Source organism: Panthera uncia, assembly GCF_023721935.1.
Source record: "Panthera uncia isolate 11264 chromosome A3 unlocalized genomic scaffold, Puncia_PCG_1.0 HiC_scaffold_11, whole genome shotgun sequence".
NCBI classification, from domain to species: domain Eukaryota; kingdom Metazoa; phylum Chordata; class Mammalia; order Carnivora; family Felidae; genus Panthera; species Panthera uncia.
The window spans coordinates 35,054,007-35,126,095 of NW_026057578.1; the positions used below are offsets into that span (position 1 = coordinate 35,054,007).

Sequence of the window (72,089 nt, forward strand, 5' to 3'; positions counted from 1 at the left end):
GAAAAAAAATGACATTTTAGCCAAAGGAATGATATTCAAATGGGAAAATAAAGATAATTAAAAGTCAGAGTGGGATATATTCCTTTCTTTTGTAAAATCATACAACGGAGAAAATTTAAAAGCAATGATTCAAAAGGACAGTTGATCTGTATTGATGTTACATTTCTGCTACTCCTCTGAAAAATTTATAGGAATTAAAAGAAATTTTTTTTAACGTTTATTTATTTTTGAGACAAAGAGAGACAGAGCATGAATGGGGGAGGGTCAGAGAGAGAGGGAGACACAGAATCTGAAACAGACTCCAGGTTCTGAGCTGTCAGCACAGAGCCCGATGCAGGGCTCTAACTCAGGGACCGCGAGATCATGACCTGAGCCAAAGTCGGACGCTTAACTGACTGAGCCACCCAGGCGCCCTGTATAGGATTTTTTTTTTAGTGTTTTATTTATTTTTGAGACAGAGAGAGATGAGCGTGAGCAGGGGAGAGGCAGAGAGAGAGACAGAATCTGAAGCAGGCTCCAGGCTCTGAGCTGTCAGCACAGAGCCCGACGCGGGGCTTGAACCCACAAACTGCCAGATCATGACCTGAGCCGAAGTCAGACGCTTAACTGACTGAGCCACCCAGGCGCCCCCATATAGGAATTTTTTGTATGACAAATTCTTAAGGGAAGAGAGGGTTCCTCCCCAGTGTGACCTGAAAATATACTATCAGGAAGAAAATATATATCAGGAATATACTATCTAAGCTCGTATTTTCTCTAATACTAAAATTAATTTTATTGTATATAATGAATGTGTCTGAGAAATTTTGAATATACACTTTCATTAAATGGTGTATATAAATTTAGTCTGATTAAATATTCTTTCACTGTCATTATAATAGAAAGTTATTTGAAAATTTCCCTGACTTTGTTACTTCTCTAGCATTTTTTTGAAATCAGGAGGTTGCATTTACAAGATAATACTTAAAGGTGTTTGATTTTGAAGTTCTTTGTTGATTCTTTCAGCTAAGGACAAGCTTCTTTAGTAAAGCAAGTAAGGACACCCAGGTTCATCTCTTTGTTAAACTGGAGTGCATGTGTATTATTTAAGCTACATACACCTGTATTAAGCATCACAATGCCATTATCTCTCATTATTTTACATTTATTGATTAGTCTGCAGAAAACTACCCAGTAATTCCTAACATAGAGTTTTAAGCTAAAAAATGCACTATTGATCATTATAAAACATTTTATTAATTTAACCTCCTTTCTCAATTATAATTACCTACCACTCCTTTCATTTTTCCTATAATTAAAAGATATGTTATGTTGTCTTGTTCCTTTTTTAAATTATTCTCTTCACTTTGTTCTTTTGATTTTTGCCTCCAGTAAACCAACCTAATCTATTCTTTAAAAAAAAGTATCATAATCTTTATCCTTTATTTGTATTTTATTAAATGTTTACTTAAAGAATTATAGATAGGGGTGCCTGGGTGGCTCTGTTGGTTAAGTGTCCAGCTTCAGCTCAGGTCATGATCTCACAGTTCATGAGTTTGAGACCTGTGTTGGGCTCTGTGCTGACAGCTCAGAGCCTGGAGCCTGCTTTGGATTCCGTGTCTCCCTCTCTCTGCCCTTCCCCTGCATGCTCGCTCTCGCTCTCTCTCTCTCTCTCTCTCTCTCTAAAAAATAAATGAACATTTTTTTAAAATTAAAGAAAAGAATAATAGATAGACTTGTCAACAAAAGCTTGGACCATACAAAAGAGCACAAAATGAGCTACAAAAAAGAGCTACTTTCCAGAGAGAATTAATTTAACATTTTTTGGTTTGGGTTCTCTTGGTGATTAGCTCTAAAATTCTAGACCAGTGTTGTACAGGAGAAATATAATGTAGGCGACATTTAATTACTCTAATAGCTATATTTAAAAGGGTGAAATAATTTTAATGTTATATTTTATTTAATCCCATATAACCAAAATGTAATCATTTCACATATAGTAAATATAAAAATTATGAATGAACAATTTTAAGTTCTTTTTTTATGTTAAGCGTATTTAATACTTAGAGCACATATCAAATCAGACTAGCTACATTACAAATGTTCAAGAACCACTTGTGGTTGGTGGCCACCATGTTGGATATCACAGGTCCAGATAATATACATTTAATTTGTTATTTAGTAATTTTATTATTTAAAACATTTTTATTTTAGAGAGAGAGTGTGTGTGTGAGAGAGGGAGAGGGGCAGAGGGAGAGAGAGAGAGGGAGAGAGAGAAAGGGACAGAATCTTAAATGGGCTACATGCCCAGTGTAGAGTTCAAGTCAGGGCTCAATCCCGCCATTCTGATATCGTGACCTGAGCTGAAATCAAGAGTCAGATGCCAAAGTGACTGAGCCACCCAGGCACCCCTGTTATTCAGCAATTTTAAATAGTATCTGTTGATTTCCTGCCATGAAAATGAAAATGTTAATACCTTCTACTACCCAATCTATCTTACAAATCTTGTTAAATTTATATTTTTAGCTCTGCCATTGGTCCTTTTTATTATTTGTAAAACCATACCAAATCTTTATTTCTTACACCAATAGTAGACCAGTATCCCTTGAATTTCAACTATGCAAAACGTGGAAATCCATATTCCCTCACCTCTCTTCATCTCCCTCACTATACCTCCAAACTTTTGTCAGTTTTATCATTACTTTTAAATTGTCAAGGGTTCTAACTTATACATTCTGCTATATCACTGTAGTAAATTATCTTATTGTGTATTAGGTTTCCAGAAATATAAAACTAGTAGATAGCATTGAGAATATTGAAAGTTTAGAAATATTCGTTAAGCCAAGGAATATGATTAACCATTTTGGAAATACATTCTCACGCTCTTAATCTGTGCCACGTGGAGCAGAAGACTCTGAATATTAAGGACCAATAGATTCTTATTTCTCATATTCCATTACTCAGAATCACTCTTCAGTTTAGTTTGCTCCATTTGAGGACCACGGCTTCATCATTTAACTTTATGCATTTTCTTGGATTCTCTTATTACCTTTCATTTACCTTGTTAACTAAGAAATATCCTGGCCATTTGGTTTTTAGATCATCACACTTTTTAATCATGCCATTTAATACAGGAAGGTGACTGTCTTCTTAAAGACTTTCTCTGGTAGCCTACTAACTTCCTTTTCTAATTTGAATTTATTACCTGGCATGTCTGCTACTTAACTGTGGTTCTGGGATTTAATTCCATTTGCTCTATTGGTTAAATTCACAATTTTTTATATGCCAAGTATTCCTCTTTTTAAAAAGAGGTATTTTATAGGATTATATCCTCTAGTAATTTTTTTTCCAAACACATGTAGGAGAGGTAAACTTTCTGACTCTGCATGTTTGAAAATGGCTCTATTTTTCTTTCACATTGTACCAGCCTATTTTAAATTTCCAAGAAACATCAAACTTCTACAGTAGCCTTCCATGTTATGAATGCACAACATTAGTGCGTTCCTATCCCTTGGAAGTCACAACCTAAGTGAATTGGTTACACACTTAGGGGATAAAATAAATCCCTGGGCTTCTCTCCACTACAATATTCATGGTGAAGTTATATCCCATACTTTACCTTTAGCCACTGTTTCATATCAGTTGCGAAATCAAAGTTTCATTATACAGCCCTCCTGGTAGATACTTGGAGGAATTACAACACACTTCAGCATGTTTTGAAATGGCCTTTTTCCTGCCCATATTTTACAAAGGCATAATTGCGTAGTGGGAGCCTTTGGAAATTTTTAAGTATCTTCTGTGAACGTGGAGCAATGCAGACATGTTGGCCAAGCTGATCATTTTCGTGGTGGATCTCACACTTGTTCTGGCCATTTTTGCTATCCTCTATGCTGTTTACTTAATAGCAACTGCAGGTATTTTCATCTTGGCCGTTTTCTATATTGTCAAAAGGATGAACAAAAATTGTGACTCCAGCAAGGACATCTGGGTGCTGGATTCCAGCACTGCTACCGGGAAACCATTTGCCAGCAACACAGGGGGAGTCAGGTCCAGGATGCTCCCTGTCCATCTTCCAGCAGCAAGAGGAGAGGCTTTCTTGCCCGAGAAGTGTGGTTCTGTCTTCTAGAGAGCAAGGAGCTATCTGTGGTGGAGGAGGCACATAGGAAGACCTGCCCACTCAACCAAGAGGTATCTTTTTTTAAATAATTTTTTAATGTTTATTTATTTTTGAGAGAGAGAGAGACAGGAGAGAGACAGATTGTGAGCTGGAGAGAGGCAGAGAGAGAGGGAGACACAGAATTGGATGCAGACTCCATGTCCTGAGCTGTCAGCAGAGAGCCCGATGCAGGGCTTGAACTCATGAACCGAAAGATCATGACCTGAGTTGAAGTCAGATGCTTAACAGACTCAGCCACCCAGGCTCCCCCAAGAGGTATCTTTTTAAATACATCCTGTCCCCCAAATTATATAAGCTGCTGGTTCCATTAATTCTGGGTTCACCACCACTGAATGATACATTTTATTAAATAAAAGAAACATGGTGGTGGGCGGGGGTGGGGTGGGCCTGGGTGGCTCAGTGGGTTAAGCATCTGACTTCAGCTCAGGTCATGATCTCATGATTAATGAGTTCTGAGTTCCACTTCAGTGAGCTCAAGCTGCACTTCAGGTGAGCTTGAGCCCCACTTCTGGGGAGCATGAGCCCCACTTGGGGTAAAACATGAGCCCTGCTTTTCAGGTGAGCTCTCTCTCTCTCTCTTTCTATCTCTACCCCTCATGGGATTCTCTCTCTCTCCCTCTCTCTCTGTCCCTCACTCACCAGTGCCCTCTTTCTCTCAAAAGAAAAGAAAAGAGAAGAAAAGAAATGAAACTTGCAGGGACTCCTGGGTGGCTCAGTTGGTTGAATGACCAACTTTTGATCTCAACTCAAGTCATGATCTCACAGTTTGAGATCAAGCCCCGTGTGGGGCTCTGCACTGACAGTGTGGAGTCTGCTTGGGATTCTCTCCCTCCCTCTCTCTCTCTCTCTCTCTCTCTGCCCCTCTCCTGCTCATGCTCCCTCCTCTCTCTTTCAGAATAAGTAAACACACAAAAAAAATAAGAAACTAATGTATCATATTATATCTTATTCCTTAATGAATTTGGATCAACCAGTATATTTTCTTCTGCATGAGGTTATTTTTAAGATGAGCATGTGCAACATTCATTTTAATTATCCCTTCCGTGAATGAGCTCATACAAGTAACATGCATGTTCAGGGTGCAAAACAGAAAGCAAATGCTTCTTATCACTGCCCCCATTTTCAAAAATGGAGTTGGCAGCCTCCATAAGGACTATAAACCATTTTTGTTTTCAACTGCAAGTCTAATTTACCCAGTAAATCAGGAAATCCTACCTGTGCTATTTTCTCTCCCAAGCATCGGTTAGCCACAGGTCATAAGTAGTTGAAACTTTTGTTTTTGTTCTTCAGTTCTTGGTAGAAAAGGGAGTTTGAGAAAATGGCCATTCTTTCTATCTATGGGTTCTTTCCTTGACTCCAAGTGGTTGCCCTCAAGTGGACAATGTATTTTCAAAATGGTCCTTGGAGCAAAAGCAGTATTTGAAACATGTGAGATGACACACAGGAGGCTTCCTCTCTTTTAGGTTCGTGTTCTGGAACACTAGCGATTTTAAGGGGAAAAATTCATGCTGGTATAAGAATAATGCTCCAAACCCTGAAACTGGACTCCTTTGGAATTACTGGGGTGGCTTATTCTGTTTCACTGCTTTGGTCCAGTGGAAAGAGGGGGATCTGTTTTGTCATGGTTTTTGTCAGATAAATGGCCAACAGAGAGTCTGTTTGGGTGTTTATGGTATAAATCCAGATAATCCATGGCATAACTGTATTTTCTCAGGAGCAATATACAGCTAGTTTGCAGAAGACTGTGGTAAATTGACACAATGTTAGCCATTGTGATTACAGCTTCTTAACCAAGCCCTTGTCCTCATATTTCATCTCCATTGCCTTGTGGACTTTTGGCATCTAATTCTATTTCTTCCTGACAAACTGAAAAAAATCACTTTAGTCTCTATGTAAGATAAATGAACTCCTTACCAAAAAAAGTAGAATTTGACTCAATAAGGAGAAATAATGAGCTTAGTCCCATGAACAACAAATACTTAAACTTCTGGTAGATCTTAAGCATTCTTGCCACACACACACACAAAACAGAAGGAAAATATGTGAGGTGATATGTTAACCAGCTCGAGTGTGGTGATTACTCCAAGATGTATACATATATCAAAATATCAAGTTATATATCTTAAATATAGACTATATATTTAATATTGTAGGCTATTATATTGTAAATATATGCCATATATAAAACATCAAGTTGTACACATTAAATATATACAATTCCTTATCAATAAAGTGAAAAAAAGGAATAGGAAAAAAATTACAAATAAATTCAACAAGAAAGAAAAAAATATACTTTTAGAAAACAATGAATTAACTTTAGTTTAATAATGTTACCCATGTTTCAGTCATGGTGTTGGTTCAAGAATATAGTAACTGCTCCACTGAAGAAACTGATAAATTTTGTTGAATGAGTTAAGGGATTTAAAAATAATCCTCCATTACATAGTTCCCAGTTTTATAACAAAGTGCAGTGTGGGTAACCTAGCTGGTGGGATGTGGGGTGTCCAACCAGACCACACTTTAAACTATTGCCCCTGAGTGCTGACCACCTGCATTCCATTTATAATCACAGAGGCGTTATTTTGTGAAATGCTTTTTCAATTCTAAGAAAACTCAACCATCATGAAATAGCACAAAAGAGGTACACAGAGTATGCACGTATTTGTCTTCAAGTCTTAGTTCACTCAGCAACTTCTCTAGATGGCACAGAAGGATGAGAGCATGGTTAGGTCAATTTTGATTCAGAAGAGGCAGAAGAACAGGTCCTGAATATGAGGCATTGCCTGAAGTCAGGGATCCTAGAGAAGAACTGAGGGGCAGGGAGGAGGGAGAGGAGCGTGAAGAAGGGGGGAAAGACCATGACATGTGAACATGGGGTGTGAGTAAACTGAAGGATACCAAGGCGAGCATAAAACGTTGCCTTGTATAGCTTTTGGATACTTCAAGAAACTTCTACACTCAACTGTGCTAGCATTCAGGGGTAATGAGCCACAGATGTACCCCAGCAAGGATTTCTTGCATGGTCTTTGCCATTTTTACCAGAGTTCTCTCATTTTCTGTGTGTTCCTGATGTAAAGGATTAGGTCAATGTTAATGATCTGATAAGAAAAGAAACCAAAAGTGCTTTACATTTTGAAGATCTTGAATATCTTGAGCCTCCACTGCACACCTGTCTTACAGGTGCTTTCAGAGAATTGCTGGCCCTGCAGGGTGTTGGGTTTGCATGCCTTTCCAGATTTGTGCAGCTCCCTTGAGGTGCTTTTTGCATCCAGTGCTGTGACTATCCATTAGCCTCTATGTGGGTTCCAGAAAATTAGCTTTAGTTTAGCTGAATTCTAAATGCTATTAAGTGAGAATTCATTCCTAAGACCTATTATTTATCAACGATTCAACTAGGGCTCCTTTTAGCTTTATTTTATAGACTGTAGCAGCTCAGTCTTAAAATTCAAAAGGACCTTGATAGTCTTTGGATACACTTCTCAGCCAATTAAGAAATACATTCTACAAAATCCCTGGAAGATGGTTGTTCAGGTCTGCTTAAACATTTTTCATGAGATGCATAAGACAGCCTGTTGTTAAGAAGTGCTTTATAACATCCAGTAGAAATCTGAGCCCCCACAACTGCCATATCTTTGTCCTATTTTTGCTCCATTAAGCAGTCTAGAAAATAGTTGACTAAGTACAATGACTTCACTGGAACCACAAATCCTAAGAAGAAAAAGGAGCTTCCCTCCTTATTTTCTACTTGCTACTCAAACCATGGAACAATGTTGCCCTTTGCAGTGCAAATAGCCCCATTTAAAACCATAACTTGTAAATAAATCTAGGATGTATTGTGTACTTTAATAGAGGAGTCTTAATTTGTCTTTTCTGACTTCTTGTACATATTTGTTAATCAAGAATTTTGAAATTCATTTCTTCGAAGCTTCCTGAAGTCTGGGAGAGTTACCAATTTGCACTGCAGAGCAGCATTTTATTAGTGTATTCATAACTATTCAAATGTAATTCTAATGCACTGACCCAATTTCACAGCACATCAAAAATTTAATTCAACCCCAGATGACTCTCCAGATGTCCAATAATCTTCCAGTGGATGTTGTTGTTTAGAAGGTCAGATGAATTTGAACATTTTGGAAAAATTGGCAAACTTGTCAATACAAGTTATTTGTGTATGAATTCAGAAACAGCCACACTTCAAGTATGCTAATCACTACAGAATGAAGCCCCCTTTATCAAAGGTAGCTGAAAGTGGAGAATTGGGACAGGGTCCAGTCATCCCATTTCTGGTGATACTGGGACCAGCTAAAACCTATCTAGGGCTGGGAAAGGGAAGTCCCCATGGCCAGGATCCCTATGGTTTTGTTGCTAGGCTGGGGGCAGTTAGAATGCTAGAAGCCAAAGATTTTCTGGCTTTGTGGATGGCTGAGGGAAAGCAAGTTTTCACAACCTGCAAGACAAGAGTGATCAAGTTTTGCAATGCATTCCTGGAATGCATCAACTCTTTTTTGTTTCTGCTTTTGGTGACATTGCTAACATTATATAAGTTTTCGAATCTGGGATTCCAATTAGGATCTTGACCACACTCGTTATTGGCAATTTGTGTCAAGTCGCTGCCCCTCTAGGCCTCTGTTCCCCTATCTGAAAAGAAGGAAATGTGAAACCAATGACTTGGAAGGCTCTTTCAAGTCTAAAATACTGTAAACTCTAGAGAATAACACGAGTTATATATATGAAATGTGGTCAACCAAGATGGCAACTTGCATAGAGGATCTCTCAGCATCTCTCAAAATGCCTTCCTAATATCTGGGGGATTCATGAGATGTGAGAGCCCCCAAGGGACAAGGTGACAATTTTCAAGAGCATTTATAGAACTGAGGGAAAAACTCTTGGAATAAGTTTTCTTAGAGACCCAAAATGTATCCTGATGTTCCTATTGCACCACTTGCTTGTAAGTAAAGGGTGACATCACATGCACATCTGCATCCCATAGACATCAATTATCCCATTAGTTCCGACAGGCTGTCCAGACTTCTAAACCTGTGCATTCTTATTGTTACCTCTAAGCAAGGCATCTCTTTTGTGTTCTATATTGATCATGTACATTACTTTTCCTTCAGGATCTCAATTTGTTCATTCACAAAATAAATACATGGCATAAATAATACTAATCGCTACTCCTGGGCTAATATTATTATTTTAAGGGTTTATTGAATAGATGCTTATTGGTACTCACTGTACTAGACAGTTTGGCAAAACAAAGACATAGAATACATAACCTTTGACTTCAAATGGGTTCCTATTATGTTTCAATTTGAGGGAATCTATGAACTTGACATGAATTAGAAAACTCATGCAAAGTAATCAACTACTTAAAAAAATTTTAATACTTTTTTAAAAGTTAAAATTTCAATAAAAGCTCTGAGTTCGCCAATTTTAATTTCTTCACTTTTAGTAGCCTGTGTTTTGAATAAGCAAAGGAATGCAGGTTATCCAGTTGATTTGCATTGTAAATCATCTTTGTGCCTTAGAAGACAGGCTTTGCTAAAAGTAAATGGATTGATTAGCAACAATTTCTTGAATATGGTGCCAAAAGCACAGACAAAAAATTAAACATAGACAAACTGGAGTACATAAAAATTTAGAAACTTCTGTGCATCAAAGACAGTTTGTGTCTGTGCACAAACAACAAATTGAAAAAGCAACCCAAGAGATGGGAGAAGATATTTGCAAATTATGTACCTGATAAAAGGTTAATACCCAAAATATATAAAGAACTTTTACAACTCAACACCACCAGTAAAACAACCTAATGATAAAACGAACAAAGGACTTGAGTAGACATTTCTCTAGAGAAGATATACATATGGTCAATAAGCACATGAAAAGATGCTCAATCTCACTAATTATTAGGCAAATGCATATCAAAGCTACAGTGAGATACCACCTCACACTCATTGGAATCGCTACTATTAAAAACCAGAAAATAACAAGTGTTAGTAGAGGTGTGGAGAAATCAGACCCCTTGTACACTGTGGATGGGAATGTAAAATGGTGTGGCCACTATAGAAAAACAGCATGATAGTTCCTCACAAAAGCAAAAATCGAATTACTGTATGATCCAGCAATTCAACTTCTGGGTATTATACCCCCCAAAATCGAAAGCAGGGCCTCAGAGAGATATCCATATACCCATGCTCCTGTCACTAATGAACATGAGGTCTGCCCCATTGATTGACTAGCTCCTCATGATGAATTCAATGCTGGTAGTCCCCACCATGGAAATTCTACAAATAAGTACTGTATATTCTTAGGTAAATTGAAAATGATTCATAGCAGGTTTCAGCAGCATTTATTAGATTTGCTTTCAGTCTTAAACGAGATAAGTCAATAATTCACTTGGTGCTCAGATGTAGTTAATTGTTAGGAAGGCTATTCAAATACTTTAGAGAAAATATAATTAACTCAATTAACTTAATTAACTGAAGGCCTCATTTGAAGGCTCCTATCGATAAAGACCAAGCGGGGACAACAGAGAACAATTGCAGGATATTTACTCTGTGATTGTTCTTATTCAAGACACTCAAATGAGGTGACAATCGTATTTCCAGAGGTTCAGGTTCATGATTTCCTTTGGGAATTAAGCCATCTGCTGCAAATGTCCACCTCTGAGTTATCCACATAGCAGTCCAGCCCATTCCTCATATTGCCTCATGTATGCTAAGAGTCTTGGCACCAAACTGAAATCATGTTTTTCCTCTTCTGGGTGAGGAGCTATAGGAATAAACGCCATTTGAAGTCTTTGTTTACACATTGCTGCCAGAGTAGTCTTGGTAAAGGATAATGTGGGTAGTTCTTTTTATGCTTGAAGACTTGATATAGCACCTACTCACCTGAATGAGAGTAATGTGAATATCATACTCTAGTAATCGTATCCTTCTAACCACTTAGCACCAATTATTCCACTGCAGGTTGGCTGAGACTCAGCTGATGTGGGCTGTACATGGCTGGGCTGGGCTGTAAGCTGTTACAGGTTGGGTCCATATCTGGTCTACAGGTCCCTCATTCTCCTTGGACTGGATGCCACTTGAAGTATGATCATCTCAAGAAGGACAGAGGGACACTTGTGGACACTAAGGAGTAGGTTGGAGTTGGCACACTGTCACTTTGAATCATATTCCTTTGGTCTAAGAATGTCACATGACATCAATGGAACAAGGAGGTACCCTCCTTCTTCCATGGGGGTCATGAGAGGGAGGAGTATTTGCTGAATAATTGAATAGACCCATGAGAATAACATTTTTATAATCAATAGCATTATCAATATTATTAATTGGTCCTTATTTGCTATGAAACAAAATGCAGATTTAACATTACCAAAGCGAAGTTTAATATAGGAGTTGAAATCCATGTGCTTTACTTTTTGAGATTTTCCATGATTCCAATTAGAAATAAATTGGGTCTATTTGCTAGAAAGAAGTGCTTAGAAGCTGAGTCTGCTCTTTCTGTGGCAGTTTCTCAAGGCTGGAAATTATTGCATTGTGTGTGCTCTGAACTCCTTCCTCAGCCTCCATCATCACTGCTGATGGCTCAGCTCCCCCACAAGGGTACATAGATTGGATCAAAGGTCAGTGCTGTCTTGGTAAAACAGCTTTGGGGCAGGGGCTTTGGGGCAGGCAACATCCTAGGTCTACCATAGAATGGCTCTGAACTTGGGCAAGTCATGTAAACTCACAAGTCTACAGTTTATTTAGTAAAATTTGCCCAAACTGACAAATAGGTTGCTGTATTGATTGAATGAGACAAAATATGGAAATATATTTCAAAATATTAACCAGAAAATACAGAGACTACAATCTCTGTGGGTTTTAGTTCTCTTCCACTGTGTTTATTTACTTAATTTCTCTTCCTAGTCAAGAGTCACTGAGAGCAGAACAAAATTTTTCTCCTATGGATCAATAGTTAAATAACATTCTTATATTAATTAATTATTCTTAGAGATCACTGACAAAAATTGATTATAATAAAAATGACCAATTGGTGAATTATTTAAATTTGGTTTCAATAATATGGGTTACCACACTTGTTCCAAAATTTCCATTTCAGAATGTCACCTAACAGATATTGACCACAAAGGAGATAACTTATTGAAGCAAGTGATTTTTCTCATTTTGTTAAAAATGATAATTATTCCAATATATAACTGAAGTCTTATTAATATTTAATCAAGTAGCACTCTTAAAGTATTTAAGAATTGTCAGAATTCTGGGGCATCTGGGTGGCTCAGGCGGTTAAGTGTTCTCATGGTCTGTGAGTTTGAACCCTGCATCAGGCTCTGTGCTGACAGCTCAGCTTCAGACTCTGTCTCCCTCTCTCTGTGCTCCTTCCCCGCTCATACATACACTCTCTCTCCCTCTCTCTCTCTCTTTCAAAAATAAATAAACATTTTAAAAAATGAAGAATGTCAGAATTCCTCATTTCACTTTACATGTGGTTTGTTGAATAAGAAAATGTATGACTAATTCATACATTCTTAATATTTTTTTTCATCTCCAGTTTTGATTGCCAGCAGTTTTACCAAATAACATCTCTATGAAACACTATGATTTCAAGTCACTGTTGGTCTTGACAAGTTCAAACGGAGCAAATAACAGATTTCTTTTAGAACAAGATTCATGTATCTGAGACAGGCCTGCCAAATTTAAGACAAATGAACTTGGGAAGGCTCTGTTCCTAAGGGTTATTCACTTCACAGCCAGGTTTATTTAACTGGAGACCACTTATAGTATGAATGAGAAAAATAATATAAACATAACTTTTGTGGAATCATGGGATAGTTCATATGCTCACACATCTCAAATATGTAAATTAATCATTCAAAAAAAAAGAACAATTTCTGAAAATGGACATGAGTATAAAAAAAAACCATCAGTAGCTGTATAAAATCCATCTTGCTTATATTATACTAGTGTTTTATAAACACCAGTATATGGATAAATATTAATTTTCTCCAGTTCCTTTACTCTGAAATGTTATAGATGCTGGCAAAATTCTTGAGTTGCCACATAAACATTTTTAATACTCCCAGAGTTAGGAAAACCTCAAAACTCCAACATGGAAATGCTGACATCAGGATATAAGATAACACATTTTAAAAGCCTCCAAATGAATTGCTGCATGATAGGCTTCATTCCATTGTTTTAAATGGGATGAAATAGTCTTCCTTTAATTTTTTATTTTTTTGTATTCTTTTCAATGAAGAATGCTTAAGCTCCTAAGAAAGCCTGAGGTGCATGAAATAGAGGATACGAATGCAAAAAGATTTTAATTCTAAGTAGTAGCATATCAATCAATGGCTAATGTGTTTCAATTCTTCAATCTTTCAATGCTCTTTGCACTGTGACTTTACAATCCCCATCAGAAGGTGCTGTGTCTGTTTTCCCATTTCCTTAATCTGGGCTGGTCTTTGGACTTGGTTCAGCTAATAGAACATGTTGGAAGGGAGCCAGTTCCTGGTCTATACGTTGCGGGACCTCCCCACTTCCACACTCTCTCTTGGACTACTGCCAGCATCTTGGGAAAAAGCCCCTGCCAGTCTGCTAGAGGATGAACTCATGTATACAGCAGGGCCCTATTGTCCTAGCTAAGGCCATACCAGACCTATAGCCGGTGACTCCGCCTACTTGGTAAACTCCAAACCAGGTTCAAACTAAAAAACAAAGTTTTACATTTAAACTAAAACACCTCCATTTTAGTGAAGGTTTTCCTGGTAACCCCAGGCAAAATAAACCCCTACTTCTGTGAGTTCATATTGTTTTGTTCTTAAGCATGGCACTAATTTTGTATTGTATTTACAGTCCGGTCTCTTACTAAGCCACAAGCTCTTCAAAGGTCCAGTGAAGGAACCTGCAGCCCCTCAAATGTTATAGATTTTAACATTAAGATAAATGCATTTGAAATTAAATACTTAAATTTTTTATTTTTTTATTTTTTTAAATATTTTTAAAAAATATTTATTTATTTTTAAGAGAGAGAGACAGACGTGTGAGCAGGGGAGGGGCAGAGAGAGAGGGAGACAGAGAATCCAAAGCAGGCTCCAGGCTCTGAGCTGTCAGCACAGAGCCCAATATGGGGCTCAAACCCACAAACCATGAGATCACAACCTGAGATGAAGTCGGATGCTTAACTGACTGAACCACCCAGGCACCCCAAATACTTAAATATATGTACATGTTCAATTTTTCATTGCAGTAGTGGTAATGGTACCTGGCTTTGCTAGATCTACTCCAAATTTTAGTCAATTAAAAGAGTTTTAATGTTTCAAGGTGATTATCTTTCCAGAGGGAATAATTATTCTCTATTATGATTATTAATTAGATTTTCCAATTGGGTTTGATTGAAGAGAGCCACATTTTTAAATATGCCAGTTCACTCGTCATTTTATCTAGCACATGAATACATAGGACTATATTTGGATTCCAAATAAGTAATGAGAAAAGAGAAGCATTCAGTGTTTGAAAAGAATGAATTACACCACCCCAAGGTGATCTGTTTGTCTGCCATGATAACTAATGCAGTGTTCCCTGATAACCAAGAGGAATAAGAAATACCTTACAAATACACCATATTTAAAATAACCTATATTTTAATAACCTACTCCAACATAGATTTTTATTTTCTTGGAGAGCTAATCAATGATTTTGCCCCCAAATTGTATCACATGTTTGTTCATTTAATTTTTCAATCAATAGTCATTCATTAGATACCTGTCACTTTAGCAGGCACTATATGCTAAAGACACATAAATAGCACAGGCAAATGTTTTAAAAAGTAAAATTATGTTATGCATTCATCACTGCCTTGATCCCCAAGAAAACATATAGCTTATCCTTGAAGAAAAAAATGCAATTACATTATATACTTGAAATGGATATAATGTTATTTGTCAATTATATTTCAATTAAAAAAAGAGAGAGAAAGAAAAATCCGCAGGTTCTCTGTATAGGGTATGGCTCTTAGCTTTCCCAACAGCTAATAATGGTTTATTTTTTCATTTTTTTTTAACTTTGGGACAGTGAGACACAATTTGCCTCATAATCATAGCAAATATGGAAACAACGCCAGCAAGCATTTCCTAAGGATGAGCATGCACGTTTTGTTGAACTCATTGATTCCAGTTGGGTAAGAGTGTTTCTTCATGGTGAAAGAAATAGGCTCTCCCATTAGGGCCGATGTCACAGAGCAGGTAGGGACAGGTCTCAGGCTCACAGTTACAAGGCCTCATACTTAGATTCTGTGATCCCCACCGGAGTTTACATGTACAGTCACAAAAGGAAGCTAAAGGGTTAAAAGATAATGCCCCATGAATTCTTGAAAGTAAATATTGAAAATACACCCCAATGTTTAACCCAATTTCATCCTTTATTCATTTCTCTTCTTTTTTTCCAGCATGCTAGATACCTTAAAAGGTAAAAATGACATGAGGATAGGGGCGCCTGGGTGGCTCAGGCGGTTAAGCGGCCGACTTCGGCTCAGGTCAGGATCTGGCGGTCCGTGAGTTCGAGCCCCGCGTCGGGCTCTGTGCTGACAGCTCAGAACCTGGAGCCTGTTTCAGATTCTGTGTCTCCCTCTCTCTCTGACCCTCCCCCGTTCATGCTCTGTCTCCCTCTGTCTCAAACATAAATAAACGTTAAAAAAAATTTTAAAAAAAATGACATGAGGATAAAAGGGAATATGGCAGTGGTACTGTATTAGCGTTGTATAGTGACAGGTGGTCACTATACTTGTGAACATAATATAACATATAGACTTGTTGAATCACTATGTTGTACACCTGAAATTCCTGTATGTTGTGTGTCAACTACACTTCAATTTTTTAGAAAAAGTTTTCATCAAAAAAAAAAAAAAGTGAAAATGTCCTAGAACTCTTTCAATCTCTAAGAGACCCTACTTTTCAATAAAAATTAAGGTTTTGGCTAAATTATTTGAACCATGATTCTGGCTCAGCATTCTCATTGCCTTCTTAAATCCCTTCTTAAATCCCTTCTTAAATCCCTTCTTAAAAATCAAAGCTCTGGGAAAAACAAGCCAATACATAGAGCTCTCAAATGTATCCCTCAATAGAGTGCCATAAAATACTTTAAGATAGTATTTACTTAAAATTTATGCCCCTTGGGTCACAGAAAACACACTCTCATATCCTTTCTCCTTTATTTATTTATTTATTTATTTATTTATTTATTTATTTATTTTCCTTTCTAAATGCCATTAAGATGAAATGAGAGGGACGCCTGGGTGGCTCAGTTGGTTGAGCGCCCATCTTAGGCTTGGGTCATGATCTCATGGTTCATGGGTTCGAGCCCCACATTGGGCTCTGTGCTTACAGCTCAGAGCCTGGAGCCTGCTTCCGATTCTGTGTCTCCCTCTCTCTGTGCCCCTCTTCTGCTCACATTCTGTCTTTCTTTCTCTCTCAAAAATAAATAAACATTAAAAAATTTTTAAAAAAAAGATGAAATGAGAATATGGGGTAGAATTCCAGGCCTTTCCTTGTTCCCAATTCCAGAGGTGCCATATATAAATACCCCCTTCCAAATTCACCCTTTATATCTTTTCACAAGTGTAATTACAAGGAGAAAATGTTTTATTTTATTCTCAAAGGGAGATTGAAACTCTAGAAGAGTTATAACTACAAACATGTAAGATATGTTTTTAAGTAAATGAATTTCATTGGTTCTCTCCTTATATTTCTTAAAATTTGAAAATACTAAAAAAAGGTCTACCATATTCTGACATTAAAAATAAAATTCTATGAAAGGAAGAAGTCAAAAAGCTGTTCTCATATCCCCTGCCCTTAAGGCAAATATCAAGAGCTTGATATTTGTTCTTCCCAACTTTCCTTTATGCTTATTCTGAAATATGTATGCACTTACAAAATATCAGGCTACACATATCAGATTAAACTTGACTGTTCCATTTAAAAATGTATGCCTCCTAGGTCATTATGTGTATACCTATTTATGATTGCTGAATATTAGCAACTTTTTTAATATTGGCAAATTTTTTTCCAGCTTGGTAGGTGGAGAATTTTACTTGGCATTTTGAAAAATTACCTATGAGTTTAATGTTGCTTATATTCCAAAATATCTTAATCTACGAATATAAAACATACTCAGAATTCAGATATTTCTCAGAAACCCTACAGCAGAGAATTGCTAAGAAGTTTTTCTTGAGCAACTGTTGGATTTTTTCTATTTTTAATTTATTTGGATTGCACACAGATTATGAAATTTATAAGCCTATCTTCTCGATCTAACTGTGCATTTTTTTTTTGCTGAGAGGAAGATATTCAAAAGAAAAACCATAATTATTATTAAATTATACATTTATTTTGATATTATAACAATCAAACAGTAGATAAACTAAAAAGTCCTCATCCTTCCCGCATACCACTTCCCAGAGGCAGTTGCTGTGAACAGCTTGGTGTTTATTCTTTCTTTCTTTTAATTTTTTTTAAATTAAAAAAAAAATGTTTTATTTATTTTTGAGACAGAGAGAGACAGAGCATGAACAGGGGAGGGGCAGAAAGAGAGGGAGACACAGAATCCGAAGCAGGCTCCAGGCTCTGAGCTGTCAGCACAGAGCCCGATGTGGGGCTTGAACCCATGAACCGTGAGATCATGACCTGAGCTGAAGTCGGACGCTTAACCGACTGAGCCACGCAGGCGCCCCTTGGTGTTTATTCTTATGAGCATTTTCTATGTATAGACCTATATCTATAGTTCATTTAATCTGTGTCTGTAAGCTCCATTGGTATCTGACTCTAATTACATATATCTCAGACACCAGCTTATTTCTTCCTCTTTAACAGCTATATAACATTTCACTGTATAAACATGCTGCAATTTTTAAATCATTTATTTGTGTTGATAGAAATTTAGGTAATTCCAGCTTTCATGTTTATATAAGATATTTCTTTGCAAACATATAGGAATAGATCTTTACAGTAAATCTGTAAAGTGGAACTTTTTGGTCAAAATGTGTATGCCCACTGAAAAGTTAGTAGATGTGTCCTCCAAAAAGTTTATATCAATTCATATCCTTACCAGCATACATCAGGCTGGTTTCCCCTTCCCAAACCCTAACGTAATGATGTCATTCATTACTCAATCTGATGGGTAGAAAAGAAATTCTATCTTAAAAAAAAACACACAGATTAAAAATTCTAAATATGGTTCAGCATCATTGAATATACTACTGGACATTTATCATTTGAACAATGTTCTTTCATTTCCCAAGAGACATACTCAGTATGTGACCATTAAAATGGCTCTAAGTTTCTAAAACCTAAAAGTTTTCTCTGTGGAGCAGTACACAAATGATCAGAGGCATGGAAAATGGACCATACTAACTAAAGATCCTTTAAACCTGTAACCCAGCTTGTTTTAGAAGAAGCAAAACGTATTTTTACTAGAAATTAATATTTCAAAATATATCAATATATATTCTAAAACCCAAGTACCATGGTCATCAGGTGTCTTGAAGAGTCCAATGTGTCAGATATAGCTAATTAAGGCCAAAGTTAGCTCTCTTAAACCTTGAAATTTTATAGCTATTGAAAACAGACAAGGGCTTTTCAAACTTTAAAGTGCTAATGCATCAACTGACGTCTTGTTCAAATGCAGATTTTGAATTCTACGGTGGGGCCCAGGATTTTGCATTTCTGTGCCACTGCTGCTGGTCTGAAGACCACACTACTGAGTTGGGAAGGCTTTAGACCTCAACCAGTTTAGCTCATTTTATAAACAGAAAAAATGATTAATACACCCTGATACCCACTTTTTTAACTTAAAGAAACACACAGAATTTCCTTAAGTGTTTTAAGCTAACGAACATCCTATTTGTGTGACATAAATAATATGTGAACAGACTTATGAATAATACAACATCTGTAGCTCTTAGAAAAGAAAACAGTTAATTAGGGATCACATGAATTATGTAATAATTTTTAACGTTTAATGTTTTGTTCTTTCTAGGTCATTCAAGCTGCTATCTACACATGAATAACAAAGAAATGCTCATAAACAAGCAGAAATACCCAGGAGGCACGAAGAGTTATAATACTTCAAAAATGTGCGTCTTGTGACAGCACAGCCACAGAAACGGTAGATTTTAGAACTCTAAAAACTCAACCTTGAAGAGATAAAAATGCTATCCGACAACACAGTACTGAAACTTAACGAAATGCCTCTGGAGCTTGAAATACCTAGAGCCGCCAAAATATTCAAGAATGAAACTGAAAAATGTTTCTTCAAAATGCCTTAGCTAACCAAACGTGAGCATATTTGCCATCATGGCAAAAGTGACTACTGCTTTTGCTGGTCTCAGCCTGGGCCAGGTGGGGCATCCTTCACTGTCTGACTGAAGACAGTGTGAAGGCCATGCTTCCTTCTACTCTGACCAGATGTGATTTGTCTCTCCACCATAACATCCTGTCAATAACCGTACTTGCCACACATCACATTCTCTGTTTTACGTGCTTCAGTTATTTGTAGTTTTTCCTATTTCATCCTTAGATTATTCTCTTTAAGTTTATTTGAGAGAGAGAGAGAGAGAGAGAGAGAGAGAGAGAGAGAGAACACACGAGTGCGAGTGCAGGGGAGAGGCAGAGAGAGAATCCCAAGCAGGCTTGGTGCTGCCAGCACAAAGCCTTGATGGGGCGCTCAAACCCACGAACCGTGAGATCATGACCTGAGCCAAACAAAGTCAGATGCTCAACCCATGGAGCCACCCAGGTGCCCCAATCCTTAGATTGTCCTTATGCTATAGCAGCTGCATCTCAGCTGCTCTGTATTGTCAACAGTGCCTACCCAAGTGCTGTGAATATTCATAAGCTTTTCTTAAATCCCCACAAAATCTACAGCCACAGGGATCAATGCTGTATAATCCAAGTAAAGATGAAAATGAATGAGGAGGGCCGTCAGCTGAGGAATGAGCTTAACAGAGTTCTCAAAAATTCAACAAGAAGGAGATGATGTTCGAGTCCTAAGCATCTGTTCACATCTTTACTCATGGTTAATTCCTTAAGAGTAGTGAAATCAGTGGCTGAATCCTAATTTTAAGAATTCTAGTTCCCATCTTTGTTTATTGGAAGTGAAGATGAGACTCTGACAGTGTCAGAAGAGCAGTTGGGCTGAGAAGGTGTCAGAGGAGCCATTGGGAAAGGAGAAACATGGGAAGCTTGGCATCCTGGAATGTGGACCAGCACTGGATTCTCAGAAAGCTGAGCTGGACACAAGAGTGTGTATCAAGGAAGTTTACTTTGGGAAGTTTCATCCCAAGGAACTGGATTGAGAGACTGGAAAGAGGAATACAAGGAACATGTGTTATGAAGCTCAACAAAACTGTGGGCAGTTGGGGCTTCATCCTCCAGGGGACACTCTGAGAAGGTGTGGAGCATACACTGCAAAGTTGTCCACCAGAAGGACAAGGAGAAATGATCCATCGGCTTTCTTTTCCCACTGGTCAAGAGTGATGGGAGGCAGGGGGATGATGGTGTTCATGACTTTGCACTTCCAGGATTGCCCGATTCAGAATAGCTGAATGGTTTCTAGAAGTTATCTTTTTTTTAATGTTTATTTTATTTTTGAGAGAGAGTGCACTAGTGGGGGGGAGTGGCAGAGAGAGGAGGATGACAGGATCAGAAGCAGGCTCTGCACTGACAGCAGAGACCCCGATGCAGTGCCTGAACTCATGAACCATGAGATTGTGACCTGAGCTAAAGTCAGATGCTTAACCAACTGAGCCACCCAGGAGCCCCTCCAGGAAGTATCTTAAGAGATGTCAAAAGAAAAGGTCCAGAGCAGAAAGCAAAAGATAGATGTGGCCATTGATGTAGGGTGCTGGCAGGTGACACCTTCACCAAGCTGGGTGCTGTAAAAAGGCGGGCAGAGAGGATGTGATCTAAGACACAAGAGGGTGCTGACACAAGCTTGTAGAAGCACATGAGTCTAATGCAGATCTGTCTGCCCTGGAAATAATGATCACAGGTTGATAACCATCCCTTCTGAACAACAGTCTGTGAAGGGAGCCCAAAGACCAATAGGTAGCCAGAGAGAGAAACTAGATGGGGAGTGGAAGAAGCTAGGGCATTGGGAACATTGCCGTTGCCTAGAACCAAACTCCACCTTCTCTATGCTTCAAACATAGACGAACATGTAGGTTGGAGTTTTTCTTTCTCTCTCCTTATGTCTTTGATATTTGATTGCTACTTATTTTAACTTGCCAGCTCTAACAGAGAGCAATGCCATCTGCCAGCCATTTTTTATCTGCTCATTAAGTTACTTTAATGGCTTTAGGTGCTCTGAGTTTTAGGGAAAGCTCTCAGCTTTTTCTGCTCATAACCAATCTTCGTTTGGGTTATTCTAAAAGCTGCCCCTGAGGAAAGGATGTGGGTCCAAGTGGTCTACTTGGGAGGTGACCCCAGGAGGTGCTGTGAGTGGGGAGGGAGGGAGGGAAAGAAGGCAGCCGGTGCAGATGTGCGCATGAGCAGGTTAGCGGTATCCAATTTTTCTGGGAGTATGCCCCACTGAGTGACAGGGTAACTGGCATGTATGTGCACTGAGTCCAGTTCCTAATTAGTTGAAGTTTACTACTGGGAGCATTAAGCTGACTGTAGCCCTAAGCTGCCCTCCACACAGGCAGACAGAACATACTTCCCTAGTGTCAAGGAAGCCTCCAGGCAGAGAAAGCAAGCAGAGAAGTGTGGCTGGTTGAGGTGGAGGGGGTGGGTGGTTACTACCGCTACAATGAATCTAGAAGATGGCAGAAGACATCTACATCAGGGCAATGGTAGTAGCTCCTACAATACACTCTGAAATTATTTTGCAAAGGGCAAAATGTCCAAACATGGAGAAAAACAACAGCAACCACCTCCTTGTGGCATCTAGATGGAAAGAATAGTCAATTAGTACAGGGTAGGAAGGAATTAAAATCAGCTTTGAAACTGAGGTCATTTTTAAAACTGCAGACAAAACATTCAAAACAGCATTGAATCTCCTTAATAAAAATTCCCTTGCTGACTGAAGAACACATTGGGAAAGAAACCGACATGTTTACTGCTCTGGCCTATAAACAAAGGACTTCACCAACCCCTGTTAAATATCAACCGCTTGGCTCTGTTTCTCTATGAACACCCAGAAACCGGAAACCTGGGAGCTTTTGATTCTCTTGTACTAGTCATTGTTCTGGACCACCACCAAGGTGGAGTCACTCAAAGATGAGAGGCAGTTTAACCTATTTTTTCCTCCACCCGATGCTTTCCATTGGAAAAGCTTAATGAAAACTTGCCATGGATTTAGGGGATTTCACCATGGTTAGAAGACTGCACAGAGCACAAAAGGGAGGCTACAAAGCAAATACTTTCAGTGGCTTCATACGTTAAAAATTCACCCCAATTCTTCATTTTCTGTACTCACCTCTGCCACAGCCTTTCAGTGAGCTGAGACAGCCCCTCCTTCGGATCTGGGCTTGGCCACATAACTTGCTTTAAACAATGTTAATGAACATGACAAAAATCCAAATGTTGGGCTTGTCTTCGTGGCATTTGTGATCCTCTGTGAGAAGAATATGTCCTAAGTAACTGCCACCCCTCCCTCAGCCCAGAATGAAACAGGGAGCTGACTTGACCCCAATCCCAGCCAGAAGCTTCCATGATGAAACACAACACCTGAAGCAAAGCTGCCCAGCCAAGCCCATTCTAGATGAGATCAGAGCAGTCAACCTGAGAACTCAAGCATGCAGACAGCTGCTTATGGTTGTAACCTGCTGAATCTGGAGGTGAATTTATTATGCAACATTATTGAGGCATTGTAATCTTTCTCAATAAATACCAAAGTATCCAATATACTAATTCTCATTTATTTTTATTTATATATACAAATCATTTATTATACCAAAGTATTTATTATCCATAGAGGAGAGAGATTGAGGGAGAAGAGTGGAGAATGAAGACTTTTTCCTTTTACTCTATTTCTGTAATTAGGAATTTTTTTATAACTATGCACTACTTGTTTAATTTATAAGGAAAATAAATCTGACAAACGTTGTTTCCACAAATGAAAAGGAAACAAAAATATTACCATGTTATAATATTTTTGGTCAACATCTAACTACCCACCTTATCATTTATACAACAAATTAAAATCTTGCTACTCAAAGTAAGAGCCTTGGACCAGCAGCAATGGCATTACCTAGGAACTAGATAGAAATGTAGAATCTTAGGCCCCACCTCAGACCAGCAAAATCTGTAACATGACTCTTGGGCACAGGCAAATTTGAGAAACAATGCTCTAAAAAGTTGTTTTTTCATTTTTTCCTTTAATCACTGAAAATGAAATGGTTTAAAAAGTGAAAGATTTTATTTAAATTTCTTTCCTAAAATGTGAAAAGTATTGGAAAGTATCTTCGAATATCAAAGATAATTTGTGAAGACAATCCTTTCACAATAGGAAAAAAAAAAATAAAACAAGAAGGTTAACATTTTTTTTAAGTTTTAGAATGAAATCATTTCACTTTAAAAAATTTTTTTAATACGAAATTTATTGTCAAATTGGTTTCCATACGAGAAGGTTAAAATTTTAAACACACAACTTGAATTTTTCAGTAACTAGGGAGGCAGGACAACAGAGTAAAAACAAAACAAAAAATAGGGTTTACATATTTCAAGAAGAGAAGGGTGAGGTTTTTTTTTTTTTTTTTTTTTTTTAATGTGTAGTTTATTTCTGAGAGAGAGACAGAATGTGAGCAGGAGGGGCAGAGAGAGAGGAAGACACAGAATCCAAGCCCTGAGTTGTCAGCACAGAGCTCAATGAGGGCCTCGAACTCAGGAATCGTGAGATCATGACTTGAGCGGAAGTTGGACGCTTAACCGCTTAACCGACTGAAGCACCCAAGCACCCCAGGATGAGTTTGGTAAATTGCGCTTTTTTCCTCCCACATCAAAAATCAAAGTTTCCACTTCCTGAGTGGAAAGCCAGCCAAACCGAGGCTGTCTGGATTCTGCGTCCCCAGATGAACTTGTACTGTGCCTACCAGAGACCACATGAAGTAGCCACCTGGTTAATTCCCCACTACCAGACACTGAACAGGGGCCCAATCACATGGAAATCAAATCCATCTCCTTTACAACCTCTCACATCAGTCTGACCCCAATTCCTGCCTAGCATTTCCCCAAATGAGGTTCCAGGGACCAGGTTTGACTCCACCTCTAGTTATTCATGACTCATTTGTATGTGGGTTTCCTTATTATGCCATCATTAGCATGAAGAAAAGGCTCCTGTTGCCTGGGCAACGAGAAACAGCACATCCTTTGTGCCTATTGACTGGACCCTACTTCTAGTTTTTCTGTTATGCTCTTGGATCTTCTTTCTTTTAAAGTCAAAAAATGTAATCTTTTCTCAGTTCTACCTCTTGCTTTGTGGCACTCTCTGAAGTGTCCAGGTGATTTATTTGATTTCTCTTGGACTATTACCTTAACTCCTCTCATTTCCACTAGCTAATGCTGCTGAGCTTTATTTCATGGGCTTCTTGGCTATTTGTGTATCTTCTTTGGAGAAGAAAATTCAAATCCTTTGGCCATTTTTAAATGGACTCACTTGTCTTTTATTGTTGAAATGTAGGAGTTCTTTCTGTATTGTGGGTACTATAATGTTATCAGATATATTATTTGCAAAACTTTTCTCCCATTGGGGCACCTGGGTGGCTCAGTTGGTTAAGCGTCTGACTTCATCTCAGGTCATGATCTCACAGTTCTTGAGTTCGAGTCCTGCTTCGGGCTCTGTACTGACCACTCAGCCTGGAACCTGCTTCAGATGCTGTGTCTCTTTCTAAAGTCTCTGCCCCTACCCACTTGCACTCTGTGTCTCTCAAAAATGAACAAAAATGTTAAAAATTTTAAAAAAAGAAAAAATTTCTCCCATTGTGTGGGTTGCCTTTTCACTTGACAGTGTCCTTTGAGGCCCAAATTTTTATTTTATTAAAACAAATTTATTTTTTCTTTAGGTGCTTGTACTTTCGGTGTACTTAGGTGTCACCTGTAAGAAAGTGTTGTCTAATCCAAGCCCATGGAGATTTATTCCTATATTTTTGCTAAAAGTTTCATAGTTTTACTGCTGGCCACCTATATGAACTAATATGTCCACCCAGCACTCTATGTAACCTCTACCATAGTTTACTGTCTTCACAACACCTATCATTTCCTGACGTGTTTTTATTGTATGTGTCTCTTTCCCCTACTAGTATATGAACTCTGTTGAGGATAGAGAAGTTGTTTCTTTTGTTCATTGCTATAGCCCCACTGTCTAGAACAGTGTCTGGCACATAGTAGGTACTTAATAATTTGTTAAGCGAATGAGTCAATGAATAAATATCCTTTTGCACAGGACATTATGTTTAAATTTTTCAACTATTCAAAACTCCCTGGAAAAAAACTGATGAATGTATTGCTGTGAGGGCAATGAAAGTCAAATGATATCGCAGTGAAGGCCAAGATCTTGCTCTTCTTATAGTCTGCCATCACACTAGTCTGCTGTGTGTCATGGCTAGATCCCTCCTAGATGTGGTTTGAACAAGGACGCACCTAATAGGAATTGGAACACAAATTCATCTTGCTCCATTATATTACTCTGCTGCATTCTTTCTGTATCACCAGATGCATAAAGATAATTTCAAAAGGAATTGAAGAGAAAAAAAATGTTCACAGCTTAACACAATATGAATTTTTTATTTATTCTTTTTTCCTAAATGGTCTTCTTAAAATGTCTGAGAGATGCTTTAAATCATGAAAATATTGAGAATAGCAACATCCAGTAACAGTTTTCTTTCCAAAGTGTTTTATAAAGTCCTCCTTCACTGTTTTTTTATAAAAATTTTTTAACGTTTATTTTCTTTTTGAGAGAGAGACAGACAGACAGAACGTGAGGGGGAGGGGCAAAGAGAGAGGGAGACACTGAATCCGAAGCAGGCTCCAGACCCTGAGCTGTCCACACAGAGCCTGACACATGGCTTGAACTCGTGAACCTCGAGATCATGACCTGAGCCTTCGGATGCTTAACTGTCTGAACCATCCAGGCCCCCCCCGAACAGGAGTTATTTTAAACTTTTAAGAACTAAGCACAGAAAAACAAAATTCTCAATGCAACAATCATTTCACTGCGAGGACATATGAAATGCAAATGTCGTGGGTCTTACTGGCCATGCTGGACAAGGTAGTAGGCATTATGTTTGAAAGTAGGCAAAACTAATCAGACTCTCTCTAGATTATTCTGATTTCAAGTGTAGTTAACAAACTCTCAGTCCACAGTTATACCTTAAATGACATGTACTCATATACATATGAACTTATGAATAGTCAGAAATGAATTCAAAATAAAATCTTCTTATAGTACAAGACATGGCAGTCATTAAACTAAGATGAAGCAAGTGTTATGAAGTATGAAAACATGGTACTTGAATTCTATTTATTCAAAAGTCTTCACTGAGCTGAGCATGTTCTTCTAACAAATTCAATTACTGATTTGAATATGTTCTATATTTTAATTATTGCAGCCATGAAAAGAAGCACTAGTTAAGGATGCATTTAATAAAAATATCTCATCATCTTGAGTTAGTCAATCATTTGTTTTTTTCATGAAGATCTAACTTCTAGAACAATTGTGCCAATATTTTTTGTAGGTACATCCCTATACTCTGGGCTGTATAGCACACATTATTTTAGAATTATACTAGTTTATTTCAACTGCTTTTCTAGAGAAGTGTCAAATAAAAGAGAAAGATTTTGGCTTTTTCCATAATTGAAATAAATGTACAATGAAGAGTAACTTCCTGACTTCACTGCTGTGTTTTGTTTAATTAACATCACAATGTAAATTTACTCTGACTATACATGGAATAGTAAAAGAAGGTTGAGAAAGAATAACTATCAATATAGGTCCTATAGTAATTATATATTTCATTCAGACCAGCTATAACTTCTGGATGGATATTCAGATCATATGTTCATTACACAGAAGGGACAGACATCAAAAGATTTATTTCATAAATGTGTCAAATATGGACAGGCATTTCATCGGGTACCAAAAGGATGCTGTGTCACAATGCTGTTGGCTGTAAGAAGACACTCATCTCAAAATGGCTTAAAAATACAGACAATTATTATCTCACTTCCTATGATGTCAGAAGTAGAGCTGGTCCAGGTTAATTCAAGTTAATGAAAGCCTCTAAGTCCTTGGACTTCAATATGCTAGTCTTAGCTGGTGGCGATTATCTTGAGGCTCATCCCCTCATGGTCTGATGGTTGCAGTACCTCCTAAAAATGATGCCTGAATACAAGGCATAATCCAGCTTGTCCCAGTCAAACCATTGACACATGGTCACCCTGTCCTTACCAATCATGTCATTCTATGTAAAGCCCTCTTTCTTACTTGGTGATAAGAAAATTAAACGTTTTCCTATTTAATAATCTAATCTAATCTAGGATTTTTCTGTCTAATCCTGTTATAATAATCATGAATAATTAGTAAATGAAATCCAAGTATTATCAGCATTAGCACATTGTCCATCACTGGTATGTACTGGTGGGAGGGGGAAGGAAAGGGAGAAAGGAGGATATGCTTGGATGAGTGGTGGTGACCTTGGTGGACACAGCTGGACTATGCTGTCTTCTACTGCTGGGCTCATGAGCTGGTTCCGCCCAGGTGCTGGGCAGATACGGGTGTCTGATTTTTAAATTATTACTGACATGCTGGTTTCAACATAGCTAGTGGACATGCTTTTCTAGCTCTGTTTAGCCATATCTTGGCTGCATTTTCCTTTGGAGACCATAAACCATGCATAGTCCCTTTAGGGAATGTGTCCCATTGTTCCATTGTGCCACCATCAGGATAGCCCACAGCTGCTGCCCCTCAGCTGATCTCAGAGATCTGTAATTCGGAAATACAGAAACTTGCGGAGTCAAATTTTCTGTCCTCCAAGAGCTTGGGGGAGTAAAGACGGGGTGGGTGACTGCTTCCCTTGAAATCCCAGTCTGTCCTGTTGGCTCAGATCCTGCATGAAACCCCTTGCCTTCAGTGATCTCCAAATGAGAAGGGGGTACCATGTATATGGCATCCGTACATACCTCAAAAGTTTTGTCTAGGCCTCTGTCTCCTCTGCCTGATCCACTTGGATTTAGGACATGTACAGGCACCAAAATAACTTCCCTAAACTCTGCTTCCTCCAGAATACTTCTCTCTCCCTTATCTCCTGTTTGTATCTCCTGTATCATGGTTGTGAATTAGATAGGAATAAATCAATCACTTTGTGGCAGGCCCCACTTATCCTAGCCATGAGTCATCTAGGTTGGGGGGTAATCTTGAGAGAGAAAAAAAGCCTGATGTCTCCAGTATATACCGTAAGTAATTTTATGCACATATATTTTATTACTAACTTATCTCTTGCAACAGAGGGCGGACTCCCTTCCTTGACAGGTACGTGCCTTCCAGGTATGCTAAATCAGAATCTGCATTTTAACAAGATCCCCAGGTAACTCTTAATGCATTTAAAAGTTTTAGAAGCACTGCCTTAACAGTTCTAGGGCTTTCTGGGTCCAGAGAAACTAGAGGCAATAATTAAACAAATGATAAAAAAGCATTTATTCTGAGCTGAAGACCCAATGCTGCATACTGGAAGAGGTTCCTGACTTCTACGCGGAACTGACAAGAAAAGATATCAACCTAAACACATCTGGTTATATGCTAAAATTTAAATAACAGCAAAATATTACAAACGTTAAGGAAAAAAAAAAACAACTGATATACAAAGCAAAAAGGAAAAACTATCTGGTGACAGGTATCATCTGCTAGACGAGAGGAGAATAATTATCCACTAGAAGAAAATGGGAGAAGCTAGAAGGTGGTAGAATAACATTTAAAGAGTGCTGAGGGACAAGGGTCTACCCTAGAAATTCAATGCACAACCAAGATGCCATTTACCTGTCAGGGTAAGATAAAAATATTTGTGGATATGCAAAAATTCAGAAAATCTAGCATTTATGTACTCAGCTGTGGAAAATCCTGGACACAAAATTCTAACTGAAAACAAGTGACCCAGACAGAAATGTCAAGACAGGGAGATGAAAAGAAAGTGATTAGGAAACAATCTTTCCACATTAGTTGCTGGTGCAGATAATAAAAATAATAGCAAAGTTCTTTACATGCTCTTAGTCCTCAATTCCTCAACACAATTCTGGAAAGTGGATGCATTGGTATCTAACTTAGCAGTCTAACACAAAAACAGTCATGATTTCATACTTTCTGTGGGTCAAGAATCTGGGAACAGTGCTTCTGGCCCAAGGCCTTTCTTGAAGATAGAATCAGAATGTTAGCCAGGGCCACAGGCATCTGAAGGTTTGACTGTAGCTGAAGAGTCTACTTCCTAGATGACTTAACTCCCATGACTATCGGCTGGAGGTCTCAGCTCCTCACTGCAAGGGCCTCTCCACTGAGCTGCTTGAGTGTCCTTGTGGCATGGCAGCTGGCTTCTCCTGAGGGAACATTCTGAGAGAGACAGACATTCAGAAGCCACAATGTCTTTTATGACCTCATCTCAGATGTTACACACTGTCACTTCTACTTTATTCTAGTCATTAGAAGAGACTAAATTCGGGGTGTATGGGTGGCTCAGTCAGTTAAGTGTCTGACTTCGATTCAGGTCATGATCTCACCATTTGTGAGTTCAGGCCCCGTGTCAGGCTCTGTGCTGACAGCTCGGAGCCTGGATCCTGCTTTGGATTCTGTGTCTTCCTCTCTCTCTGCCCTCCTCCACTCTCTCTCCCTCAAAAATAAACACTAAAATTTTTTTTTTAGAAAAGAAGTACACATGCAAGGGGGTGAAGAATAGGTTCCACTTATGAAGGGAGAGTTAAAGAATGTGTGGACATTTTAACCTACCACAATTATATTATTCCCTACACTGAGCCACAAAAAAGTTATTTAACTTGCCCAAGTTAATAGGCAAGTTAAATAGGCAGGGATGCTGAGACACAAGCCCAGGTAGTCTGAGTTACGTGCCCAAGCTTGTTGTAACTATAATGTGAAACTGCCTTTCAATGAAAAACGTTAGATTTCTTAGAAATGTGTCATATACATTGACATGGAAGATGTCTACTGCCAGTGATAACATAGTGAATGCCTGGTAATTCGAAGTTCTAAGTTAGTTTGGCCAAACCCAAGAGCTGGAGTCAACTCTTCGGAGAGATGTGGAGAAATGTGACATCCCCAAGATCTAAGAGTGAAAGAGTTTTGGGGAAAATGACAATGGGGAAAGCATTGGGAGAACAGAACATCTGGAAATAAGTGGGGAAAAGTTATCTTGTTTTTATAAAATGAAAAATAGGTTATTAGTGCCTGAAAATGCAAGGTCATTATTAATGAGATGGCAAAGTTCATCAGATTTCTCAAGTTATCAAGGAGGAATTTGAACAAACCAGAAAAATAAGGAAAAAAGAGTTCATAACAGAAAAAACTAAATAAGCAATAGGATTAAGAGACTAAAATCAAGTATATCCCTTGTTACACTAAATGTCAATATACTCAATTCTGTCACCAAAAGACAGAGACATATTGGATTAAGTAATAGAAACAGATAGCTGTATAGTATTTACAGAAACATATCTGTAAATAAATTGATAATTAAAGTTTAAAAATAAGAAATTGGAGGCAAACAAAAAGATTATTAGACAGGAGGAATTAAAGATTATGAATACTCCCTAAGAAAAGGAGAATATTACATAACAGTAAAAAGCAAAAACTAGGAACCAGATGTTATAAATCTATATGCACAAACAGTATGGCAATAAAAATTACTAGAAATTTAAGAAGAACTTGATAAAGATATACTTACTGTAAATGATTTAATATATTCTAAGAATTAGACTGATACAGTAAATTTAAAAATAAACAAGTACCTTGGAAATCTGAATAATATAACAGTAGTCTACAAATATGAAGAATGCTCAGGAACAAGAGAACTTTTGAGGTGTTTATTTCAGATTCACAAAATTTTTTCTCTATGATCATAGAAGTCCATACTCTAGGCCAGAAAAAAGTACAGATCCTAATGTGAATACATTTATCCACAAACTACTCATATTCCAAAGGAAAAAAGAGGTGTTTTGTAATTGCTACAATATAAAATAAGCCACGTAAGTCCTTAATGGAAGTAGTAAGTAGTGTTCTATGTTGTCAATGGATCTTTTTCCCATTTCAAAACTATTTGACATGTTTTTATTTCTCCTTTGGAAAGAAACAACTAAATATCTGTTATCAGTCCATCATTTACTTGTACAATATATAAAGCTTTAAATCAGTGTGCAGTGCAAAATAGTAAACAGCCTCCTCCATAACACAGAGGCACCCCAAAAGATTTACTTTTTAGAAGGAAAAAACACTAACACATGGGCTGTATAAAAGATGAATTTTCTAAGTATATTTGAAAATACAACAATAAACTCTACTGACTTTGCCTCAATCTTATGAAAAGATCCATAATGATTTAATAGATTTTATTTCCAGTTAAATATACCATCACCCACTGGAATGCCACACCAGTTACTGACTCCTATTTCAATTATTTCCACATTTAAATTAATTAATATAGTGGTTGCTACAGAACAACTACTCTATGTTCTGTCTCTCAGGCCAGACCTGAATAATAAATAATAATTTAAGGGCTCTGGTAGCTAATGCAATTTATTGCTGGATTTTCCTGGCAATTTTTATAAAGATATGTGAATTCAATAGAATCGCTTTACTTACCAAGCATTTTGCATAACACCTGGGACTACATAAGAAGTACTAAATGTACAACCCCTTTGCATAGTTGTAACTTAAAGATAAAATTTTACTGAATACTAGATAGAGATGGAAGCATAAATTGCTATTGCTATTGGTATTGGTATTGGTATTGGTATTGGTATTGGTAGGGAACTTAGCCCATGCATCAGTCTGTCTCATAGTCTGTGTTGGTAGGAACTACATAAACTTTTCTACCACTTTTCAATTAGCTTTATTTCAAGCAGTAGGACTATTAACACCCTTTACTCCCATCCTTCCTTTGTGTTGCCAAATTTCTGATGACTCAACTGCCAAATGGCTAAGAGCAAAAATATAAACAAAGTTCAAGTTAAGAAGCTCGGTGTTTTTAAGACTTCTGATGAAAGTGGGGAAAGGTCATGTCTCTTTCCTAATCTGTGAGGTTTCTAACATTTTACCCATGTTATGCCTGCCCTCTCGTTGACAATAAACTGCTATTTAAGTAGCTCAGCATACCTAGCCTTCTCAGACTACAAAAAGTTTGAAATCAAATAGGATTATCATTGCAAAGCTACTTTTCACCTATTTGCTCAGAAAAACAGAGCATTTTTATGAAACTCAGGGAGTACCCATTCAGGGGAAAAGAATGTCACAGAAACCATGTTAGAACAGTGAGTAGTCAGACTGGTTGACTCCAAGATTTCATTCAACCAACAAATGTCTACCCTACGGCTACTCAAAATATTTGCACCAATAGTTCTGATAGTCTAGCATAGTTTACACTGATTCTATTAAAATATCTAAGAGAGTTATATGGTTAAGTATGTGAGGGTGAACAGTGTAGCTTGCCAATAAAGTTACACTCAAATATTTCCAAAAAATCAAGCTCTCAGACTAACAATCATTAATTAGAGCATGCAAAAAAATCATGAAATACCAATTTACATCCACTAGATTGGCAGAGTTTAGCATGTCAAAGCCAAGTTTTGGCTAAGACACACACTGCTGACGGGAGTCTAAATTGCTACACATACTTGGAAAACAAGTCTCCTGATGTTATAAATAACCTATGATCCAGAAACTTCACTCCTAGGCATATACCCTAGAAACACTCGAACTTGTGTATCTAAAGACATACAAACATGATCACAGCTGCATTCCTTATAATACCAAATACAGACATCTCAAATGTCCATCAATAGTAGAGTTGATTTAAAAGTGGTATGGAATGGTAACACAATTGAATAGTATACAGCTATTAAGATAAAAGAGCTATAATTAAACAAAACAAAGGTATACTTCAAAGTTAGGATTCTCCTGGGGCACCTGGGTGGCTCAGTCGGTTAAGCATGGGACTCTTGGTTTCGGTTCAAGTCATGATCTCACGGTTCATAAGATCGAGCCTGCATCAGGCCTCCTCTGAGATTGGAGTCTGCTTGAGAGCTCTGTCTCTCCCTTTCCCTCTGCCCCTCTCCCCTCATTGTGTGCTCTGTCTCTAAAATAAAAAAATAAATAAATAAACTTAAAAAAATAAGATTTTGGAAGGAAAAAATGTCTAAACAATACATACCATGCTACTCAATTTTTATAAATCCTCAAAATGTGCAATACTAAATGCACATTTTTTAAGGGAAGCATTCATATGAAGCAACATATTTTTGAAAGGCAAGGGGCTGATAAACACAAATTTCAGAATAGCAGTCACCTATGGGGACAAGAACCAGAGAGTGCAGTTTGGGGAAGAAATATACAAGGAGTCCAGCTGTAGAAGCAAACTTGTTCAGCTTTATTTCTCCAAACTTTCCATGTTATATAGTATATTCCTTTGTGTTCATGAAATAGTCCTTAATCATATTTTCAAACAGAGTCTCTGTGTAAAAAACAAATTGGGGTGGGGGAACTATTGCTCTTAATCAGAAGCTATTACATCCTATTTTTATGAAAAAAAATTTTTTTTACACTTATTTATTTTTGAGAAACAAAGTGAGACAAAGCGTGAGCGGGGGAGAGGCAGAGAGAGAAGGAGACACAGAATCTGAAGCAGGCTCCAGGCTCTGAGCAAGTGGTCAGCACAGAGCCTGATGCGGGGCTCGAACTCACAAACCACGAGATCATGACCTGAGCGGAAGTCGAATGCTCCACCGACTGGGCCACCCAGGCACCCCTGTTTCATCCTATTTTTAAAAGCATACATGTTTTGCATTCACATAAAAAAGCTGTCAGAATTTGCCTGCAAAAAAAGTGTGTTTGGGGGGCTAGGATGTTAGCGCGCACCCCCAGGCCCTGAAATAAACTGATCTCCTTGTTATATTTGCTATCATTTGTGTATAAATATTTTTAAGCCTATATACATCCTGAATCATGCAAAGAAAAATTCTGGGAAGATTCACCAGAATCAACAGCAGTTGTCTCTGACAAGTAACTTTTTTTCATTTTATATTTTTCATTTAAGTTTATGTATAAAATTATTTTATTCTATATTTTAATTGGTTGGTTGATCTTACTATAGGAGCTTTACGTTTCGAATACAATGCTTTTCAGGATGAGGGCAGGGGAGTGGGAGAAGAGGATGAAAGAAGGGAGAAGGACAGCTGCAGTCCTGGCCTTGGGCGCAAGGTCTCTGCCATCCGTGGCGCTGCGCTTGCAGAGCCCTCCTCCAGTATCCCGGAGCGGCCGGCCACCAGGCGGGGACCAGGCCATCTGGTGGAGCGGGGCGGGGCTCGGAGCCCCGCCCCGCCGCGCACCGGTGCAGTTGCCTTGGCAGCGAGGCGGGGCGTGGCCGAAGCTCACAATCAGCCAAGTCACCGCTGCTCCCACCCCGCCCCCTGCGCTCTCACCTGGCGGCGCTTTCGCCCCCGGCGGACCCGGGGCCCATGGACACACACGTCCGCTCCCTGCTGCCCCGCGCGCCGGCTCGCCTGCTCTGCCGAAGGAGACACTATTCACGGCTGGGCGCCCACGCCGGGCTCTGGGAGCCCGAGGTCTCGGCTGGGGCCCGCGCCAGGCGGCAGAGAACGAGGGCCTGGGCCGCCGGGCGCCCCAGCAGACAGAGGCGCAACCGCCGCCCCTGATCACCCCCACGACTAACAGGTGAGCTCGGCACCTTGCTCCCTGCCACCTGGCCTTTACCTTGAAGTTACTCCTTAACCCCTCTCCCCTACCGCATTTTTCTGAGACTTAAAACTGAAAGGGACCGTAAAGAACCCTGCAAATGTACACTGTGGCTTCTGGGGGAGTTGAAACCCACGGACATTTGATTTATTCATAGTGAGCCTGCTTTGAGGGACTTTGCTAAGTACTTTACTAGAATTGTCTCATTTCCTCTTCATATGGACCATCGAGTGGGTACTGTCATCCCCATTTCACAGATAAAGAGACTGAGGCACAAACCAGGTAGATAATATGTCCAGGTTTTTGCAACCAGTTTATGTAAATAATGTTGCAGAGAAAGGCGGGGGGGGGGGGGAAATCACAAACAACAAAAACAGATTTCCCCACCTGCAATCCCACACTCTTTCCACTATGTGGAAATTCCCAGTGTGTTTCCCTCCACTCCTCTTTTTAGCAGACACCCTTGTGTCATAGACTCCTTGGAGAAGTTGATGAGTTCTGTGGATCTCTCCTCCACAGGGGAAAAATGTACCTGTACACACACACTGCAGATTGTCATATAATTTTAGAGGGCTTAGACCCAAACATCGACCTCAGGTGAAGAAACCCTGTTCTATTCCACTATCTCTTGAGATTGTCCATATAGATGATCAGATAGGGGTATGCCAGGGTGGCTCAGCCATCATAGGTAAAGTGTACATGTTGGGGTGTGTGTATACATGATGACTCCCCTGAAGATCAGAGATGCTTTCACAATTTTGAAGAACTCAGAACTAGAGGGAAGGACTTCTGTTATTTCCTTCAGTGGGGTGAGGCTCTTGTTCAGTCTTGGCAGTAGGTTGTGAAGGACAGAGAAGGGGAACTGCTCTCTCCCCAGCACGTTGGGGCTTTGGCTGGAAGAGTACAAGCTGTAGAACTGGCCTGTGGGCTGTGGAATTCATCACTGTAGCTTGACTGGACATGCTTCATGCTGCTAATTCTTTGTTAGGGGTGGGTGCCTCAGAGAAAGCATTGAAGTCTCTGATTAGGATGTCTCTGTTCACACAAATGAGGTGGCATAGATTCAGGATAGTCAAGGAGCTATTTGGAAGCACTGTATCCTATTCCTGTGTACATTGTGCCTATGTGTGCAGTATGCCACTGCACCTAACTAGGATATGGCTGGTACTAATAAATCATAAGCAGCTGCTAAAGTAAATATCACCAAGGCATGGAGCAAAGGCCAAGTGGGTGACTTGTGGGGAAGCTCAGGACTTACGGGGAGCCTATTTACACACATGGTTCTAAGCAGCTGCATTATCTGGTCTCCTAGTCGACCACATGTTATAAACAGATTAGAAGGGAAGAGAGGGGCTACAGCAAACAGGACATTGAAGCCACAAGCTGTGTGATGACTGATGTCCCAGCGGCAGAGGAGGAAGCACAAAGAAAAAACAGCAGGCAGAAGAATGGGGAGAAAAGGCAGCAGCATGCCTTTGACAGCGATGCTCACCCTTCTCCCTGACACTCTTTCCTCCTTTCCTTCACCCAGTCTCCCAGGAGCCTGCAGCCACTGAAAACCCCACAGTTGCCCGTAGACCAGGCTTAGATCTCTCTCTCTTGAATTGTGTTCCATATTGCTATGTAGATTCTGACTCAGCATGCCAAAGCATAACTGTCTACACTCTTTGACCAATCTGACTGCGTCCTGCACTCCCCATCTCAGACACAGGTAGCCAGTTGCTCAAACTAGAAACCTGGGCATTCTCTTTGGTTTCTTCCACTCCTCAATCTTAAAACTTTCAGTCATCATTTATGGAGCAACCATTACTTGAATGCCCCACATAAGTCAGGTTCTGGGTGATGGAGAAATAAAGGTCATTATAATATAAAACTTCTGTTCCATGAAGGCTCTATACTACTGAGGAAGTCACACAGTATATAAATTGAATATATCTGTATCTACAGATCTATAGAAATATAATATACAGAAGTGCTTGATTTCATTATAAAGAAAGGAAAGAGATGAAGTGACATGGTGGCTGCTGTCTGAATGGTGAGAAGTGCCAACCAACGGAAATTCTGAGCTAAGAACACTCCAGGCCGAAGGAACAAGAGGTTCCAGAGGCAGGAATGCACTTTTGTTCTATAAGCAGAAAGGTGGTCAGTGTGGCTGGAGGTCATCTTATCAAGGGAGGTTGGAGTAAAGTAAGATCACAGAGGCAGAGAAAATGTTCTTAAAAGATCAACAGGAAGGGTTTAGATTTATTCTGATTACAATGAAAATCTGTTGAACTGCTTTTAAAAAATAGTTTCGAGGGAAGTTTCTGGCATGGGAACTTTCTGGAACTTTCTGGTAATGTTCTATATCCTGATAGGAGTTTGGGTTACATAGATGTATGCAATTGTCAAAACTTATAGAATGGAACACTTAATTATTGGACATTTCATATTCAAAAGACAAAAAGGAAAAAAAGAACTGTAAACAAATATTGAACTCCAGTTAAGGGTATTGCCTGCTGGAATATGTGTGCAGTTTACTTTGAAATGGATCAAAAAATAGATGGCTGAGTAGACAGAGGGATGGATAGATAAGTGAAAGCGAGTAAAGCATTAATGGTAGGATCTGTGATGGATATATGGGTATTCAACTTTTCTTTATATTAAAAATAATTAGGGGCCTCTGGGTGGCTCAGTCCGTTAAGCATCAGACTTCGGCTCAGGTCATGATCTCACGGTCCTTGAGTTCGAGCCCCGCGTCGGGCTCTGTGCTGACAGCTCGGAGCCTGGAGCCTGCTTCAGATTCTGTGTCTCCCTCTCTCTGACCCTCCCCCGTTCATGCTCTGTCTCTCTCTGTCTCAAAAATAAATAAACATTAAAAAAAATTATACTAAAATGTTGGGGGTGGAGGCTTGTCTAATCTACATTTAACAAAGCTTTTTCTGGGTACTGAATAAAGAATGGCTCTGCAGGGCTGCTGAGGAAGCAGTGAGACAGATTAGAAGCTGTGACAAGGGTTTGGCCTAGGATAGCACCACTGGTAATTGATGTGAGGATATATTCTGGAGGTAGAGTTATGGGGTTTGCTGGTGGATTTAAAGAGTAGGGGACCTGTGAGGAAAGAAAGAAGAATAACTTTGAGTATTTTCATCTGAGTAGACAGATGGATGGTGACGCCATTACTGGAAGTGGGGAGAACTGGAGAAAGGGTGATATCAAGTGTTCGGCTTTGGATGTTTTATATTTTATATGCCTATTAGAGTTCCTTGTGAGAATGAAGAGTCAACAGGTAGATACATCACTTTGGAGCTCTGGGGAGAGTCAGAGAGTGAATATTCAGAAACCTCAAATTGGCATGAAAGTCATGAGACAGGATGAGACCATCAGGGCAATGTGTGAGAATAGACAAGAGTCCTGAGGGCGGAGCCCTGGTCACCCCAACAGGCTTCTGGCAGAAGATGGGAGCCAGCAAAGGAGAATGAAGAGTGGGTGGTGAGGTAGGACAAGAACAGGCAATGGAGATGTTATGGTTGCCTAGAGAGACATAGTTAAAGAGGAGCAAGCGTTCAAAAGTGCAACTCATTGCCAGAGGGAATATAGGTGAGGGAGCAGGTTTGTGGGAGAAAAGATGATACAGTTTCCGATTCTGTAGTAAGATGAAATCTGTTCAATTGCAAAGGACAGAAACTCAGCTAACTAGCTTATACAAAATTAAGGGGGGGTGGGGGTGGGGAGAGGATATTTACTTCTGCAATCCTGAGCTAGTGCTGCATTAACTAACATGCTGCATGGATTAAAGTGGTGGGTGAATTCTGGCACAACTGAGTCCCAACCTCTGCCCTAAGTCTCAGTCTCTGTAACACACACTCTCCCTGACTGCCAACATGGTTCCTGCAACTGCAGCACCCACCCTACTGCTTAACAGCATCAGCACACAGTAGTCTGTCCATATAGTTCTGGCAGAAGGGTCCCTTAGGATGCTGACTGGCTGATGTCCTTCCTGAGCATGTGCTCACACACAGACTAAGCCTTGGTCTTTGACTCATTGCTATCATAGGGGATGGAAGGGGCAGATCCATACAAAATGCTGGGGGTCAAAGGTTGCTTGACCTTATCTGATACATTTTTAAAAGATGTTTCTGAGGACTGACCAGAGAAAGGAACCTAGGGGATCTGTTGTAGAAGCAGTGAGACAAATTAGAAGTCTGTGACAATGACTTGGCCTAGGATAGCAGTACTATATGATCTGGAATGGATTTCCAATATGATAATGGGTTTTTTTTCCCAGAAAAAGTGAGGAAAGAAAAGCAAGCTGGGTCTACCTAGCCTGACTCAACTGAAAATATTGTTTTTCCATAAATAAAAGGAGATAACATTTCATATTAGAATGCTCATTACAATGTAACAGTGGGATTATTTATGAAAATTGCAGTTCTCTCTCAACTGTTCACCTACCTCATTCCCATGTAAGATGACACAGTAATCACGTTTGGTATCTCACAGAATCCAGTAGATTCCTCCTTATGATAAGCACCTCAAAATTCTACATGTTCTTTTTTTTTTAACACTTGTTAACTGCTAAAACCTGTGTGGTCTCTGTTGAGGGGCATGCTGGTAACAGAGCCACGTAGTGGGAAAATGAAACCTTACCTTGGCACGTTTGTTAGCCTTACTTTCTTTGTGGCTAAAATGGGGAGGCTGTGTCAAGGAAGGAAGATTAAATGAGACAAGAAATTAAATTAACAAGAAAGCTTCACAGCAAGGCTGATATTAATTAGAATGAAAGATTTGTTTTGAAATATTTTAACTTTATGCTAACTGTATGTCCTATGTTTTTATGTGTAATTTATACTCTCATGAGGTCAGTTGCCATAAACTATGGTAATATCATTTCGTAAGAAACAGCCTCTCTTCTCAGAAGGGAAGGTATAAAATATTACTATCTAATCAAAATACAGATGACAAAATTAACTTTGAGTTTTGTATGTTTCTGTTTTTGTTTTTGCTGCTATAGTTTTGTTTTGGTCCAGAAAAGCATCTTCAAGAAGGTGGTCGAGTATGGCTTTAGCAGATAAGAGACTTGAGAACTTGCAGATCTACAAAGTTCTTCAGTGTGTTCGGAACAAAGACATGAAGCAGATAGAGAAGTTGATCAGGCTTGGATACCCTGAACTAATCAATTTCACAGAACCGGTCAATGGACACAGTGCTCTGCACTTAGCCTCAATTTCCAATGACATTGATATGGTCAGCTTTCTCCTTAGCCTTGGTGCTCATCCTGATGTGCAAGACAAGATGGGCTGTACTCCGACAATGAGGGCTGCAGAACTGGGTCATGAATTGTCCATGGAAATATTAGCCAAGGCAAAGGCTGACATGAGTATAGTTGATAATGAAGGAAAAGGTAAAAATCCCAGCATTCTGCCCAACAGATGCAATCTACTTTGTAGCCAGAAATCAATAAATAGTGCATTTTTGCTTTCCAACTGTAGAAGTGAAAGACTCATGGGTTTAAGTGAAGAGCCAGGTTCTCACTCTTGTATCTAAGGACACTGTCTCCCCATAATTTGAAAACAGTATGGGTAGATCTTAGGGAGACAAGATCTGAGAGATTTCTCATTTAAAAAGAAAGTTAGAGTTAGATTAATCTATGTTTGGTGGCTTTCCTAAATGTGGAGAATTTTTACATATATTGTCATTACCATAGTCATAATCATCGATTATAAGATATAAAAATCTTGTTTAAGACAAAAGAGGATGGAGAGCATTCTTATTCCTTTTGATACTTTAGAACATCAAATAATGTTCTTTTGGGCTCCAAAAGGACTTTGGCACCTCTCAACAGCAGTCTGATGTAGAAAGGGGGTTATAGTTGGGAACTGGAAGGACTAAGGTGGATGCCGGTATAAACTCCAATGTTCTAGGGTCAATTTAATTGTATTTGGAAAAAGAACTTAAAACTTGAGACATGTCATTTCCTTTATTGTTTAGGTGAGATAGCCCCCACTTCTCTACTCTGTTCTCCCTAATCACATCTCAAGACCATGTTTGGGAGCTTCTGGCCCAAATAACTCAAAGTTCCAGAAGGACTTGACACAGCCTTGTGAAAATCACCAAGAAAATTACCACCAGGCTTAATATAAATTGGTAGATTTAATCAGTTGTCCCAAGGAGTTGCTTCAAGTACAAAGCCATTAACGTCAGTCCCACACTGGAGAAATAAATCCCATTTTTAATGTTAATATTTTCTGACAGGAACAAAATCCGCTTTTGTAATTCTCTCCAGACTTGGTATTTGATAAGTGACTTGCTTAAAACAATAAGAGAGGACAAAGAAAAGGAACAATCATTTAATTACTTAATAGTACCACATAACGAAATGAACTTCGGATGCATTCAGGGGTCAAATGCATTTTAAAATGTTAAATCCTGAATAAAAAAAGCCTCTTAAAACTCTGTAGAATATCATATCCCAAAGTGTGCCATGGACCACTGAATTGCTGAGATGTTGATAAGGGTTACAAGCAAAATTGGTTCCACTGTCAAATTCATTAGAGAACCATTGGATAAAACAAATTGAGACATGTTGATTTCACATTTGTCAGACTTGATACAGGGATATTTTCCATATTTCTTTGACCCTTGAAATAGTTTTTCCTTATGGCATCTTATATACCTGGAGTTTTGTGGAATGTACTTTGGGGAAACACTGTAATGGAGAACAGTTTACCTTCCAGAGTTTGAAACAAATGTTTTTTTCAAAGGTCGAGACATTTTATATCATAAAAATCTAAAATTGCAAAATTAAAACTGAACAAGTAAAATTAGAAACAGGGTTAAGTGAATACTTGTAGCAAATGCAATAGCCATATGGCTACTATCTAAGCTCATTCAAATTAATACTAAACTTGTCAAGGTTTTGGAAGATGAATGCATGAGAAAATAATCTGACAAATCACATAGGAAGAATTAAAGATAGAAAACAAAACTTGGGACCAGTACAAATCTTGTTGCACACATAACCTTGTTAGTACAGCCCCCTAGAGACTTGATTCTGTGTAACCCATGGTAGGCTTACTGCACTGAGTGAATGCCCTGTCTTCACCAGTTCAACACATCTAGCTCACCTTGCACATCCCTTAGTTGTCCTCTCACTTGTCAAACTGTTTTGCTTCTTGCATAGTCTTGGTCATTAACATCCTATTTTCCAGGGATTGATGTATGCCTCACTGGACATTGTTCCTAAAAGATAAGCAAACATTTAAGTGGTTAAAATACTTACTGGATCTTTAGAAGGATGTGGGACATACTCTAGGCTAAACTGTACTTTGAACAATTTTGCAGAATATGGAAAAGGTAAATCTCTAAGCCAAAACTCTTTCCTATGTCCTTGGGGATTAATTAGTGTCTGTCTATTCTGGAGAATGGAATACTGTCTTCCCTTTAAGGGTTAAGCTAGACTAGTTCCTTAGAGCCCCCATTCCATTGGTTCTCCCATTTATAGGAATGCATACCCAGTCCTACATGCAGTATGCAAATTTGACTGTCCACCATTTTTTTCCCTTTATTTCCACTTCAGTTTTAGAATTTGATTCATGTTCTTTGTGGCTTAAAGAGTCAGCCCAGATAGACTTTGACTGGGAGTTACGCATGCCATCATTATAAAATATCTATTTCATAAGTGCCTTAGGGCCTTTTGTAATGAATTCAGCCTCTGGTATTTCTAGATCACATTGCTGTTTATTGTTGTTTTGGTCCACTCTTGCCTCATATGACTTGTTGTATCTTTGATTTTCTATTTTCAACCATGTCCTTGACCATCTTTCTGTTTTAACTGTTCTGAGTAACCCTATTTTAGATGTGTCTGTTTACATGAAATATATTTAGATTTTGATTTTATATAAATTGTGATTTTTATTTAATGGTAGAATTTACCCAATTTATATTTATCTGGATGCCCCAAAGGTTTGGCCTCAGAACTGTCATTTATTTTATATTATGAAGTTATATTTAATATAAAATATATAAATAAATATGTATAAATGTATTTTCCTATATGGTCCCCATATATTATTTTTCTTGTTGTGTGTATTATATTTTCTAAGGTTAATGGTCTGTTTTTAGTTCTTTTTTTTTTTTTTTTTGGTTGTTGGAATGGTAGTTTTATCTATTTTTATAACTTACTGATTTAAAAAAAAAATTTTAATGTTTATTTATTTTTGATAGCAAGAGAGAGAGAGAGAGACAGAGCATGAGTGGGGAAGGGGCAGAGAAACAGGGAGACACAGAATCTGAAGCAAGCAAGCTCCAGGCTCTGAGCTGTCAGCACAGAGCCTGATGCGGGGCTCAAACCTGTGAACCACAAGATCATGACCTGATCCAAAGTCGGATGCTTAACCGACTGAGCCACCCAGGCGCCCCTATTATTTACTGATTTTTTTAAATTGAGGTATATTTGACATAAACATTATATTAGTTTCAGGTGTACACATAATTTGATGTTTGTATGGATTGCAAAATGATCACCACAGTAAATCTAGTTAACATCTGTCTTTTTTCTTGGGAAGAGAACTGATTTTTTTTTTGTTGTTTTTGGTTTTTTTTCTTTTTAAGTTTAATTACTTATTTTGAGAGAGACAGAGAGCACAAGTGGCAGAGGGCCAGAGAGAGAATCTAAAGCAGGCTCTGCACTTTCAGCACAGAGCCCAATATGAACCTCAAACTTGTGAAGCCGAAACCCACAGTTGGATGCTTGTTTTTGGTTGTTTTAATGGCAAACTTGATAGCTTTACATATACTTAAAACTTTGTTTATTAAAGTAGCACTTTACATGGTATTCATTAATATTTTGCTATGAAAGAAGAGATTAGTACAATAACTTTTTGCATCCTTAAACTTACATGTCCATTGCTTTTATACGTGAACAACAGTTTGATAGGTACAAAACTCCTTACTTTCTTTCTCAGGTGATATTGTAGAGATACTTCAGTTATTTTCTAGCATGGACTATTACAGTAGCAAAATCTCAAGGCCAGACTGACTTTTGCTTTTTATAGATAGGATCTGAACTGTTTCCCAGATGCTCACAGGACACCTTCTCTACCTAGCTTTACATACGCATGCCTCATTGATTTTTCTTAATCCATTTTTCCTGAGACCCAAGTATGCTTTTTTAACCTTGAAATTCAGGTTTTCACTTCAAGAAAGTTTTTTTCTATTGTATCTCCATTTTTTTATGTTCCACTTGGTGTTTTATTATTGAACACCAATTACATACATGTTCACTCTCCTTTGCCTCTAGACCATTTCAACTCTTCCATCATCTGTGACATTCTCCTTAGTTCTTTTGTATTTTTCCTTCACATCCTGGATGATGGTTTTGCTTTCCTTTTTCCTGCTTCCAATTTGATTTCCCTTTCTTTGGTGGTTTTAGTTTCCTCTACCATTTCTTTCCTAACTTCAGCTGGCTTAATTTCATCTTTTCCTTCTATTTATCTTCTATTGTCCTAGCAGCCCTTCTTTTAAAGGTCTTGGCCTATCTTTGTACTTTTATTTTAGAAGAAAAAAGTTATATTTAGCTTCTTTGCTATCATAGAAATAGGTCAGTCAATAATTTTCACATGGTATAGTTTTCCTAGTATGTAGTTTTTGCCTAGCTTTTACTATCAGGTTTCTTTCTTTCAGTATCTTACACCCCCTCCCCCCAATAGGTCACATGCTAGTTTTTTATTTGCTTATTGTTCCTCTTTGAATGAAGCCTGTTTAGAATAAGGTCATTTCAAAGTCAGTTTGGAGCCTGACTGTTGTTTGCCTAGATTACAATACCCCTGATCTGTAGTACATTTTTGACATGAATTATATTGAGGACCTATATGTCATAAGTTCTGGGTCGGGGGATTTAGCATTTTCCTTTATTCATTGGAACAAAACAATTTGCCAAAATGGTAGAGCCCCTTGTCATGTACTTTGTCTTCTCAGTGCTGCTATACTGACCGCTACACATGGCTGGTCTGCACATTTTATCATCCAGTACCACCTCCTTTGTCACTCTGCAGTTTCAGAGGGGACACAGCAACCCACCAACCAGCACCCACAGTCCTGCATGTGGGGTATAGGCTGCAAGAACCCATGGTTGACAAGGGCTCACATATCAGCACTCTGATTCTTCCCCTGAACCAGGTCCAATCGCATTTGGTCGTAACTGTTTTCTGATTCTATCAAAGGTTGACTTTCTTCTTTTGTTTCTCGGTCTTGGTATTTCAGTTGGTTACAGAAGGAAAAAGCAAGGCAACTATGCCTTTGCTCCACCACCTTCAGCTAGCCAATTATGGATTTCAAAATTGTTATCTTTTCCTTGCTATCTGGTTCAAATATATGGAGACTTAATTAAATACTCTCTGGGGATTCTATTTTTCTACAGGTGTTTTGTTTTACTGCATTTTGCCTACTAAGCGGCATTATCGCTGTGCATTGATTGCCCTGGACCATGGTGCAGATGTCAACAACTCTTCCTGTGAAGGAAAGCCAATATTCCTTAGAGCGTGTGAAGAAGCACATGATGTTAAAGATATGTGCCTGACCTTTTTGGAAAAAGGAGCCAATCCAAATGCTATCAACTCAGTATGACTATTCCTGTGATTCCTTTTTTTTAAAATTATAGACGCTCAGTAGTGTAATTTTCACATTTAATTATGGTAAAATTATCCTGTTAGCTTATAGACTATTCATTTCTATTCAGTGTTTTAAGATGATAGATTTTCATTATCTTTATATTGCCATGATTCCACAGTCTATTTCCTAATTACGTTTGGAAAATTCGTATTTATTATGCATAATAGTAAAAGATCATTAGAGAAAAATAGAAAAGATACCACTGATGCCTAATAAAAATGTATCTTTTTGGAAAGAAAATATGTAGTCCTGCTGTTTCCCATATCTATCTTGCCCCCTTTCCTTGTTTGGCCAATTTTATTGAGTTTTCTTATTGTTTAATAGTCATTTCCAGATGATAAAAAATCAATTTTTTTCCTCATTAGAAAACACCTATAACCTAATTTTAGCATATACTTTACCCTCTTTCCCCCCCTTTTGCTCTACTTTCTTTACAAAAAAATGCATTTTATAGCCTGATTTCTCACAGGGACATCTGGTGTGACCTTGACTCTGATATTCAAATTCTTCTACATGGACCAGCTGGCTTCATTTTTCCTATTTGTTACATGAAACCAATAAAAATACAGAGAACTAAACATGTCAGTGTGAATCTAAGGCCAAATGGATTTAGACCATATTTATACGAAATAAGTGATTTAAGATAACAAGCATAACCGGCATTTGATCTGTTTCTCATCCAGTCCACAGGTCGAACGGCTTTAATGGAAGCGTCAAGAGAAGGAGTGCTAGAGCTAGTCCGAGGGATATTGGAAAGAGGAGGTGAAGTGAATGCCTTTGACAATGAGAGACATCATGCTGCACATTTTGCTGCCAAAGGAGGCTTTTTTGATGTAATAATCTGCCCTTTGCTTTAAAATCTGTTGCTCACACCTTTTCACAAATTGTTTTAATATCATGTAGGTTACACTAAGAATGTTTTCGAAGTTACCGTCTTGATTTCCCTAGATAATTCTAAAATTATATTTCAGATCAAATGTTTTTTTAAAAACTTTCTAGCCCTTCAGTTTTATCTGCTTGCTAAGTTTATTCATTAATAATGAATGTTTTTTCTGTATTCTTAAGTATGACAAATAAACAAATAAAATAAATAATGTTTTTCTGTATTCTTAACTATGACAAATTAAAAGTTTTGCCAATCAGGACTTTTTTATTTTATGCCTCCATTACATATCAGAATCTTCAAAATATGGCTTGACCAAACTGTGGGAGAACAATGCCAACAAACTCTTATCTCCCTGAGTTTTTGTGTGCATCTAATGACTCACCTAAATTTTAAACTCTTAAGTATCCTGGTTATCTGGACATACCAGTAAAGGATATCTCATAGGTACAATGACACTGCAGAAACGAAATAGGAACCAATGCTATCCTATTTTTTTTTTTAATTCTGAATTACGTCTAACCTTTCTTTACTCAATTTTCTGAGTTTTACATAGCTATCTTTGTTTCTGTCATTGAGTCTTGTCCCCACAATAAAAATATACATCACAATAGAAGTCACATTTGGTAAAGACTTTGCTTCCCTGATAATGTTTTCTATGGGCTGATGCTTTCTAGAATTACTAGAATTCACCAAGATAGCATGCCCTAGATGAGTATCGAATTTTCTAAACTCTTGGTCAAAGCTATTTGATAGAATTGTCAGCAATGGTGAAGAAGTTGTATATCTGTGATGTATAATACAATAGCCACATGTGGATTTGAGCATTTGAAATACGGCTAGTGAAACTAAGGAACTGGATTTTTTTTAATGGTTTTCTATTTAATTCGATTTAATTTTAAATAGCCACATGTAGCATAAGTAACTATTAGATAACAAGTTGGGGTGTCAGTCTTCATGCAATAAATGTATGTTCCTATTCCTCTACTATATCCACTGTTTATTTTGCAGATATTGAAGCTGCTTTTTGCTTACAAGGGAGACATGGGGCTGATTGCATTGAATGGGAACACACCACTTCATTATGCTGCCATGGGCGGTTTTGCAGATTGCTGCAAATATATAGCTCAGCGAGGTAAAAGTGTCTAGCAATTTTATGTTTAAAGCAGTTATGATTTACCCATGTTGCAGATGAGCAGACAGTTTGGGCCTGCCACTTGTCAGTTGCATATCTTTTTCAATAACCCATCCACAGTTATATATGTAGAAAGAAAATTGAAAATTTTTTCTTACTCTACCTTCTGTGAAATCATGAATCAGGTCTTAAAGTGATGAAAACTCATTTTCTGAAATGTTTTTAGGTTGTCATTAAAAATCTAAAGAGGATTATTCATATGTCGGCTAATTATTAAAATGCTTATAGTTTTTAAAGTCCTTTTAAAAATGTCCACCAATCTGAAGGACGAACACTGAAAAACTATGTCTTTTAGTCTGCATTCTTAATTATTTCATTAAAAAATTGTTCAATTGTGTCAAGGATAACTTTCCTAAATCATTTGAAATTATAGGGGAAATATTTTAGGGAGAAAGATAAAATGAAAATTTTCATGGAAAATTTGAAATTTATTTTCGGTTTACCTTTAGCTTCTAGGTACCTATTAATTTAGGAATATAAACTATGCATGTATAGCTTAATGTAGTCCTTAAAATGGGAATATTAGCCAATTAAGTTTAAAGATCTGGATCCATTTGGTGTCAATTACATGCTAACTTAAAGTACATTAAAAGTTTTTAACTTTGTGAAAAGTGGAACTGCATTCTGCTGAACGTTGTAGTAATGGGTTTGGTTTTTTGCTTTTTTTTTCCCCCAGTTTGAGTAATAGGCAAAAACTTAAAGCCCTATGACTCTAGAATACAGCAGAGAAAGTACTTTTGCTTTTCTGTCCTCTACACAGACAGAGAATCTCAGGAGTCCCTGAGACATAGAGATCCTAAATTGTAACCACTAACATAGATAAACTAATGTGCTTGCGTAACTAATAGTGCAATAACGAATTCATGTTTACTTTTTATGAACTTATACAAACTCATACTCTTCCCCCCCATCATCCCCCAATAAACACTTTTAACAAATAAAGAAAGGAACGTGTATCAAATGCAACTTTTGCCCCAAAAATGGTCTCATCAGTCTTGTTTGCACATTTGTCACTATTAGCAGTTTATTCTGACATTTCATTTTTTTTCTTTTTCAAATGTCTATGTATTTTGAGAGAGAGAGTGTGTGCACATACACATAGGGAAGGGCAGAGTGAGAGGAAGAGAGAGAATCCCAAGCAGGCTCCACTCTGTCAACACAGAGCCCAGTGCAAGGCTCAACTTCACAAACCATGAGATCATGAGCTGAGCCGAAATCAAGAGTTGGACACTTAACCAACTGAGTCACCCAGGCGCTCCTGATATTGCATTTTTAACATAATTTATTTCTAAAAACAAAAGAGCTGCCCAGATTAAGACAATTCTTCAACTTTAACATGTTAACTGCTTTCTTATTAGGATAAACATCACCAGGCACATTCTCTATCATCTATATACTCCTGGGAGAAAGTCACAGAAAGCAAATTGAGAAGCACATTTGGCTGGAGCGTAGGCCACGCCAAAGGCCTTGCCCAATGACACAGAAAGGTTTCATCTTCCTGGCAGAATCATGAGACTAGCCATGTTTTCTTCTTTTTTAAGATTTTTTTTTTTTTTTGAGAGAGAGAGAGAGCACAAGTGGGGAAGGGGCAGAGAGAGAAGGGGACAGAGGATCCGAAGCAGTCTCTGCACTGACAGGCTTGACAGCAGTGAGCCCGATGTAGGGCTCGAACATACAAGCCATGAAATCACGACCTGGGCCAAAGTCGGATGCTCAACCGACTGAGCCACCCAGGTGCCCCTAAACCGTGTTTCTAAAACAAGTGGCTGAAAGCATTCTAAGTTCTCTTGCATGTTTGGAGGTACAACCACTTCACTAGATCCTATGTGGGTGACCTAATTCCATAGTATAAGTGTTACCAACTACATGTTCACCTTTTGAATCTTCGATCTAAGGCAATCAGAGCAACAACAAACCATGCATTAACAATTAAATGCTCTTTTCTGAGTTAACTCCCTGGGTTTAGTGTCTTCTATACTTAAATGTGAAGGCTGGACTGTTTCCCACATTAAACCATCTTCTTCCTGTTGCTAGAGCAATTTACAAGTCCCGGTAAGCAGTGTGTCATATCCAAGGGCAGAAGCAGGGAGCTGGGAACAGTTCTAGGGAAGCACCCCAGGAGAGTTCTCTTTCTCATGGGCCTTTGGCTTGTCAGCCCACACTAGCTGTAAGTTGAGTACCTTCGACCACAGATCATAAGTCACAAAGGGAATGAATGGATCTGTATTTACTAATTATAAGGGAGGAGATAAAAAGTCCCAAGGCCAGAGGAGAAAAAAACGCCTTCAGATCTTTAAGCTGGGATGTTGGAAACTTTTATCCACATAAAGGTTTCTAACTAGGAGGAAACTGGGAGCATAAGAAGGCAAGATCAAACAGCTTTAAGATCCTTTGATCCTTAGGGGTGAATATAGAAGCAGTGGCTTGGGAGATGGTAGATAAACCCCTCGACACCTTGAAGAAGCGAAAAAGCTAAATAAAAACAGCATTCTTGAAGTTGCTATGGAATTATACTGTCGAGACCAGCCTCAGGCCCCCTTTTCGATAAGTCACTGTTTAATATAGAAATTTTAGAATCCTTATTCTCATAATACTCTTTTTGAGTTTTTCTATCACTACTAAAATTATCAGTCTTAGTATAAAATGTTCAGTTTGACAATACCAAAGGAAGTATCAATCTTCAAAAGCACTGGTGACTAATTTTCTTTTTGACAAGGAATACAACTATGAAGTATTGGCAGGGCTTGCTTTATTTCTGCCCGCAGCCACCTGTACATTTTCATTGCTAGACATACTGATTGGGGAGCAATCTTCTTTGATTATGTGATGTTGGCAAAGCAACAGGAGAGGCTTCTTCTGGATGCAAAACACTAGAAAGAGCTTCTTCATTGTCTGACTTATTTATATACATAACGGATTTTTAATGTCTCAAGACACTTACTATAGACAGCACAACCTTCCTAGTGGCACTAAGCCGACTCTCCAATGTACCCGGAGAAGTTTATTTATTTGGGGAATACCTACGTGTAATGTTGGTGTCATCATTTTAAGGAAGGGACCAAGAAGGAAAATGAATTTCAGTGTCTGATTAGCACAAATGTAATACTGGAAGTCTTTCAGATTCGATGAACAAATTGGTTTTTCCTGGGTTAGGTTGTTCACATGACCTTATCACAAAACAGCAGATCAATAGAAATTAAATGGATTCCGTGGGGAATACAGTTTAAGATCGTATACAGGTTTGCAGTCATAATCATTCAAAAAGAAGCAGGTGCAGCATTCTGAGTTCCTAATGGCCCAGTAAGCTATCTGAACCCAGCTTCTTTCTATATTCAAATATTACCCTCACTCTTTTCTTTTTTTAGTAGCAGGTCTGCTTAGCAAGTATGCCAAAATGATATTTGTTTCATATATCTATAGGGATCAATGTCCTAATTCTTTAGGGGCAGAGAATATAAATTGGAAACATATTTCAGAATTCACCAAAGTGAAGCTCACAGAAAAAAAAAATCACAGTTTAATTTGGTAATTATAGGGGATAAATTTTTGACTAATAGATCAAAATTAAGAAAAGGGTTTGATGAATGTCATTCGCAGAGCCATGCAGATGCCTGGGCAATATTCATAATAATGATGCTTCATGTTCTAGGATGTGACCTGAAATGGAAGAACTTAGATCATAAAACACCCAGAGCTGTGGCCAAAGAAGGCGGTTTCAAAGCAGCAAACAAAGAAATACGGCGGGCAGAGAGAACTGCTAATAAACTGGCACGGCCAGGAGCCAAAAATCCGAATCCACTCTGGGCCCTTAGACTACATGACTGGTCGCTAGAACATGAGACTTTCCTTCGGGAAGCCTTTTCATTTGTGGACAGAGGTGATGGGACAGTCAGCAAGGAGGACTTCGTGTTGACATTGGAGGAGAGGCAAGATTTTGTGACCTCGGAACAGCTGGCTATGGTAGCTCAATATCATGAAAAATTACGGGGAGGTGGGGTCAATATTAATGATTTCTTTAAAGGAACCAGATACTTAAGCAAGTCTTATGTCTTGGGATCATATGGGCCCAAGAAAAAGAAAAAAGGGATGGCCAAAAAGGTAAAGAAAGGCAAATTTGTTTTACCCCTCCCAATCTGCATCATCCCTGACCATGTATTTCCCCAACGGAGTGATGGCGGGCCACCCTATTACATGATTGAAACCTACAAGAATATAACTGATTGCAATCGGTTTAACCGAGACCATCCACCAGAACATCCCATTCAGGATGACTCCGCTTGGTACATTGATGATCCAGGGAAGGTATTTTCAAATATTAATTTCGTCACCAAGGCAGGAGACCTGGCTTCTCTGAAAAAGGCATTTGAATCAGGAATACCTGTGGATATGAAGGATAATTATTACAAAACACCACTAATGACTGCATGTGCCAGTGGAAACATGGATGCTGTCAAGTTTCTTCTTGAAAAAGGGTGGGTTTTCTTTCTTGAGTGAGGTTTAAATTTCATGGGTCTTTATATTCAACTCCAGAATTTTAGGGCAAAGAAAGAGCTTCATTTCTGAAATCTAGATTAGAGGTAGACCTTGCATGGGAAAGTTGGCTAATGGGAACCTGGGAATGTGTGTACGCACAGATAGCTTGCCAATAACAACTACGCACAAAGTTGCTTTACTAGAGAGCTTTACCTACTAGGTCACTTTTAATTTTATTTTAAATTACCAAGATAATTTTTAAAATGTATTTATTGTTGAGAGAGAGAGAATGCACTTGCCTGTGAGTGGGGGGAGGGGCCGAAAGAGATGGGGAGAGAGAATCCCAAGCAGGCTCTGCACTGTCAGCACAGAGCTGGTTGAGGGGCTCAAACTCACAAACCTAGATCATGACCTGAGCAGAGATGACCTGAGCAGAAATAAGAGTCAGGCACTTAAACTGACTCAGCCACCCAGGTGCCCCAAGAATTTTATTGTAGGAGAAACATAACATGATCTACCCTCTTAACAAATTATAAGTGTATAATACAATATTAACTATAATCACACTATTGTATGGTAGATCTCTAGAACTTATTCATTTTACATGTTGCTTTTTAATCTGTCTCTTGTGTATATGTTGGGGGGGGGGGGTCCTAACAAATTTAAACAAGTGGTACAATGGCCATGATGACATGTCCCTTCTCTCCTCCAGAACCTCCTTGGTTCATTTGTAAATATCTTTAAAACATCAAAGCATCACATTTTTATTTAACTTTGTAATCTAAAGCAACTTCTCAGGTTTAATTCCTTCTTGTACCATAGCTGAATAGCTTGGGGTAAGTTTCTTAACTTTTTTGTGCCTCCATATCCTCATTTTTATAATGGGGCTCTAATAGGACTCAGCTCACAGATTTTCAAGATCAAATCATTTAAAATATGTAAATAACTTACTAGCAAAGCAATTGCATATTTGATAAAAGTTGTTATTATTACTATAAGGGTGAAGGTCAAAGAAGTATTCAAATTTGTATATTATCTAGAGGGAGTATAAAGCAATTAATGAGAATTTGAACTTTTGGACAGTGAATTTTTTTTGAAATTTTTTTAGTATTTATTTTTGAGAGAGAGAGAGAGAGACAACGTGAGCGGGGGAGGGGCAGAGAGAGAGGGAGACACAGAATCCGAAGTGGGCTCCAGACTCTGAGCTGTCAGCACAGAGCCCGATGCGGGGCTTGAACTCACAAACCGTGAGATCATGACCTGAGCCGAAGCCGTAAGCCTAACTGACTGAGCCACCCAGGCGCCCCAACAGTGAATTTTTTTTAAAAAGAACTGACATTTAAAATACTACACTTAGATGCTTAGAATTTTAATAATGAAGGTGCATTTAAAAATCTATAACACTCAGAGAAAGTAGACTCAAAGTGAAATAACATGACTTTTATATTTCCTATCAGTTTTTACCTTCATTGGATCCAGTTATATAATTTTCCCTAATTTTAACCTTTGCAAAATGTGTAACCCCTGGGATCTGAGTGCCTTTAAAAACTAAACAAAATATGTATTTATGCAAAGAAAATTAAGACTGCCAGATAATGCAGAGCACAAGTCAAGAAAAATTATGGCACAGAGTTTAACTTTACTCAGAGCTTCCCTCGTTTATAGCTGGACAACTGTATGAAATCTGGCTTTGCACGTTCGGCCTCCAATGCTTGGAACAACCCATATATTTAGCTTGTGCATCTGTCTTATTTTATAGGGCTAACATTAATGCAACAGATAATTTCCTGTGGACTCCGCTTCATTTTGCATGCCACACAGGCCAGCAAGATATTGTTGAGCTTCTTGTAAAATCTGGAGCTGTGATAGACACAGTCTCCATCAACAACACCACTCCTTTAACTAGAGCTATTGAGAGCTGCAGACTGGATACTGTAAAATACCTACTTGATATCGGTGCTAAATTCCAACTGGAAAATAGAAAAGGTATGTGTTCATATCATTGATACAGTTACAGTCAGAAAAGGAGAATTTAGATTCCAAACCTCTTCTGATTCTATTCTTGTAGGACCACATTTCCCTGTGAGAGTTACTACTGCAAACGCAAACCTAAGTTGAATGTTACACAAGTTGGTTTTCTATGGAGTGCCTCTCAATCACTGGTGTGAAAGGATCAGTGCTTTATGTTTGCAATCTGTCATGGACGGATACTTTTGTAAAGTACAAGAAAAAGTGACTTCCTAGAAAATGAGATGAGAAAAAACATGAAATACAAGGGTTTTTGTAATCACTAGATTAAAATGACAGAAAATTCTTCTATCAAATCTATCTAAAAATTTCTAAATGCCCACTTTTTTTTTTTTTATGTCTATTCATTTTTGAGAGTGTTGTGCTGACAGCAGAGAGCCTGATGTGGGGCTTGAACTCACGAACCATGAGATGATGACCTGAGCTGAAGTTGGGCACTTAACTGACTGAGCCACCCAGGCACCCCTCTAATTACCCACTCTTAATTTCTGTGGTTATTTCACTATAGTCCTATAAGCATTAGTTTGTGGGCTTGCACCAATGTTCAGAGTTTTCACACTGTTACAACTGTCAATTCCTAGTAAATGACATAGTTTAAAGACTATAGAATGTGGATTCTTTCCAAAGCTGAACAAATTCCTGAATTTGAGGTTCTCTCTAGGACATAAATGGGAGGCCTAGCTTATATCACATCTGAAGAATAAATAAAAATTTGAATAACTATTTGACCTTATTGCTTGGAGGTATCATTTTCTTATAGTGGAGGCTGTTGCTTCCTTTTGATCTGAGAGAGCATTAATATTTCTGGCTGCTTCAGGCTTCCTCTGAGTCACTGGTAGTATTGTTTTAGGTCTGCCTGAGGATATTACAGGTGTCATAATACCCAGCCATGTGCACAGCACACTGTGACACCAGCTTCCTCAGGCCTTTTTGAATATACCTCCTTATATCATGGAAAGGGGAGAATAATGTAAAATTATCACACAAAAGGAAATGTACGCAATGTGGGAAGAGAACCATCAATCAAATATTCACATGTAAATATCCTGCCAGTATTTCCTATCAACTTTTTAAGAAACACGCTTAAAAAAAACAAAAACAAAACCAAAAACAAGAAAAGGTTGTGTTGCCAGTAAATGGCACTTTAAATTATGAGATCTTAGAGCTGGGTCCACCTTAGAGAATATCTGATCTAGCTTTGTGACCCTACATATAACCATTTGCTTTACTAATCACCTTTACTACTGTATGCTAAGGGCTGATGTGCTGAGATTTTCTACCTGGCTTATTATCAATCTGTTTATTGTTATTCTGAATTTATGTCTTGAACAGGGCACACTGCCATGGATATCGCAAAGGCGTATGCTGACTATAGAATAATTAGTTTGATTCAAGAAAAGCTGGATAGCTTGCCAAAACCAGCAGAAAATCAAAAATTGAAAGGCAAGCCACCTCCTAAAATGAAGACTGAAGGCCCTGAAATTAAGAAAGAGGAGGTAAGAAAAGCAATGGACTACCCATTAGTAACTAGAACCTGTTAAAAACTTGTTGGGGGTTAGGGCAGTGTCATTATGTACCTGTGGTTATACAGCATGGGCAAAATAATATACAACCCATATTGTCAGCACTATTATGCAGTACTTTTAAAGAAATAGCTAGCAAAGAAATTCCTAGTATGGAAAAGTCTAAAAAGGGCTCATTGCAAATAAAATCCATGTAAAAACCAAGATGGTTCAGCCAAACACAATTAGAATGTTGAAAAAAGAATTGGCATTGGATATGTATATATTTGGTTCTGAGTTATACAGATTTGATGAGACACCCTAGACAGGGAAGTAGGGTGAGAAGAATGAAGCAAAGCATGTTTTTCCTTCATTATGGTATCATAATTTTTCATTACACATCTTACCTTCCTTCTAAGGAATTTTATTTTTTTAATGGTTGTTTTTGAGAGAGAGAGAGAGCGAGCACAGGGGAGGGAGAGAGACAGGGAGACAGAGAATCTCAAGCAGTCTCTGTGCTGTCAGCACAGAACCCAATATGGGGCTCAAACTTATGAACCATGAGATCATGACTTAAGCTGAAATCAAGAGTCAGACGCTTAACTGACTGAGCCACCCAGGCACCCCCTAAGGGATTCTAATGACTACCAATGAACCCTGGGATATGGGGCCACTTGTGACTTGGATATCCTGCAGAATGACTCTAGAAGTTTTAAAAGTGTCAAGTGACTGTTCCCGGTAATCTGGAGTGATGTGGGTGCCTCTAAACTACCAGCAGAAGTTTAAGGTTTTTGCCCATAGAGATTACTGAGAGATCAAGACTTTGTCATTAGCAGCGAAGCCCAAGTGCATTTCTTTTTTCTTTTTGTATGAAGTTTATTGTCAAATTGGTTTCCATACAACACCCAGTGCTCATCCCAACAGGTGCCCTCCTCAATACACCTCACCCATCCTCCCCTCCCTCCCACCCCCCATAAAACCCTCAGTTTGTTCTCAGTTTTTAAGAGTCTCTTATATTTTGGCTCCCTCCCTAACTTTTTTTTTTTCCTTCCCCTCCCGCATGGTCTGCTGTTAAGTTTCTCAGGATCCACATAAGAGTGAAAACATATGGTATCTGTCTTTCTCTGTATGACTTATTTCACTCAGCATAACACTCTCCAGTTCCATCCACATTGCTACAAAAGGCCATATTTCATTCTTTCTCATTGCCACGTAGTATTCCATTGTGTATATAAACCACAATTTCTTTATCCATTCATCAGTTGAAGTGCATTTCTAAGTAGGCTAGAAGCTTCTTTTAGGGAAGCAGGAGGAATCCCTGGTGATCCTTGGCAAACATAGGTCAGGGATGAAATTCAAAAAGGAAAAGCTCTAATATTGGAATTGGAAATTGGAAAGGGTTGGAGAAATGTAAGGTGGTAGGAAGTGGAGAGGGTGAAGGGATTATAACAAACATCGAGGACAATCAACAGTAAGAAGTAATAAACATGGAGGGGACGAGAGTAAGAATGGCCAGAGGTGAAGGATGATCAATCAGCTAAGCTTCTACTACATACATCATTATCATTTTAGTAGGATAATTTAATTTTTCTAGTTAATCAGTGACCATAGATAATGGGTATCTTGAAGACCAATACTGTTACCAATACTACTAATAAAGTAGAGTTAAACAAAGCAAACTAGTTATCTTACCCCATCCAAAGTTATAATATTCTATTTCATTTCAAATTATAATTTATATAGTAACATTTTTATTTTTACTTGGCTTCAGAGCAAGATACAGAACAACAAATAATATAAAAAAAAGTGTAATATACGTTTTTGCAATTGATAGGGTTGGTTTTTCTTTTGTCTCATTTCCAGGAACCACTTTCATCAGTTTATGTACCAGCCATATCAGAGGAAAAGAAAGTCCATAAGGATAATGTGGTTTATCTCAATTCATTGATTACCAGTGGTTATACCAAGAAAGTGGATATTACATTTATTCCACGGAGGGTAAGTACTTTGGAAAGATCTTCATAACATGCTGTAAACTCATATCATTTTCTAAATACATTTCATGCAGAGCACCCAAACAAATGGCCAAAGATTATCTTTCACAGTTATGATATGAAGGTATCCTTTTGCCAATTCCTGCTGCTTCAACTCAGTAAGTTCACCTTCTTTAGCTTCCAATATCTGGTTTCCTCTATTACTATTTCTATATTAACATTTTAGTTGTCCTTGAAAACCTAAAGTATTCTTTGGTCAATGCCATTCCCTGTCCCCATTTGGTCACAAGTTCAATAGACACATTTTCTTGGTGCTTCTCAGACCCCAGTACTCTTACTACCATCTCACTTGGGAGTTTCATACTAAGCAACACTGGATTTATTCAGTAGCTTCCTAAATATCCACAATTAAAGAGGTGGAGACATCTTTGGAGAACAAGAGTGGTCTTGCCAATCCCCATCAAGCCATGCTGAATAAGAGACCACCAGCCCCCTCTGCCTTCTACTATGAAAATAATTTTCTTATGACTTCCCCATAAGACATAAAGGTAACAAACCCAAATGATCTTCTAATTCCATCTCTTCCTTGTTTTGACATCCCAAAAATGAACAGCAGAGGATCATCAGAGGTAACTGAAAAGCATTTCAGGTGTCCAAACAGTCACCATCAGAATTAGCGATGCCCATGTAACTCCTCTTCCTCATGTAAGAGGAACACATAAGCTAAAATAGATTTAGAAGTAAATTTGATAGTTTTAAGTTAATCATACTGGACACTGAGTGGATACTGACATATTTGGCTGGCTTTTGTATTCATGCCTGCTCTGGATACGGTTGTTTGTTTTAAGATCTGGAGTCCTGAAGCCACAACAGCAGAGCTGATCAGGAAAAGGGAGCTGCGGCGGGAGAGGTTCACTTATGAGGTAGACTTTGAGGACTTCATGATGCCCTTTCAGAAGAACATCACAGAGAAAGCTCAAGCCTTGGAAGCTGCCTTCAAGACCTAGATCATAGCAGTTGCTTCTTGGGGTCAACATTTCAAGGCCCAGGGAGAAAGTCGGTATTTCCATCAAAGTCAAAGCAATCCACAAATTAAGAATTTGTAACCAAATAATTGTTTTTGCTATAACAGCTATAAATATTCAGAGCTATCTAGAGAAGGTGTATTTTATTTTGCAATGAATTACATGTCTTTCTGGATAAACCCCTTAATCTTCTTTAAGGATGTAGTAGAATAAATGGCATTTTGGTTATAAATATAACATTATTGTCAAAAAATTTACAAAATGTACACCCATTATGTTTGCTAAATATATAATTCCAGTGGAAATTGATGAAAACAATTTAATAGTATGGAAGAGAAGTAGTTCTAACCTGTTAAGGAAGGAGTTTGTTTCCTACACACCATCGTACGTGGTATATATTAGATAGCTGGGTCAAATAAGCTTTGGCACTTATAGCAGACACTGTCAGCACTCCATCCCTTTCTCCTTGATTGAAGCAGGCCTAATATTCAGATGCTGGAAGGCGGACTCTGACACTTAAATTTGTAGAGTAGGGCCCAAATACACGAGAACAAGAGCCTCCGAGAAGCAGCTCTCAACCAGCAAGTGAACAGATGCAGTGTATTAACACCCCTGCTCCCTCACCACTCTGGTTGGAATGTTTGGAAGTGAGCATTCCTATTGACTGCTCAAGTTCCCCCAAGAGGTTAAGATCATATTGCCAGCAGTGGTAATTTGATAACACACCCTTCATTGGCAGCCTTCCCTTCCCTGTCCTCCCACATTTCTCCCATACCTTCAGATCTTTGTCAAGGTCACCTCTGAAATATGTACACCTAAACCCTTGTCTCAAGGTTGCTTCTGGAAGGACCCAAACTAAGATAACAACTATAGTATTAGTTATGATTCTGAGTCCCCCTAGCAAAAACTTTAAAAGTGCATTCCCTTATCTTCTGTTTACTACAAAATAAACATTTCCCCAGCAAGGAGTATGTGCCCCCAGGGTCCTGTGCAATTGAGAAACAGTTCAACTAGTATTCATACAATAGTTGAAACTTGGAGCAAAATTTCCAGATGCCAAAAAAACATACATATGATAAAGAAGGACTAGGTATCGCATGTGATTTTTTTTTCTCAAGGCATGGGCAGGGTGGGCAAGGGAGAAGTGGGGAATTTAAGAGATCTACCAAGAATACTTACAAGTGGGATTTGAGCCAGAAGATGATACTTGGAAAAGGATTCTACCAGAGAGATAGAACCAGTAGTATAGATAGGTGATAGATGATAATAATGGATGGATGGATAGATAGATAGAGAAAGGGATGTATTGCAAGGAGATGACTTACATGACTATGGGGGCTGGCAGGCAGGTCATCAGGAAGTCCAGGCTGGAAACTCTTGGGTGAGAGCTATCCATACAGTTCACAAGTGGAATTTCTTCTTCAGGGAAACCTCAGTTCTGTTCTTTCAACTGAAAGGATTGGGCCCACCTAGATGATGGAGGATAATCTCCTTTATATAAAGCCAACTAATTGTAGATGTTAATTGCACCCACACCTACACCTATACCTTTATAGCAACACCTACAATTAATGTTTGACTGAGTAACTGGGTACTATAATCTAGCCTAGCCAAATTGGGACATAAAACTGGCCATCACTAGAGGTGTACTACTGAGTAAAAAGCTGGGGGAGGCATCACCCACACCAGGAAATGCAGTGAGTGCTGGGCAGAAGCTCCAAAAACATCCACAAAAGCCCCACTGACAAAAAGAGTCCACTTTAGGATCTGCCTTACCAAAGGCTACCAACTCCAGATTACAACTCGGTCAGCCATATACAATGAAGGCCCTTTGCTTTATCCCCTCCCTCACTTTCTATCTGTGAAGATAGGAAGCTGGATGAGTGAGCAAGTAGCTAACCAGGCCCACTTTCCCCTGAGGCAGGCTTGAGCTGGAATTCCTTACAAGATTTGTGTTAGGGAGCCTGGACATTTGCTCTTAGAACTAAATTTTGTTTGTTCATGAGGTTTTTCGTGTGTCTATTTTTAATAATTTTAAAGTTTTGAGTTAATGTCTAATTTACAGAAAAGTTACAAGAATTTTACAAAGAATCCCTATATATTCTTTGCCCAGATTACCCACATGTTAACCACATGGCTTCTTTCTCCTTCTCTCTCCATATATATGTGTGTGTGTGTGCACGCGCATGTGTGTGTGTATGTAATTATTTTTTCCTGGACTATTTGAGTGTCTGTTGAAGACATAATATCCCTTACCCTTAAATACTTCAGTATGTATCTCCAAAAAACAAAAACATTCTTTTATGTAATCATATTATACCTGTCAAAATTAGGAATTTAATATTTGAATTAACTAGTCATGTCTACAGACCTTATTCAGATTTTGCTATTTGTCCCAATAATATCCTTTATACCAAAAGAAAATCCCAGATCACAAGTTGTTTTGTTGTCCCAACTCTGTCATCTCTTTTGTTTAAAAAAGTTCCTCAATCTTCATTTTTTCTTTATGACATTGATATATTAGAAGAATACATGCCAGTTATTTTGAAAATGCCCTTCAATTTTGAGGTCTTCTATTTCCTCAGGATAGATTCAAGTGACACGTGCTAGGCAGGAATACCACAGATGTGATATTGTACCCTTCTCAGTACATCATATCAGGAGGTATGTGATGTTGATATGTGATGTAAACTTTGTGAATGTTAATCTCTTGGTTAAAGTGGTATCTATCCAGTATCTCTACTGTAATTATTTTTTCCTTTGTACTTAATAAGTATCTTGTGAATAGAACCTATGAAACTGTATAAATTTCTGATTACTCCCATAATTGTCACCCACTAGTTTTAGTACTCATGAGGATTCTTGCCTGAAATAGTTACTACAAGGATGGCTGTCATAAGACGAGTTACTTATTTCATCATTCTTTCTACATTTCCTAGTTAGCTTTCTATTTTGGGACAGAGCGATATCTTCTTCTTATGGATTTAAATCCATATGGACCTGTGCATTCCTTTTTCATTTAATGAGTTTATAATCCTTTACTAACATAATTTTGATGCTCAAACTGCCCCTGATTTTTGCCAGTAGAAGCCCCTTCGACATGGCTCCTGAGAACAAGACATGTTGTTTCCTCCAATAATTAGAGGATGTTTTATTTCTTGAATATGTTGGGGGGAGAAATGCCCACCATGGTTTTATTCAGGTATAAGGAAAATGAGTCTGCAATAGCAGACTTTCAGAGCATCTCACTTTCTGCTGTCACCCCAGCAAATACCACACTTCCTCAGTGCTAGTTTCGTATACAGTGGTGTTCTGTGCACCTTCAGCCATTTGCAATGTATACTGAAAGTGCCAGTGTCAAGTCCTATTAATCCTCTTTCCCCACATATGAAGTGTTTATATTCATTTAAATGGCTCAACATGTTTGAATGGGAACTGTGTGAAGGAACATTTGAGTGACTAAGTTTATTTCAAGTTTAACTCTAAACCCTAACAGCACAAAGCCAGAGTTCTTTGATGGCCCATCAGTAGCCATCAGTACCATCAGTACCATCAGTACCAACCAAAGAGTGGCCCATGGACCAGCAGCATCAACTGAGGGCTTGGTTCCACTCCCAAAAATTATAGTAGAGAACATTATACAAGCTTAAAAAAATATATTGTAGAGGGGTGCCTGTGTGGCTTAGTCGGTTAAAAGTCTGACTTCAACTCAGGTCATGATCTCACAGTTTGTAAGTCTGAGCCCCACATCAGGCTCTGTGCCGACAGCTTGGAGCCTGGAGCCTACCTCAGATTCTGTGTCACCGTCTCTCTCTGTCCCTCCCCTGCTCTCACTCTGTCTCTCTCTCTCAAAAATAAACATTAAAAAAATATTTTGTAGAGGACATTTTACTGGCGTAAAAAATAGCATATCAAAGTTACATTAAAAATAAACATTATAAATGGTATGTATAATCTTAGACATGTAAATATGCAACACTCAAATAGTAATTTTCCTGGGTTTTAGAATTATGAATTAACTCTTATTGTCTTATTTTAATTTATATTTTCTTTCTTTTCTTTAGCAATGAGCATGTATGACTTTTCAATAAGCAACAAAATTATTTCTTTGAAAAAATAAAACAAGTTCACCCAGCATTCCAGAATGCCAAAGTGATTTTATTAGTAGTTGTCTGCTTTATCCTTTATGTATATTGATTTAGTTATGATTCTCTCATAAGGAGACACTGAGCCAAGAATTCAGGAACAGGTGATTTGTTGAGAAAATGCTCCTGGGGGGACTAGTGGGGGGTGTGGGGGGGACTAGTGTTTCGAAAGTGAAGGAAGACAGACAAGCCTGAGTTTTCTGGTGAAGCCCCAGCTTCAATTTAACCCACAGGGAGCTGTAGAGAACAGGCAAAAAGTACTAGGCTTTTGGATTCCTGCATCTGTTAATAATTATAGCCTAGGGGGTGCTGGTAAGGCTATTCCAGAGCTCAAAGGCAATTCAATGAATTGAATCATGGGTCATGGGGGAGCTTGTTGGAAAAGCATACAGAAGCTGGGGGTGGGGATGGTGTGGGAAAAGGGATACCAATAGTGCTGCAGAAATGTAGATGTAGGCTCTTAAGTCTAGAAGGAAATACTCTCCTCTATTCATGTCCTTATCTTCAAATTGACACTGTGTAAATTGGTTAAGAATGTGGTTTTTGTAGTCAGCAGACCTGGATTTGAATCCGAATTTTGCCATTTACTAGCTGCACGGCTACGGATCAAGTTACAAATTGTTTCTGAACCTCAATTTACTAGCTGCATGTCCATGGATCAAGTCATAAATTGTCTTTGAATCTTAATTTCATCCTCTATAAAGTAGGGATATGTATCTGCCCCTCAATACACCATCTTGAGAATCTAACGGCATTACATCTGTAAGGTTTCTAGCTTTGTGTCTACACAGTCAGTGCTCAATAAGGGATTTAACCTTCTTTTAGTCTCTAGAGGCAAGGTAAACCAAAAGAAGGCACAGGGATGAAGACCCAGACCTAGATGATCAGAAGAGTAACAGTTTGTTGAAGCAGATTCACGTTCGGTCTGTTGAAGTGATTTAAATACGTAGATATTTTCTTTATCTAGTTACTGATAATCAGAGAAAGATGAGCATTACCCATTAGCTACAGAAACAGTTACTAATTCCAGCCATAGTAAGTCTAGTGGCCCAAATGTTTACTTTGTTTTGTTTCTAGAGCCTAACCAACTTCTGGAATCAAAATAGGTAATTAAAACAGAGTCTTAGGTCAAGCTGCCTAGAAACAGAGCCAGAGATGGAAACTCCTGTGTAAATGCTTCATTGCAGGCCTGCTCCCAGGAGAAACTTTTCAGGGTGTGAGGTAAAGTTAGATTCAGATGGATTCCATGGGAGATATGGAGGATGAATTTTACCACAGGGGTTGCCCTGCCCAGAGGGAAGGAGGCTGGCTACTATAACCTGCGTCAGTCAGTCATCGGCCAGCCTCTTGTGGAGACAGAGACAAAGACCTCACAGAGGCAAGGTGGCTCTGATCAGCCAAAGGCAATCCTCCAGAGAAGCGAGTAGCTCTGAGCCACCAGTCACAGCCATTGAGCAATGATTTGTCATTGAGCAGTGTGCCAGCTGGGAAGGGGAATCCCGTAAGATCTGCTACAAATAACATGTTTTTGTGTGCAACTTTGGGTGTAAAGTTTTCAACAGTGACTTCTTGGGGTTCATTTTGTATAACAAGCTTTCTCTCTTTTAAAAAAAAAAATGTAACTTTTACAAACTTCCAGATTTGTCTTAACCATTCTTAAGGATAAAGAATGAGCAAGAACAGCAATGAGAACCAATTCAGAAGCCGCTTAAAAGGAGAAAGTTGTTTCTGTTTCTTCAAGCTTGAGTTGAGCATCATCAATCACTAAAAATTATAACCATGAGAGACAGATAGATGCATTCAACACTATGATCAGGATAAGGTCATGTCTAATTGGTACAAGTGAATCACACACACCCCCCCCCACCCCGTACAGTTAATTTAGCAATTTTTGTTGAATTCACAATTGAGCAAATTCCTTATGTAGCCATGAAGGTACCCAAGAGAACCACTCAGCCTGTAGTTTGTTTTTGAGGAAGGTGATATGACAAGGGAGGAAAAGAAGAATTTAGATGCCTTCTACACACAGATATAAATTTGAAGTAAATAGGCATCTGAACAGTGTTATTATTTTCTAAATATTTACACAGGCTATATATTTTCTCTGGATTTGTGTTTCTTTAACAAAGAACCCTGGGGGGAATTTATAAATGAAGGCAGATGAGGCATTTACACACATCAAATAAGCTCATGCTCACATTCTTAGATCCTTAGGTAATTGTTACTACATCATGAATTTTATCTGGGCAATAAAGAAAACTGAATATTCTGTTAATATTCTGGAACTCACTGGGGATTTTTTTTATCCTAGATAAATAGTTGAGTATTATGTGATGCATATGTGTGTGCATATTTTATTCAGGATTAATAGTGATAGACTTTCCCTTTTACCTTCAGTAAATAAGACTTTGAGGAACTAATACATAAAAGATGATTTGATTTCCATAGGTTTAGTGACTTTTTTTTAAAAGATGATTTGAAATATCCATGCCTTTTCTGAACCTGGTAGATTATTATGTTCTTTGTTGTTGGGACATGCAGGCTCCTCTCCTAAGAAAGCTGGAAATAAAAGAAATAAGTGTTCCCTCACAAACATTAATAAAATCAAGACAGAAAGAATGAAATGAATAGACAGTCTTTCTGATAAGTCTGAATGGGTCTCAAGCTAAAGCGATATATTACATAGCCAAAGAAATAAGAGTGTCAGCCAAGAGATGGATTTGTCAGCAATAGAATTATCACGAAATGTGGGCACCTGGGTGGCTCAGTTGGTTAAGTATCCAACTTTGGCTCAGGTCATGATCTCGCTGTTTGTGAGTTTGTGAGTTTGAGCCCCGTGCCAGGCTCTGTGCTGAGAGCTCAGAGCCTGGAGCCTGCTTCAGATTCTGTGTCTCCCTCTCTCTCTGCCCCTCCCCCATTGGTGCACGCCCACGTGTGCTCCCGCTCACTCGCGCTCTCTTTCTCTCTCTCTCTCTCTCTCACACACACACACACAAAAATAAACATTAAAAAATTAAGAAGAAATTATCATGAAATAACAGCACAGGTAGACTTTGTGTCTCCAGTCCCTACACAGGGACCTCTATTCTATACAACACGTGCATTTTTGTTGTAGACACAGACCTTTCAAGACCGTTACCACTAGAATTTTGAATCAATCAGCAACACTTTTTCTGCACACAATTTGGGTGTATTCATTCATTCAGCACGTATTTAGTGAGCACTGATACGGACGATTCTGGAGCTGTGCCCTAGTTGATCATTCAGCCTCTTCTATCAGCTGTGCCACTAAATCCTTGCATTAACTTCCCTTCTGTAAGAACTCAGAGTGCTTTCTGTTTCCCTGGTTGGATACCAACTTACCATGATGGCATGTCAGGAGAAAATAAAATTCAAGATCAGGCAGGGTCCCTGCCCTTATAAAGCTTCCAGTTTGGTAGCAGAGACATATTTTAATAGAATAACCACAAAATACATATGTGACAACCACACAAGTTTGGATAATTAATGATTATCATAAGACAAGATTCCATAGGGTATATTCATTTAAGTGGTTTTTTAAGTTTTCATTTAAAATTCCAGTTAACATACAGTGTAATATTAGTTTCAGGTGTATAAAAGTGTTTCAACATCTCCATACATCACCCGGTGGTCATCACAAGTGTACTCCTTAACCTCAACATCTATTTCACCCATCCCTTACCTCCTCCCTTTTGGTAACCATCAACTTGTTTGCAGTTAAGAGTCTGTTTCTTGGTTTGCTTATATTTTTTTCCCCTTTGCTCATTTGCTTTCCTTCTTTAATTCCACATGAGTGAAATCACATGGTATTTGTCCTTCTCTGACTTTTCTTGGCATAATAGTTTCTAGATCCATCTATGTCATCGCAAACAGCAAGTTTTCATTCTTTTTTTATGGTTGAGTATATAGAACATCTATCTATATATCACATCTTTATCCATTCATCAATTGATGAACATGAGATGTTTCCATAATTTGGCTACTGTAGATAATGCTGCTATAAACATAAACATATCCCTTTGAATTAGTATTTTTGTATTCTTCAGGTAAATAGTAGTATTATTGCTGGATCATAGGTACAGAGGGTTCCCCTTTCTCCACATCCTTGCCAATGCTCATGTAAGGTTTTAATATGGGTAGAGAATACAATACATCAGGACAAAGGATAGGCAATCATATTTGGCTCCAAGATCCCAGGCATACCACCCCTCCACCCCTGAGGCCTTTCTTACTCAGGACAGGACATGCTTCATCTTCAGATTATACACTATCAAGATACTTAACTGGGTGCAGACACACACTTATTGAGGGTTCTTTTATATCATTAGCCATATAAAAACCCAGGCATGCTGTATGACCTGTTAAAACAGGTGCAAAGTATCAATCTACACATCTTAAAAAGTCTAGTCAAGCTAATTCAGGTTGCTTCCAGGGGAATTTTGAACTTTAAGTAGCACATTAATAAATAGTCTTAGCTGGCACATGTTCTCCTTATCTTAACCAGACCTCCAGGCATCCCAGGAGATAAGCATAATGGTACCCCAGTATAGCTGCAAGGTACCCTGTCCTATGGCAACATGTAAACTTACAGAGTGCGCTAGGGAATCAGGGAACTTCACACTAACGAAAAGGCATATTAATGGAGATTGGAAGGATGAGTAAGGAGTTATGTTGGCCCTGATGGAAGGGAAGAGTCTGACAGAAGGAACAGCATTATGCAGGAGGGATCCGTTCCAAGAAATAAAATGAAGGCAGCGTGACATGAAGAGAAACAGAAACTGGGTGGGGGAAAAGGCCCAACCCAGATCCACTGAGAGCCCAGTTGGGGTTTTTGCTGAGCCGATTGGGAAAAGGTACTTCTTTGCACTTGGAACTCTAACAGGATGTGAACCTGGAGCTGCTGGTGGACATCCGTGCCATATTGCAGGGATATTCTGGCTGAGATTGGAGCTCACACCAATTTAAGCAGGGCTGAAGGAGCAAGGGAGCTGGAGAGCAAGTGCCCCCAAGCCCAGGAAAGAGACACACTTTTCAAGTCTTACATGAGTCCATCCCTTACATTCAGTCCATCCCTGGAAATTCTAAACTTCACAGGCCAGTACCTTCTCTTTCTATTAAATTGGTTCGTATTGAAAGCCCCAATACAAAGAGGACCGCCCTTCAAAGGTTGTTGAAAAGCACCAGGAACTGTGGTGTTACCAAAGTCAAAGAAATTCCTAGGGTGAGGGAAGTATCAGTAGAATTAAATAGAAAGCAATTACTTCCCCAAATCCATATGGTTGCCTTGTAAATCCCTGAAGGGATTTTCCTGCCACATTGAAAATGCAAGGTAGTCTACACTTAAATTATCTTAAAATTAGTCATGGTAAGCAACTGAAAATCACACATATACTTCCTCAGCGCCTCGTCACATGTAGAGAGGTTTGTTCTTATGCTAATCGATCCCGACTGTTATACCCCTGAGTTTCTGCATCTGTTCCTTAGTGCTTGTTTCCTTCCACTGGACTATATTCGCTCTCCCTTTTGCCACTCATAACACAGCTATTTGTCTGAAGCAAGTCTGCTTCTAAAGGGCTGCTTCTAATCAGTGCCCACTGGTCAGGGGCTCCCCCTTACTCCACGGCATTCTTATTTGACTCTCAACTGCAGCCCAGGCTCCAGTATGCATAAGAATTGTCAATCATTCTGAAAAAGTGAAGGGATTACCCATAAGCAGGGAGCAAGTGGTCTCAAAAACTCTTTACAGAGGACTTTGCAAGAGCGTTTCTTTTTTTGGAGGGTCGGGTGGGAGGTGGAACTGGTGGAATAAAACCACTTCCTAGACCACACATCAGCAGATAAATGTGTTCTGCAGCATTCAACTTACTCTGTGGTGCCAATTTCTAAATGTGCCACGTGTTTTATGATGCAAATGTGAGCACCTCATCTTAGGCTTTTCTTCATTCGATATGTGTGAGTACGAATGCACACACACACACACACAAAACAAGAACAGATGATATTATCTAAGCCATTTGGTAAGAATTTGTCTGACAAAAAATGTAAAATGTACTTATTGATTCAAATGTCGTTATGGTTTTGGTGCTTTTCTGTATCTCCCTTTCCACTTATAGAAACCATCTTGAATAGAGCAAAATGTTCTTAAATCTTTTATACAAAAGATTTTTTGTATAAATATAAAAGATATACAAATCTTTTATATAAAAATCTATATATATAGATTTTTTCATTCTAAAAAAGTCAATAGTCCAAAAGGTTCATCCTTTTTAGGCTTCAGGGGAAAAAGAATGACCAGAATAGAGAGAGAGCTGTTTTCACTTTCAGCTAAACTTTTCTGAAGTTGTGTCTGGTTTTCCCATCTCTGTTTTCTCACCTCCATCCAGCATTGATATTGTTGGCAAAGCTTAAAAGAAGAGAAACCTAAATTGAAATTGGGGGAGTCAAATGAAAACCTCACTTAAAGACTACAAGTCATTCATTCATACCTCCAGGTAATTTATACAGGTGCATATTTATAGGTCGAGAACAAATATTTGAAAAGAAGGCAAAGAGAAAGGAACCAACATTATTTTAGAATTTCTTTTTACTTCTTTAAACCCATATACTTTGCATTTATTATGATTTAAAACTAAACACTCCTTCAATATTTATCAAACAGTTAAGACTTGCCTCTGAGCCCCACTTCCCTCTGCTGCTGGCAATTCTGTCAGCCCAGGAGCTACAGAGCAGGTTCCAGAGCTACCCATCAAAGGACATGGTAGGTTATAAGCAACTAAGTTTACAGGTCGTTTATTACTTTAATAGACTGACTTCATAGATTTGTGTTGAAGACACAGTGGGATGATATGTACTAGGCAATTACTCTATTTATTATCTATCACACGATAAAATGCTAAGTTGCATATGTTTCCATCATTCAGGCATTGCTGGACTTCCAGGTCTATTAGCATTTATGTAGTTGTCAGAATATAATTTTCAGGCCTATCATTGAATGGCACTTCAGAAGTGTCTACTTTGGTATTTAATTATACATGAAAATTACTGATCAAGTTTGTAAATCATATTTTCTGTTCATGATAATTGATAATATACGAGAACCTTAAGAACAACTCCTAATGGCTAAAAACTAACATCTAATCTCCTTTTCAATAAATAACCATAAGCAACTGATTTACTCAACTCTTGCCAAATACAATTGAGGCAAGTCTTAACTGTTTGATAAATATTGAAGGAGTGTTTAGTTTTAAATCATAATAAATGCAAAGTATATGGGTTTAAAGAAGTAAAAAGAAATTCTAAAATAATGTTGGTTCCTTTCTCTTTGCCTTCTTTTCAAATATTTGTTCTCGACCTATAAATATGCACCTGTATAAATTATGACTAAAGCTATTTTTACCATTTCACGTAAATCTTTTGCTGAATATATGGAACCTTAATCTCCGGTGTATTATGTACCAAAGGATAATAGATTTGGCAACAGACATAGATAGCTACATTCTGTTAAAAACCAACTCTATAATTCACAACTGGACTTGGGTTCTCTTCCCAGTCCAATAATACACTTATCTGCCAAATGGTCTACAACAAATGTTTTAGTTTTATAATTTGCAGAGTCATATTTTTCTCCATTTTAATTTTTTTAATGCTTTATTTTTATTTTTGAGAGAGACAGAGTATAAGCAAGGAAGGGGGAGAGAGAGGGGGAGACCGAGGATCCAAAGGGGGCTCTGCACTGACAGCAGAGAGACCAATGCAAGGTTCAAACTCACGAGTGGGGAGACTACGACCTGAGCTAAAGTCAGATACTTAACTGATTGAGCCACCCAGGTGTCCCTCTCCATTTTAAATGATAGATTCTAATACTGATATTGTTTTCCATGCGTTCTCAAAATAAAAGCTAAATGGTTTCACCATAAGTATGATTTAGTTAAATTCATTCATCTCTTGATAGGAGATGGTTCAATTATTGGACTACCCCAATCATTAATCATGTTATTTATTTAATTTCTAAATACTTAAATACATTTTTTCCTTATAAAAGGAATGCATAATCATACAGGAAAAATGAAAAATAGAAGAAAAAAGAAAAAAGCCACCTATTATTCTAATTCTAAAGAAAACCACGGTTAACCCCTTGAGGACTTTATCCCAGTCCTTTTGTTCTGCACACATTGGCCATAAAGGTAAATGCAAATTCAAAATATATATAACGTTTTTAACCTTTGTTCCTGAGTATAAATGTAATCCATATGGCTCTTTAAAGAGAATATTGAAAATATAAAAATACAAAAACATGAAACCAATGAAAACGACCAGAGATCACTGTTACTAATATTTTTGTCCTTCCATTAAAGGCAATCATTACTTAGCAACTTCAGAGTTCCCTCAAAAGGTGTAGAATGGTCTTCAGCAGCATGGTTAGATTTTCCAGAGCACTGAATATTTATTCACTTCTGAGTTGGAGCACCTGCATTCATCATGCATTTGCAACAGGGGGTAACTACCCTACATTACATCCTGATGTCCTATGATAAAAACCCAGCCTGTTCTCACCAAGAGCTCCAGGTTTGGGGAAGATGTAGAGTACAAAATAACTACAATGCAGAGTGATTTGTGCTAGCATTTGAGAGAAACTCGAGATGCAGTGGAGCACAAATCTATCCTGCTGGGGAAGAACTTATAAGGGGAAACCAGGTTTCTGGAAGCTATGCAGTAGGGCTTTGCTCTGAGGGGTGAGTGTAGCCAAAGGCTGGGAGGAAAAGAATCAGCAGGGAGCTTATGCTACCCAAGAACAAAGGTAAGTCCACATGGTTGGAAGATGGAAAGGTAAGACAAGAGATGAGGTGGGAGAAGTCAGCATAGCCTTTGTGTTTTCATAGCAAGGAGTCTGAATTTTATGCAAACAGCCATGAGACAATTAAGCATCAGAGCGACATGATTAGGTGTGCATGTAAGAGAGAGTACTCTAGCAAGAAGGAAGGAATGAGAGACCTGGCAAGGCTGAGGCTGAGGGGGACAATAAACTATGGCAACATCCAGACTAGAAACCGAGAGGGCCTGTGTG

General features: G+C 38.4%; 1 protein-coding gene across 2 annotated transcripts; it reads left to right on the top strand.

Annotated features, from left to right (window-relative positions):
* Window positions 1–34,859: 34,859 nt before the first annotated feature.
* Window positions 34,860–58,994, top strand: ANKEF1 (ankyrin repeat and EF-hand domain containing 1). 2 transcript variants are annotated; one of them, XM_049651133.1, is made up of 10 exons: window positions 34,860–35,088; window positions 40,103–40,492; window positions 45,509–45,708; window positions 46,443–46,592; window positions 47,654–47,777; window positions 51,487–52,309; window positions 54,070–54,296; window positions 55,671–55,834; window positions 57,704–57,838; window positions 58,683–58,994. In XM_049651133.1, exons 2-10 carry the CDS (start codon window positions 40,147–40,149, stop codon window positions 58,839–58,841), a joined length of 2,328 nt encoding a protein of 775 aa, XP_049507090.1. In that variant the 5' UTR covers window positions 34,860–35,088; window positions 40,103–40,146; the 3' UTR covers window positions 58,842–58,994. The 2 variants fall into 2 exon arrangements, with proteins under 2 accessions (XP_049507090.1, XP_049507091.1); XM_049651134.1 differs by lacking the exon at window positions 40,103–40,492 and having other exon boundaries at window positions 34,863–35,088.
* Window positions 58,995–72,089: the final 13,095 nt, after the last annotated feature.

Excerpts from the sequence above, each read along its gene's own strand:
- ANKEF1 (XM_049651133.1), top strand. The coding sequence starts at position 40,147 with ATGGCTTTAGCAGATAAGAGACTTGAGAACTTGCAGATCTACAAAGTT. Across the intron at positions 46,593-47,653 it reads CCAAAGGAGGCTTTTTTGAT|ATATTGAAGCTGCTTTTTGC; the intron begins GTAATAATCTGC and ends TTTATTTTGCAG. Across the intron at positions 57,839-58,682 it reads TTACATTTATTCCACGGAGG|ATCTGGAGTCCTGAAGCCAC; the intron begins GTAAGTACTTTG and ends GTTTGTTTTAAG.